At 40.3% G+C, this 65,368-nt stretch overlaps 1 protein-coding gene and 1 long non-coding RNA gene across 4 annotated transcripts in view; both read right to left on the bottom strand.

Annotated features, from left to right (window-relative positions):
- Nucleotides 1–12,698: 12,698 nt before the first annotated feature.
- ANKRD50 (ankyrin repeat domain 50) lies at nt 12,699–56,178 on the bottom strand. 2 transcript variants are annotated; one of them, XM_087737504.1, is made up of 5 exons: nt 56,049–56,178; nt 53,753–55,035; nt 30,189–30,418; nt 18,061–21,608; nt 12,699–15,708 (listed from the first exon to the last, which is right to left on the bottom strand). In XM_087737504.1, the coding sequence occupies exons 2-4, from the start codon at nt 54,229–54,231 to the stop codon at nt 18,064–18,066; spliced, it is 4,254 nt and encodes a 1,417-aa protein (XP_087593630.1). In that variant the 5' UTR covers nt 54,232–55,035; nt 56,049–56,178; the 3' UTR covers nt 12,699–15,708; nt 18,061–18,063. The 2 variants fall into 2 exon arrangements, with proteins under 2 accessions (XP_087593630.1, XP_087593629.1); XM_087737503.1 differs by having other exon boundaries at nt 55,980–56,100.
- An 8,884-nt stretch (nt 56,179–65,062) lies between these two features.
- LOC148051581 (uncharacterized) overlaps nt 65,063–65,368 on the bottom strand; it is a 14,664-nt gene continuing 14,358 nt past the window's right edge. For both annotated transcript variants that reach the window (XR_015700183.1, XR_015700181.1), the window contains exon 5: nt 65,063–65,368. This exon is cut by the window's right edge and continues 103 nt beyond it. This is a non-coding gene — a long non-coding RNA (uncharacterized LOC148051581).

Raw genomic sequence — 65,368 nt, 5'->3', positions numbered from 1 at the left:
GCAATAGGCCTAGTTTTATGGTGAAGAAAAAAGCATCGTTCTCATTAACACTCATTGTATCTGCCACCTCCTGAATGGAGCCAGTAATTGCCCAGGAGTCTGTATAATTAGCTTCAACACTTTTTTTAATAAAACAAGGACTCAGAAGCAGAAGGATGTGAATTATCATCTTCTGTAGGTCTTAGGCACACAAGGAGCCTCTAAATACCTTACACCAGAAAGAGGAGCATGTTTGCGTCCTTAACTAAAATGACCATAATAAAGAATAATGTCGTTAGCAACCAGGTTTGCATGGGTAGTGACATTTGTGTCTCTCTTGATCAAAAAGCTGGTGGCGAGCAATCCAGAAACACCAGCAGGGAAGAAGACGCGTGCCTTATCATTTCTGGGGAGGCAGCAGAGCAAATCCCCGTCCCGCAGCTGGGGTTACGGAGCGTGGCAGGCAGGTTTTCATCCACAGAGCATAGGGAGGACAGAAGGACAACCTCCCCTGCCAGAGAGAGAATGTGGAGCTGCTGCTTCCCTTGGTGTTGCGGTGCTGATGGGTGCCAGCTGCACTCATGCTGATCCCTCTGTTTTCAGCCCGTTCCTCTGGTTGTTTTTTTCATTTTTGGCCATAAGTCTGAAGAGATTGAAACCAACAGTTCCTGTCTATGAGGAAGAGGGCCCCAGCTACAAAGGCAAAAGGGGATTAACAAGAGAGAAAGAGGAAGCATTCCCTGTATCCTTCTTATTGCAGCTGTGCTGTGTGCAGAAAATAATTTTTAATCCATCTAGAGAGACCGCCAAGAAGCATAACCGTCTAGCTGAGACTCAGATGCCTTTGCCTGCAGCGCTAGATGCATTTTTAAGGACTCTCATCCACACACAGATCTGGTGTGACTCTGTTTAACTTGTGAAATCTGATCACAGCGTAAGGTGATATGACTTAAGGCAGAGTCCTGGCTCTAAGTTAAGAGAGAAAAGTGATTGTAGTGCAGTAAATAACAGCACCAGAAGCTCTGTTCAACATAACTTTCAGTCAGATTAAAGCTACCTTAGATTCCAAATTTGTATGATCTTCTACCAGTTACATTAACTGTTTGGAAGCTGGTATTGATGGAGTCTTTAGGACAAAAGAATGTAACTCCTGAATCATGCATACTGAGACCATACACCAATTACTCGAGCTCCTTCTGCAGTTAGCTCCAAACAGATTACCATGATTGTAAGAATGGATAATTATGCTTATTTTAGAGGAACAAAGACATTATTTTGCATTATTATAAATCAAGTCAGCAGAGTTCACTGGAACACTTTCCTAGAAATAGAGATTACCTTTCTTTTCCTCACTACTGATTTTAAACGGTGGTTCTAATCATGCATCAACCTAAAGTTAACTTCAATGAACCTAGTCTAGGCGTACAGCAGTGTAAAGGAAATTTGGTTATACTTCAGGATTATAACACTGATGAGTTTTCTTGGCAATCCGAGATGATCTCCCCATGTACCTTTGTCCTCGGACAAGGCATCAGCCATGATACTCTCTGCCCGCTGGACATGCCAGGATCCAGGCTTACATATTTTTATGGCCATGGATCTAACTCCCCTCAGTTTGCCCAAGGAGGATAGGAAATGCTCAAGAAAATATGAACTAACATATTCTGGAAAAGTACACACGCTTCCGTTTGCTTATGCTGAGCAGAAGCTCTGAAACTTTATAAATGAGCAGATAAGATGCCCATGCTCATATTTTATATCTATAGGGTCCTTGGAATGATTAAATCAAGAGAGAAATACGCAAGAGGAGGAAATGAGTTTCCTCCCCGACGCTCTTTGGTCCTGTCTCACTTGCTTCTGAAACCTCCTTCCCATAAAGCCAGATCATATCTGTGCCTCTTTACTTCTCTGTAGTGGACGCCAGCCAGAGGAAAGTCAGAGAGCGGAGCAATGAGAGACTGGAATACGCTTGTTCCTACTTCCGAGTGATTTGGACAGAAAAGCAAGCTAAAAGGAGGCAAAAACCTACACCGTGGAAAACCTGGCCCACTGTAGATTTAGGAAGTCCATATGGCAAAAAGATATGAAAATTAAAGCTGGGTGCCGATTAAACTTTTGGTCTTTGAAGACTTTGGGATCAACATCCGAAAGCTACCCTGACCCAGAAATCTAAAGAGGAGGAAACTGCATCGGATCAGATAAAAACTTCTGACTGCTCATCTTAAGCTCTAGATTTTTATGCCTGTCTTTTACTTTCGTTTTTACTGCAAGTTTTACTTAAAAAAATTGAAGTAACAAAATTACACAAGAAAATGCTTCCATGATTTCAAACTTTGCAGAAAATTAAAATAGGAGATCTCTCTGAATCCGTGCTTTCCGCTGAACAGTTGCAATTTAGATCAATTGCCACTTGCAAGAGAATCATGTAAACAAACCAGATCTTCCCTGGATTTTCCAGGAACCCCAGTGTTTTCAGCAACAAAACCTGTCTGAGATATGCAGCTTTCCAAGACTTTCTGACTGTACTTGAATCAAAATAGAATTTGAGGAACTAATCAGTTTTACCCAGAGGCATCTTTTTAATTGTCAGCGTAACACTCTGTTACCTTAACGTAGTCTGTTGCTAGTCACATTACTGTAAAATAGACTGGGAGGACAAATGACACTCATCTTTTCTGGTCCCAAATGCCTCCTCAGAGCAGTTAAAGAAGTTTTTTCTAGTTTGGAGGTAAAGATAGAGTGAAAAAAGCTTCGCAGAGCTTTGCAGTGAGGTTGGTACTGCATTTTGCAGCCAGCGCTGCAGAAGCCAGGATGGACTCGTACTGCGGAGCGTGCCAGTGACTGCACTGGGTGCTCGCAGAGCTAATGGGGAACATGTTCAGAAACGAGCTTGCACCACAACAAAGAAATTAATCACAATTTGTTGGCATGAGTCTGAAAACAATTTCTCTGGGTCTATATTGACTGCAGTTATATTTGGCTTTGAGTCTCATCAGCATTTATAGTTCTCAAAATACTGTAATATAAACATTATTTCATTGGGCCAAACTTCCATTAGGTTTAAGGTCCATGAAAAGAGAACATATTTATCTTTGAAACAGAATCTAGATTAAAGCAGCAGCAATTTGCCAGAGCAGTCTCCGATGCCATATGGTTAAGAAAGCCTGCAAAGGCAGTGGAGCAAAACCAGCGTGAAAATGGGATGGGATGAAGACTCGTGGGTTCGCTCTGTAATCATGCCTTGGGATTGGGATACACCACAAATTTAGCACAGCGCCACAGCTGGGACTAACTAATGATTACAGTCTGAACATATTTAATCTCTTAGACACAAGCATCTTTTCTTCTTAAACCCAGCTTGAGTACAGGATGGGCCAAATAGCATGAAAGGGTAGCAGTGAGAGAGCCTGCAATCAGTTTTTCATCTGTCCCTTAGGATGAAAGAGGAATATGTGAGTCATTTTCTTGTACAATGGAGAAGCCTGAATCCCACTGCATCTGGTTAATACCAAGGACTGTCCAAACAGTATTCCATTGTAATTTGTCACAGACTAAAATGCGATCGTAAATGTTTCTCGGAGTATTTTTTTATGGGGTTTGAACTCAGCACTGTGCTCACTGTGCTTTCAGTGGAATTTCAGTTACAGAACTCCAATACCAATGCCTAGTAATAAAGCAATTTCACCAATAAGTGATAAATGATTGTCATTATTTCTGCACCAATATATTGAACAACAGAATACTGAAGCACAGTGACAAAGCTGTCCACGTGGGCTCGAGTTTATCATTTTTTGTGTCTTTTCAGACTCATGTTTTGAGTCTTTTTACACTAATGTTTCATAAGCTGCTATTGCAGCAATAAAAACAAAGCTAGGGAAAACATTCAGGAGTTACGCCTGCATTTTTACAAACGATATTGCATCGTTCTTTCTGATATGCATGTAGTCCGGTGGGAGAAAAGGGGCTTGGGTTTTGCTTCTTTTCTTTTTTTTTTTTTTTTTAACCCAATATGGAGATTTTTGCTGTGTGAAGTAGCTTTCCTTTTTAGTCAGCCTGTTCCACATTCGTAAAGATCCTTCACCTCCTGCCAGCCGATGACCGGTTGATGTGGTAACAGTTACCTAAGCAATATTCAATCATTCTCCGTTTGGACTGCTTTAAAGTAAACTGATTCTCACTTTACAGTAAACTTGAGTCCGAAGAGATATTTGGGGATTAAAGTGGTGTGTAAAACGAGCAGATACGTTGTTCTGGTTTCTCCTAAACAACCTAATGATAGAGGGGAAGTTCTGCCAAGAAGCTGGTAACTACCTACCTCGAAAAGAAAGTGGAGACAGGCACCATGCTAATCATAGTACACACCACCCGCTGGAGGCTAATTTTACTTGTGAATGACAAAAACGTGGGTGAAACTGAGACAAAAAAAGCCAGTGCAAAGCCTAGGTGAGATGGAGGCAGCTGGTCTTCACTCTACATCAGGCCACCAGGGTCTGAAGGGGGCTCATCAGTGATGGGGTCGCTCCGGACGCCCCGTGCTGCTCCACCACTTCGAGATCAGTTCAGCCAGGGCTCACTGCTTAAACTTGGTCACATAAACCGGGCTGGCAGGCAGGGACCTGGCACAGATGTGACAGGGCACGTTGGCCCAGGCAAGAAGCCACACCAACAGGTCTCCATCGTTTCAAAGGCCAGCTTGGGAGCATCACCTGGCAGTGCCTCCATCCAACGGCAGGCAGGTTCTTTCTCCATTTTCAGGACAGGGAGTGCAAGGCAGCAGCGTATAGAGAAACACCTGAGGTCCCACAGGCTTGGTAGCTCTGGCCGGTGCTGGCACCACGCTGCTGCCTCCCTACCTGCTCCGCAGCACTTGTGGGAGCTTCTTGGCTCTGGCACAGAGACCCACAGAAGCCATCCAGGCAAGGCAGCTCAAAGGCACCCAAATGCCTTTGCATGGCGGCGATGCTGAGCTGAAGCAGAGAGGCCCTGGGGACGGGCTGAGACACGTGGGGTCTGTCTGCTTGGTCCTCTCTCTGAGGTTGTTGTGTGAATTCGGGAGCAGCCCTGGCCTCAGCTGCCTCCTCCTGCCTGCTTGGTGCCTGCATTAATTTGCCCCGTAGGAGCCAGCACAGGTCAGGAAAAGCCAGTGCTGCCTTGGGGCTAATAAACTTGCTGGCCTATATGTGGATGCTTGCACGCTGCATTCCCGCGCACATCCTGCAGTATTAATGTTTGAGGGAGCGTATCTGGAGAGTCTCAGTCTTTTATTAATTTTAGCTAACAGAACGAACTGTGTCATAAGCCGGCTGCATTTTGTATTTAGAAAGAGACTCAAGCTCTTTGGACAGCCCTGAACGACGAAACTTATTCTCAGAGAGCCCACCCTCCCCGCAAGCTGCCGTACGGGAGGTGGGCTGGGAGTTACTTGCAGACAGACTGCCTATCTGAAGGCTGCTTTGCTCTGGCAGCTGCCGGCACTGGATGCAGCGACCACGCTGCAGTCCCAGCCGTGCCGCAAACAACAAGCTATTGCTGGTCTTAATTGCACAACAGATGTAGGCAAACATCCCCCAAACAGAAGAAACGCACTTAAATAGCCTTATGTAAAGTCAAACTAATGAATGCATGGATTAAAGTCCACATCCTAAGGGAGCGGTCACCATGAGCTAGCATGCTTTCTACCTTAATGCTACGGCAGCACCCTGATATCCAAACAATGTCCTCAGACCAGCCGTTCCCGAACAGGGGACAGTCCAGCCTACATTAGTAGCAAGGTGTATGCTCATCCTGTCGCTAACTTGGTCTTCAGCTCAGACCTTTCTTCTGTCAGTCTCAGCAATCTCTTGGATAGATGAGCACTTCTCTCTTCTCACAAGGTAAAACTCCCTTATCTCACATCTTGTGCTATATCCATCCTGAGTCAATGCTCAAGGGAAATTTTTCTAGGACGGCTCTTGCTATGCCACCTTTCTTTGAACTGGCATCCCCTCTGCCATGTTAAATATAAGCCGCTTGTGTTTGTTTTTGAAGGCTTTGATTCCCACTCTCATCTCTCATTTGTTATTAGAAGGTCAGCTCTCACTCTGGCCAGCCTGCGCTGCCCGCCATGGAGCTGGACATCCAAACAAGACACTCTGCACTTCCTCCTGGACTACCTGGGACAGTAATAAATATCCACATAAAGACCAAGCCTCTCTCTCCGACATCCATTCTTAATCTTTTATACCTTGAAACATTCAAAATTCGATAAAAGTTCTGCTGTTACGAAAAAAAATTAAATACCATTATCAATTCTGCTGCCTTGCCGTTTCCTTGTCTAGGAGCTGCCTACGTGTTGCCTGAGGTTGGTACGTACTGCTGCAGTGAGACAGCGTGTTGTTCTGTTTGTGCAGCTCCACGCTCAGCAGCACTTCACCCCCTAATTAGGATACCTAAATGAAGAACAGAACAGGTTTAATTGAGACTGCCGTTTTGCCATGTGAGGAATAGTGCCCACAGCCTAGTGGTCCTGCTGGAGTGGGAAAGCTGGAGGAACCAAGGAATACTTTGACCATGGTGCTACCTAAGTTGTGTACACTTGTTTTATTTCTAAAGGAGTAGATTAGGAGTGTGGGAAACATCAAGTCTAAACCAGCTTGACACTACATGGAAACTTCTAGTCATTGTTCACGTGATCTATGAAAATCATAGGGTAAAACGAAAACAGATTGAAAAGACAGTCCGTCATTATTTCTGCAGAGTAAGAGCTTGATCCTGGGAATACAGCTTGGCAAACCAGGAGCTTAGGAAATACAGGAGGGAGTAAATCTACTAGATTAATTTTCCTTTTCACCCCGTTACTATCGTGCTGCATGGCGGTACTGACGAGAAGTGCGACGGTAATACTCTCTTGCACCTGTGTTCCCCTTTGTGCACACCTTTAATTTTGAAAACCCTCATTTTTGAGAGTATGCATTCAGTATTACTGCCATCTGATGGCTTTGACTAATAGTTGAAGTGACGGTGAATCAATATTCAAGTTTGTTCATGTTGTTAACTGGTAATAAGGAAGCAATAACTCTGATGTTTTCACTCTTGGGATTGTCTTGTCTCTATGCAAAAAGAGTGACTAGCTTCCCTACAAGGATCTGGGGTAGTGCAATGTTTTTTCTTGCTTGTTGCAAAACGGTTTTTTAGCAGATGTGAGGAAGTTCTTTTGTCTGAAGTAATATCTTTACTTTCTGCATTGTATAATGTTAATATCAAATGCTCCACATTTATTCCATACCAAACAAGATTTTTTTTGACATACAGAGCTCTGGTACAAATCTACTTAGGGATTAAAACTTGTGTTTGGTAGCTGATTGCTCAGTGGTCTTCCCCTTAAAGAACAAATATTAAATACTTTGTAAAAATTACAATGGGCTTTTTCCATCTCAGCCACTTGTTCCTGGCTGATTTGGTTAACGTTGACCAGCATATAAAATACTAAAGACAAAGACACTGTCTCTGGGCTTGGAAATCCTTGAACCACAAACTGCTGGAGAGCATTCAGAGGAAAAATTATTAAAAGTTTACTCTGTTCTTATACTCTTCTCTTCACATCTGATATTGGTCATTGCTGATGACAGATTGCTGGGCTGGATGAATTTTTGATATGTCCTGAAATGGTTATTCTTAAATTCATCATCCCATCTTGGCAAAGGGGAAAGACTTGCCTTTATAAAAGCAGGCTTCATGTAAACAAACCAGTAGTGTGAGCCAAAAAGCACTGTAGTATCAATTTAGGCGCAGATTCTGCTACCTTTCCTTCAAGTGAAGGGAACCGCACAACTGCTCAAGGAGGAAGTCTCTACCCCATGTAAATAAGAATATCCCTGAGTAATTTTGTTCATTTATTTCACATGTTAAAGAAGTAATTAGCAAAGTCATTTCAAAACCAACTTCATCCAGTCCTCTTGTGGGAAATCTCAACAGAAGACAAACAAACTGAATTAACTACGGTGTTACCAGGGCAAACACCGCAACAGAGCCAGAGCAAAGGCACTTCTGCCTCGTCCCTGGTCTGCAGCGAACACCTCCTGTGGACAAATGAGGACTCTTGCTCTGAATTATGCACCCACTAACAATCTCAAGGTTTGTTCTAGTAAGAAATTTTTTTAGATGTGGAAATGAGTGAACAGCATTTTGAAGGCTTCTAAGATGACACGAACCTGCCCCCCCTCCCGCAACCAAATCTTGTACGTCAACAGTTCTGGTGCTTTTTACTCCTGCCTTTCAGAGAAGCGTAACTGGAAAGACATGTAGACAGCTTGGTCTAATCCAGCTTCTGAAAAATTTCTATGCTTTGAGAAGATCTTGTCTCTCAATACCATGAATACCATCAAATGACAGCCTTCAGAAACAGACACCCCCATTAATTTGTCAAAAGACTGACAGCTAGCCAAGGCATGAGGCAGACATTAAACGTTACCAGAGATAGAAACAATCACGTTGCTTTACGTTCCATTCAATTCAGAGTACTACATCAGGAGAAAACTGGCACCAGAACATAAAGGCTGCAATTCATGCTTAATATTGCTTCTCAAAAAGTTTGAAAAACTCTGGGGTCTTTCCATATCTGTTAATCAGGTTCCTGGATAAGCCTAGGTTGTTTTTTTTTCTTCCAAAAGGGGCTTTTGAAAGTAGCAAAAATGAGCGTGACTACACACAGAGCTTAGCGAGCTCTCCCACGTGTCACGCTAGTCAGGCACAGGCCAGATGCGGCGAGGCGGCCCTCTGCCCAGCCTAGCACAAACCTGCCAGCCGAGAGCCTCCGCATCGCAGCCGACTCATCTCCACCACAGCTCAAACGGCCGGCCAGAGCGCTCGAGCTGGCAGCACCCAGCGGTGTGGATAGCCTCCAGCCAGTTACACTGCAAATGCAGAAAAAGCAACTAAAAAAAGGCAGGAGATGAGTCAATGCCAGGCAACAGGTTATTCAAGGTGGCAGAATTGTCTAGTGGTGGAAGAGACCCAGGGACTCTTCCTGACTTTGTTTTTGGCCTAAGTGACTGACAAGGCAAACATTTCTTTATCTCAATATTCCTCTTGTCTTCTCTGTAAAGTGTCTTGGTATTTACTGGTAAAAAGTAACACCGTCTAGAAGAACGATATGGAAAAACAGCAATGAAATTATTACATTATTATTATTAAAGCAATCTGGAGCACTGTAGCATTGCATTTTGTCCAGATATACTACTGAATAAGACTGGATTGTTTTGTACCTTGGGAAATACAATGGTAAGCTGAATAGCCAGGATAATGGAAGAAGACAGAATAAATCATAATAAAGGTCCATTCTGTCTTTGTCATCTATGAACAAAGCTTTGAATTTTAAAGAGTCTCCCTATGCGGTTGCTTAATGTTCGCCAAGACACAGCAAGTCCAAAACAGCTGTGCTCACAGCCTTAACTCATAACGGAGAGAAAAAATTTTATTACTTACCTGAATTAAAAAAAAAAAAAAAAACAACTCTCTCCTCTAGGAGATGCGGACTGAAAACAAGTTACATCAAAGAAGTTAAAGGGGACCCCCTGCTTTCCCAACAGCTTATTCTCTTTTGTCCCTAAACTCTTTTCTCTGGAATCTTGGTATTTGCACAGTATCAAGTTCACCGAGACATCTGTAATGTCATCGGGAACCGGGAGGTTCCTTTGCTGACAAGCTCCTTTAATAAAGACACCAAGCGTCTTGCAAAGGATTCTTTAAAAACTTCCTGCCCTCTCTGGCAGTTCCAGATAAAACAGACTGCCTTTCTCGATACAGATCTGGCAATGTACATTATCATCGCCATTCTAGCAGTAAAAAAAAAAAGTAACGTCTTTAACATGGTCAAATGAAATATTATGAATATCCCCTTAACTTACCCTGATTTGGCCTGTCCATTATACCCCTCGCCTGCTAATTTGACCAACACTTTTCTGTATACTTTCTTCTCTTTTGGGAATACTAGCTTCGCATGCAGAAAAAAAATGTATCGGCCTCTACACAGGTGCTGTTCCCCAGCAGGAAGAGTTTATGATTTGTCCTAGGTCTGTAATGAACAAAACTTAATTAGAAATACAACCATATCTTTAAATCAAATCATAATCCAACTACCAGACTTTGACTGGAGAAATTGCAATAGGTGCCCGGGACAGCTTTCAGACTTTGTGTTTTTATTTGCTTCCAAACCAACTTGGGAATCAAAAATTTCTAGCCTTAAACTCATTAACTTATTTAGCTGAAACTTTAGAGTTGTGGTTTTCAGGCTTTTTGATTTGCAAATGCCTGATGCCCCCTTATGAATTCAAGTCGTCTGATAATAGGTTTGCTTTTTTTTTTTTGTTACCTTTTTATGAAGCCCTTAAAATTCATTCATGAATCATGATGGCTTTGCAGACCATAGCTGGAAAACCACTGTTTAAGGGGCAGCGGCTTGCCCACGTTTTACGAGTCAGACTTCTCATCTTAACTCTGCGAACTATCATAATTTAAAAAACAAAATAATAATAAAAAACTTTAGGAATAGTAAACAGACTGGTATGAGGGTTTCTGGAACCTGGCCTATTTAACCCAGGCCAACAGCAACTAAAACAGAAGAACCTCTGTAGCAGACTAACGTGCAATAAGAACAATTCTGAACAGTTACAGACTTGGAAGCTTAAGATTTTAGTCCCCCCAAACAGGCTAGTCAACCACACTGCATACTGCTTCTTCATAAAACCATTTTCTTCAAAGAGGTTCTCACAAAGAATTTATTTTTCTCCCCAGAAACAGCAGATCGTGTTCTGAATAAACACAGTCCTTCAGCAAAGATCGACTCTTACTTGAAATACACATCTACCTGATACACCCAGTGGCACTGGGTCGCCTGCCCTCTGCCTGGAGATCCAACGCCCTTCTGCCAGTGGGCTCTCAGTGATTCAGACTTCAAGCTGGAAACTGGGCTTCAACTGAAAGAACCGTTAAACCAGAGATAACTGCTTCAAACCTTCCAGATTCGAAGAAACGGCAATTATTTTTCTGATTAGTTCTATCTGGCATAGCTGTTCCCTGCATTATCCTCCCCTGTTTTTTCAAGGATATACAACAGCAATGGCTGAAAACTGCTGTAGCTCTGGCAGTCCCCCACGCAAATGCTGGAGCAAGCCCCGAAAGGCAACTACAGAATAGACTAGGGAGTCCACGATGAACTAATGAGGCACAGATGAAAAAAGGTCCCAAACCACAAAATCCTTTACTGTGTTCTTAATCCATCAGAAACAGTTACAGGACGCAAACTAAATTCCTGAAGAAGCAAGGTTTTATCACAGGAGTCTGTTATAAATTATTTTTCTCTAGCTTAAAATCTACCTGTAATTGTAGTTCTGATCTAATACAAACTTGTAAGAATAGAAGTGAGAACAGTAGGTCTTTCTGGGACACCAGCAAATTAGATTTTCATTCCAAAGGTCAATTTGTTTATATTACCTACATATAAATTCAGAGACTTCTTTAATAAAATGATTTGCCAAGTAGATTTCTCAGTCCCATACCCTATTTCTGTGACTCTTTGTAACATAAAATGATTAGGATTTAGATCAATGCCAAACTCTCATTGCTGTCTCTCAGAGGGCCTCCAACTGAAAAGCTTTAGTTCACTGTGCCAACTAGTCCCAGCTTTCTTTTGGAAAACACATGTAATACACAAGCCAAATTGTAAAGATCTCACAGAAGATGTGAAGCATTATTCAACGTGATTGTTTATATTCCCTAGAATAAGAGATTAAAAACAGGTGTTGAAAAATTTTATTTAAATATTATTACAGTGATTATCTGAAGAAAATGTGTGTCTCTGGAACGTAATATAACTTACTTAAAGATTAATTCAGTGAAAACGATTCTTTGCCTCAATGAAAAACAGCCACTGAACTAATGCACCTCATAAGTTCTTTATGCCTGAAATAACAAAGTAACAGAAGAGGGTCAATAATTATTGTCAGAAACCGCAGAAATATACAGAAACCAAGTCAACAGTTACCAACAATTCTGGTTGTCATTCTCCTAACCTTAGAAATCGGTCGACCCATAAGCACCAATAGCTGAAAGCAGTGTGAACCAGAATACATGGAGGTAAACCTGAACCATCATTTGCAGAAGGCATAGCCAAACTCTTCCTTCACACTCAACAACTCTCTGCAGAGAAATCACGACGGCTATGTAACCTAAAGCAGAATTGAGACAAGATCACAGTGGCAAATGGGATTATTGCAATGACTGGAAAACTTATCTTTCCTACTTTTTTTAATAACAAGTTCAAGAAAAGTAGCTGCCATCAGTAAGTGAGCTTTTGCTTAATCTGAAAATACTACAGAGAAACACTGATATAATTAACAAATACCATTTGAAGTGGTAAAGAACTTAGAGCAACTGAAATATTGAATTTATTGGCCCTCCTGGTATATACGGTATACAATGGTAGCTTTAAATACAAGAACACGTAGCGAATTTTCTCCTGCAAATGCTCAGGGTTGACTCAGATTAATGTGAAAAAGGTCAGTTGCATGACAAGCAGGGTCACAGGAATTAACGTTGGCGTCTGAGTTTTGCTAGCCCAGACTGCCTACTGGACACACATCACGTTTCATTAAGTATTACACAAATGTTAATCAAGTTTAATAACCTTTTTCTGAGATGTCCCAGGAAACGAGGTAGTAAAACTAAAACAGTTAGATGTCTGCTGAAAAGCAAATATATTTATTATGCACTTTCATATACACAGGGATTTTCGCTTAATATAATACAAGGAATAAAATAAAAATTTTACAATGTGAAATTCATTCAATGTACATTAAAGGCTATTTACAACCCACTCCAGGAAAAACAGTCTATCTGCAAACCAAGTTAACTGAGGAGTTCAGATGGGGAATATTAAGCATAACAGACATTTGCATAGCAGAGTAACTGATGAGGGAAAATACCTTTTTCTTTTTAAATAAATGGTAATGTTTTCAATACTGATCACAGAGAAGACAAAAATGCATCAATTGTGCCTCTGTATCTCTTAATGCATTTCTCTTTTGAAGAGTTTTTCCACATGCACACAGTATTGATATCCGTGTCCACAAAACAGTCTTTTCCCTTGTGCTCCCATCGAGAATTTTAGACGTCTTGTGGAGACGACCTTGGAAGGACCAGTGAAATGGGATGAAGAGAAACAGGATTCATGTTTTACTCAGGTTTTTTAGGTTGTGAGCACTGTTACATTGCCAGAAGAAACGGTGCTGAGTCATAGCAATGCAACTCCATTCACCTCCACTTGATTGTACAGATGTGAAAGAGCAGAGCAGAACGGAGCAAACAACAGGGAGAACAGTGACTTTTCTTTGCACGCAAAACCCTCACAAATGATGATATTAAAAATCACACGCAACAGCAATGTGGAATTACACAGACTTTCTGAGAAAGTAGATGTTTTAAAGCAATTCATGCTCTGTTCCAAAGTGATACTCAAAATCTGTAAGAATTGTCATTCTGAAAATATTTTCAATAGGTCTACTCTCTGCTGATTTGGATATGAGGTTTCCCCACCAACTGTTTCAAATGTAAGTATTATTCACACAAAAACCATCAGGCTATCTATAAGCTGTGGCCCCTTGTGAAACTGGCCACATTTTTACGTCCTCTGTCCACAAGGTGCAATTAATAACAACACAATAAAATTAAATAAATATAATCCCAATGACAGTCAAGGTCAGTAGAAAAATGTCGGCATTCAGGGATCCCTTTCTACAGAACAAAACATACATCTAATAACTAAGAAAAGTTGTATTCTTGCACAGTATTGCAAATGTACTGCACTTGAGGTTCGGAACAACTTTGCTGAGAACATTTTGGTACTCTCTGTTTACTGAGCCACTAACCCTCTTAAGGCCATTCTGCCAGACTCCTGTTATGTTTATTTTATAATTGTCCCACAGGGACAAGAAATTCAATACATGAAACATTCAGAATAATCAATATTGCCGTGTGTCAACTTTTAACATCTAGTTTTACTATATGCTGAATGCCTGACTATAAAAGATTCTTTTTACATTTAGTAACAAGCAAATAAGAATGCAGGTGCAAGATATTAAAAAAAATGTTCTGATGATTGTTAATCATAACAACAAGACGCGGAGCCCTTTAGTGCCTCAGAATATGCACTACATATACATCCAGGGGCCATTTATAGAAGTTTAAAGGATAGCCATACATCTAATTAATCCTCTATGAAAAATAACCTCAGCTTTCTATCATCTTATTTGTGGAATGATCAGAATTAGAGTATGAAAAAGATGAATCCTTAGCCTTTAGAAGAAATACTCACATACAAAAATAGGCTTATTTTCTAAAGAGCAAGGCTGTGTAACGGTGAATAGTAGAATATAGCTTGCATTTTTGGGAGAAAATAACCCATTTATTTTATCACTCACAGAGCTGTGCAAGTAAGATGTGCACATTCAAAGGAAAAAATTTGTACTGTTCGCTTTCACAACAATGGCCTTCATTTCGCTCTCTTTCATACAAGTAAAATTCTTCTGCTGTAAGAGTGGGGAACCAGCTTTCCATTATCTGTAGATGGACTACCCAGGCTGCTGATTAACCATGCTCCCGGTAGATACACTCACGCTGGCTCTACCTAATCCATCTGAAGCAGTAACCACATTCATACAAGTTTGTGCTTTAAAGAGTTATTGTCTCAGGACAGGACTAACTCAGTCATCTCTCTACTCCCCAGACAATGGTATTACTAACCATTTGCTTTTCCGTTGTACTCTCACAGTATATTCTCTCAGCTTCATTAACAAAGCGTCTGTATTTTCCACGGTTTGTTTTACTGACATTCTCAATACAGTCCTTTACCTTGGAAAAAAGAAAGAGCTGTTTCTAACATATAAAGACATACATGAAAGCAGGATCAGACCTTTTACTTTAGCACCTAAAACATACCCATATTCAGTTACCTCATTACTGTAACAATAACGGAGGCTATTTAAGATCAGGTGTCCGAGACCAAATTTGCCCATTGCTTCCAGTGGTCACAGTCTGCCATCCAGATATGGTGCTGTAGTACCAGATAGTGGATTTTGTCTCTTAAAAATCCCAAAGATACTGCAGGCGGTTGCAGTCCAACTCCTTTGCTACCACTGAACAGCTATTACACAGACAGAACACACAAGCACAGTATTTATAAAATACTGTTCCAAGACTTGTATTTCTGGAAAGAACTTTTTGAAGTACACAGGGAACTGACCATACATTACAACAATGCAAATGTGACAAACTGTTTGCTTATTTTCTTTAGCCACAAGAAAATAAATACAAAAAGCACTGCCTTTCCATACACAGTTCACTGTGGCACATGCACCTCTACCAGGTGTTCCAGAATAGGACATCAGAATTCCTTGTTCTTAGCATTTTCAGCTGTGGTCAGGGAAATACAGCATATATCTTTCTGCAATTAAAAAAAGTGCTCATTCTGTGTATTAAATACAAAGTACACAAAATAAATTTTTGAAGCACAGAGGGTTATACTGAGAAGGCAGCCTGAAAATGTAGGCACGTTACAGTAATTAAGGTAACTGTACTGTAGTAATCACATTCTTGAATTTCTAGGTGGACGAAACAAGCATTGTACGCTTTCCTCCCAGCCAGCTGATAAGTCATTCGGAGCAGAAGCGCTTCTGTTCATAGCATCATGGAATTGGCCTAGAAGTACAAAACAGAAACATTAAGTTTTGAAATACTCCGTAATACTAACAACGTTGTCAGAAAGAGAGCTGTATCATTTCTAACTAAAGTTAAAAGCACACAACAACATCCCGATGATGAAAAATATTTCCTGCCTAACTCAAATCCCATGATTGATTCCCTGTGCTCTCTACCATCCAAAGCAGCTACAAGGTCCCCACAGCAGGAACGTTTCCCGAATAAAGCTCGGAAGCGGCAGCCAGGGAAGAAAAGCCGTTCCTCAGGTGCTCCGGCAGAGTATTTCTGATGTGATTCTCCACAGGTGACTAATTTATTCACTGGTCAGGGAAATTACTGTTTTTGTGCTCGAGACTTGGCAAAAGAGGAGGTAAATTATAGCCTGCGCCAAGCAATTCATACTCCACACAAAATTGTTTTAAACTTCCATATTTAAAATGAAGCTATGAAAAATCGTTAGAGAAAAAGCAAAAGGAACCATTTAGTTATCCGTCACCTCATATGCTTAGCTACTTGCATAAACAAGTACTTCACAGAGAAAACCCCTGAATTTTCAGTAAAGCACTATTTGCTCCAGATAAAGCAAAGCCCAATTCGAGTTTCAAAATTACATGTGGAGTGTTCCAATTTTTGTACATGCTTTGTTTATATTTTAAAACGAACAAAGAAAAAATTCATCAAAACTAGTCTTTTGATGACAGGTCAGGTCAAATGAACACATTGTACGTCAGAACCATACAATTTATTTACAATAAAGTGTAACATGAAAGCAAGCACTGAACATCAGGCGCAGGTACAGAAGAGTTAGGAAATACAATTCTTAATTATACATTTTAATATGTTTTACGGAGGCAGGAAAAAAGTTACAAACAAATTTAAATCCTGTTTGGACATGATGTAGAACTGTGGGAATCTAAAGTCCTTTTGACTTTTAGGAAGATTTAGGGCCCATTCTCTCTCACCTGCTTATTCCTCTCTCTGCCTGCTCCTGTTGTCCTGCCCCTCCACTTTCGCTTGCCCGACAGCTCATCTGGCCCTTTGCTAATATTTGGATTTTACAAATGTGCAGGCTCTAGTATATAGCTTTTTGAAACACCGTATCATTTCAAATATTTTCATTTAACCAAAATGCCAACCCCAAGGAAACATCTTGGAGTCCTGCACAATATTCTAACGCTCTGCAATTCACGAGAGATCTCAGCTACATCCAGAGAGATGCGTTCCATTAAAGTGAAATCCATTTCCAGGACGTTTTGGGAAAAACCCTGTCTATGTGTTTGCAACAGCTGAAAACCTCCCATTTGTGGATTCTGCACCGCCTGCGATTGTCCTAGACGCCCGCAGTCTTTGCTGACTTGCAGCAGAACCCAGCCAGCTAGCAAGAACGTTCTTGTTCTAAGCAGCAGCGGTCTGATCTGTCAAAAATGCAGCATTTACACAAACAAAAAATATGTTTTCAAAAATAAGTAAATAAGCAATAAGGGACGTGCATACATTTCATAAAGATGCTGCTGCTTTGAAATTCAAATAGAAAACGTATTAATTATTAACACATTCCCAATCCTCTAAAAAAGATAAATGTCATCAGGAACAGGGAGAAAAATAGTTCTCTTTTAGCTGAATCACTCATTCAGGTCTGGAAAAGCTACATAAAATTCCTTTATCAGCTTAAAACTCAGTATGGGAGAGAAAGTGAGAAATCTAAATGAACTCCACTGATTAAGAACTAAAGAATGGTCAGAAAATTGGTACCATAACATAGATTCTAATCTTGCTCTGAGGAATGCCATCTCTTTTATAGGAGGCTTACCTTCACAGTAACAGAAATATAAAATCAAAGCTTTAGTGTAGTATTTTAACTTTTTACTTTGTAGATAATTATGCTACTGAGATTTCACATTTAAAATCCAAATTCACAAAAGTAAAGTGGTTGCCTGTAACTTACAAGAATCTTCAGAAGCTTCCTGAAAAGTGTTTTTGTAAATAACAAAATAATTACTGTATCTGAAAATATCACGTTAAAATTCCCAACTGTCCTTATGTTTGAAAAGAAAATTTTAAATCAATGCTACATGAAACTTGCTGTTTTATTCAGTCACGTACCAAAGACAGTGAGGTACGATTTGAGCAATCAGAATTTAACAGAAAATATGACTGTGATCCAATTCCTCTATGGTTGATGCTTTTAAACGAAAGCAAAACAAATACATGCCAGGTTAAGATTTTAACACTCATGGTTTTCATTAAGAAAGCAATTATGGTTAGAAACGACAATGAAAGGTAATTTTAGCGTATTTAAAATGCACGTGATGAAATGCACGCATTTGCTTCCTTTGTGAGTGGATACGTTACCTTTTATAATGGTGTTTCCTTCTTGTAGTTGAAACTTGGGTCGCTCCCTTCAATCTGAAGTTTTAAGGCTTGCTTAAGGCTGAGTTCCGTCTCTGCGGGAGGATAGCCTTCCAGTACCTCCTGATGCCCTCTATCCTGCACTGTTCGGGGGACAGAAACCCTACCGAGAAAAACCTGATTGCTCTGAAGGTGGTAATTTGGATTCGTCATAATTCCATTTCTCTTCTTCTGTTCTCCACTCTGTTGGTGAATTAGGAACTGTTGCTGAGATCGACCAACTTCTTGCTGAGCTGGTGGGACCAAAATTTTGCACTGTGGCTCTGCCGGCATTGATTTCAGCGGCACGCTTGTCCCAGATTTGGCAATAGGTACTCGTTTATCAAACTGAGTCATTTCATACTCTAACACTTTTGGTTGGGAGGAACTACTTTGTTTTATTTTTTTTCCAGCTGACCCAGATTTGCTGGAGTTGTCCGTTTTCCCCCCTTTGTTAGCTTTCGTTGATTTCAAACTAGGTTTTACTTGGCTCCATTCAAATTCACTACTTGGTGAATTATGATTTTGACTTAGGGAATGAGTTGTGGAAGAAGGAGAAACAATAGACTGCCTACTTCTGCTGCGCGGCAGGGAATGCTGCTGTATTTGCTCTGTGAAGGACAGGCTGTGGAAACTATCAATGGGCACGGTCTGAGCAGTCGCAGTCGACGATGTGGTGCGGAGAGAAGAATTTTTGGAACTTTTCAGGGAATTATTTGATAAAGATGACTTCTGACGGTCAACAGTAGAATCAGGCGACTCTGACGGAGAACTGAAGGCATGAGCAGGCCCATTAGATAAGCCACGCATACTAGGCTGCATATCTCCACCAGTACTCCCTGAACTATTTGACTTCATTGTTAATGACTGCATTTTAGAGGAGACTGACTGCAAGGGTTTTTGCTCCATTGTGTGGACTGGAGATGGAGTGCAACCATTCAGAGTAGATGCACCATATTTTTCCAGTAATTTAATAATCTGAGAGTGTCCATTTTTAGCTGCAACACGCATAGCAGTGCGCCCAAACTGGTCGGCATGATTTGGATCGGCACCATGCTCCAGTAATATTTGGACAACGTCAATGTGCCCTTCTTGGGCTGCAATGCAGAGTCCAGTAGCACCTTGGTTACACGTATGGTCAACCAGAGCTCCATGCTCAATGAGAAGCTGCACTACCTTCACATGACCTTGCCATGCAGCAGACTGCAAAGCAGATCTCTTCTCATTATCTGCAGCATTCACATCAGCATGGTATGTTATCAGCACCTGTACCATCTCCAAATGGCCCTGCCAGCAGGAAACATGGAGTGCTGTTCTTCCTTCAGCATCACTCGCTTCTACGTTTGCACCATTTTCTAAAAAATACTCAGCCATCGTAAGCTGGTTTTCTAATGCTAAGATATAAAGTGTCGGCCGGCCATCAGCATCTTTGTAGTTTACGTCTGCTCCATGGCTGAGCAGTAGTTCAACTATATCTCTGTGACCTTCTAAAGCAGCAACCCGGAGAGCATTTCTCCCATCATAGCCTCTCTGATCAATGTTGGATTTATTTTCCAGTAATATCTGCACACAATCATAGTGACCTTCTTGTGCGGCTAATATGAAAGGTATACGTCCATCATTATCAATTTCATTTGTTCTAGCACCTTGTTCTATAAGAGCTTCACAGATCAGCCTGTGACCTTCAAAAGCTGCCATATGCAAAGGTGTCCAGCCTGCATCATCTCTATGATTCTCATCGAGCCCCCTGTCCAGCAGAGTCCGTACTACTTCCACATTGCCTTGTGCAGAGGCTATGCTCAGAACTGTTCTCCCTTCACTATCAATGCTATCAACAGCTGCACCCCAAAATAAGAGAGTATTTACAACTGAAGCGTGGCCCATGGAGGCTGCTGCCAGAAGTGGTGTACGACCATTGTTGTCTGTGTGATCAACATCAGCTCCTCCTTCTAGAAGTAGATCAACAACATCTACATGTCCTTCATAAGCAGCTACCAGCAGTGGAGTCATGCCGTCTTTATCGCAATGGTCAACTTCAGCACCACGGTCAATTAGAAGACTAACCACTGAGGCATGTCCCTTACTGGCTGGTACACAAAGCGCAGCCACAGACAGCGCAGTCCTTCCATCCACATCCTCATGGTTTACCTCTGCACCATGATCCAGCAGGTGCTCCACGATCTCTTTATGCCCCATGTATGCGGCTGCAATCAAAGCTGTTCTGCCCTCATTATCAGCTTTATTAACTTCAGCACCATGTTGAAGCAGATTCAGCACAATATCTTCATGTCCTCCCCAAGCTGCCGCTCTCAGCGCCGTTCGACTATCAGCATCCGCACAGTCCACTTTCACTCCAGCATAAAGGAGCGCAGAAACCACCTCCGTGTGCCCACCCCACGCTGCAGATCGCAATGCCGTCCAGCCATCATGGTCAGTGTGATTAACATTAGCCCCACATCCGATCAAGCAATTGACAACCTTGGTATGTCCCTGCCGAGCAGCTAAGGTAAGTGCTGTTTGCCCATGAGTATCTTCTACCTCTAAATCTGCTCCCCTTGAAACCAGCAAGTTAACGACATCGAGATTGCCGCTGTATGCTGCATTGGCCAAGAGCGTTCTCCCGTTGGAGTCGCACTGGTTTACTGACGCTCCGTTGTCTAACAAGGTGCGAATGGAATCTTCTCTCTCCAGAGCCTGCCGAACAATGCAAGATGTGCGGTCATCTTCACTGTTGACGTGGGCACCAGCTTTCACCAGTAGCTGTAATACTTCTTGTTCTTTAGGAATTAAGGTTGAGAGGGAGTCTTTGACAGGCGTGCCGTTCCATATCATCCATAAAGCCAGCTCTGAAGTCTCTAACTGTAAATTTGAATTAATTAGATGCAATGCAAACTCTTGAGCTTCCAATGGCGTTAAATCCTTTGCTCGGCAAGTGTAACTCATTGCCAGCATTCTGTGTCCCTCTGCTGCGTTACACAAGTATTTCTGTGTACAGTGCTTTACATCTAGCAACCATTCTGCAAAACTGTAATGAAACAAGATTTTTGTATTTCCAAGTCCATCGATAAGGACTTTTGACAGGACATCCAATTTGCGTTGAAAGTCTTCCATCGTCAATGTCATATTTTTGGTCCACACTGCATGATACAATTCTGTTGTGGTTAACGGCCTACAGGCTGCAAGAATTACATTAAGAATAGGCTGGACCTTTGCAAATTGTTTCCTCACAAAAAGTCTCTGACAGAGCCAAAGGTATAGGCCATTTAACGTTCCCGGAATATCACGGATCTCTCGTAACATAATAAAATTCTCCACAACTCCATCTAGGACACGTTCCAGATACAAAAAGCAACCGCTGCTTTTGATGTGAAGCTGATTCAGCATTTCTGCAGTTTCTTTTGTGAGATGTTGTCTCAGTGCTTCTTCCTGATCTAAACGATGCAGAATATATTGTTGCACATCTTTCACGATATAAGCCTTTCGTAGATCATCCAGACTTATTTTTCGGAAACCTATTAAAAGGGAAGAAAGTTATTATTATTTCTGATCTAGTTTCGCTTAAGTCAACATAAAAAAAAAAAAAAAGAAAAAGATAGACACTTCTGGGTAGGGAACACCCACAATTATATATTTTCTGTGTACACATAGTGAATGTAAATTCATAATAATAGCAGAGAACTTTGATAATAGACATTTTTGTCATCTACTATAAGAAGAAATACATGCTACTAACGAAGAAAATTTTAAAAATCACTTTGAATCAGGCACTGTGTGTCTGCCTTGGACAATACTAAACACCTAGGCAAAACCACCAGAACTGCAACCGAAATAAGATTATTAAGTATTATTATATTATTAAAGGAATAATCCCTTCTCCAGTGTGGTTAACAATGGAATTCCAAATAATTTTCATCTATTTAGATTAAGACAGCTATTACATTAATATAATTATAGAAGAGGTTATTCACACCCAGGGCATATGCATGATGAAACGTACATAAATCACTTTAACCTGATCACCTTACTTTCCTTCAAAAGCTTTTATGATATGGGAGAGAGACTCAAAAATGGTTTTAAATATCTTTACAGCTCTGTGCTCTGAAAATTACCTATTTTTTTCAAGTAAGGACCGAGTTTTAGATCAACACCTCGGTTCTTTGGTAGGTGACTCACTGTATAAGGAAACAGGTTTTCTCACAGTCATATGATCTCATTGTTTTTCCAACCTGTTTACTGTTCAGAGGAAAAAGGGAAATTATTTCATACATGCACACTGTGTACATTTCCTCCTTACACGTGTACACGTACACCCCCCCGCCCAAAGCAAAGAACGCTGTTCTGAGCAGCACGTGAGAGAAGTCCCTAGGGCAATCTCACTGGCCACAAGGCTCTCAAGAATGAGGCGGAATTAAGATATAGTTTTATGGACTACACGGCTACCTCTGTCATTTATAACATTTGCTTTGGTAGTGCCAAGTTAAGCATTTAATGAAGACCTACCCTCTTTGATTAATGACACATTACATTGTTTGAACACTACTCTTCTGGAAGCTATGGGAAAACCGCAGCTTAAACTAGTGTGTTTTAGGCCAGAACTGTACCCCATTTCTCCAGGGACAGGCTGTAATCTCTTCCTCCAGCATAGCAGATTGCACACATTTCCTTACAGTCAGCTCAGCTAGTCATAAAAACCCCCCAACTTTACTTTTCAAAGCAGTTACTAACCTCCGAATTATACTGAAGGAAAAGCAACCATAGAGCAACACATTCAAATGCAATTTTGGCCCCATCTCCATGGAGCAAATAATTTTAAGTGAGACTCTGAGGAATGTTATTTTCAGATCTATGTTTTTATTGCATTTAAACATTCTGTGGATCAAACTGCTTAGCCTGTGAGCTTGTTCTGACTGAAAATTCAGCTTGATAACAGAGCTGTGCTTTCTGTTCCCGAGCATCTTCAGCAGACGTTCTGAATGTCACATGAAGCTCACTCTGTTAATTGTTTAGTCTCCATAAGCGTTGTACAAACACAACAGATTAGAACTGAGAGGCAAACTATGGTGGTGTTACTAAGATATTTCTTCTTCCCTTATTAATTACGGTAGCATTACAAGTCTAACAGGACTAAATCAATAGAGTACCAAAACCAAAATCATGCTTCTCCCCAAAATAACATGACTGGATAGGACACTTTTGCACAGTCACTTCTCAGGCTAAGACTACACTAATAAGATTGTCTACTTGAAGATTTTTGAATGAGAAGGCCAGAAGGCAAAAATAATTTTTTGGGGGGGAACTGTCTCTATTCCACAGAGGCTTTTTTTTTTTTTTCCTCTCAAACACAACACAGAACCATCTTTATCCATCATAATTTGTCACAACTTAAGTAATGTCCTAACCTGACCTGCACAATGGCAATAATTCATCAATTTACTACATATTTGATTAAAATATTCTGTATGTAACTTTGCAAAGCCCTTAATTCTTGTGCATAAGCCGAATAAGAAACTTCGCTGAGTAAGATCAGACAGTGCGATTCTGCAGATCCCAAGCTTCCCCTTCAAGTGAAAGGCTGTTCCTAGGTTACGATCCTTCAGAAGATACAGAAGTGAAAACAGAGGCATTAAAACCAGGGCATTGCTTGGTGCATGCATTCACAGTCATACGCACACACAGAGCTGTAACTGGACATGAGTGTCCCTTTGGTTGTCTCGTGTGCAGGGAACAGCCCTGGTTTGCTCAAGTCAGAGGAAATGCAACCACCGCATTCTCTCACCTTCCAGTTCTTTGAAGTTCTCTGCTTCTCCTAGTACAGATTTGTACCTGTCACTTGGCTGAATGAGAACAGGTACAGAGCTCTGCAAACTCCTTCTTAATGTGTTTAGTCCTAAGTGATTCTGCTCACAACATCCCCAATCTCTCGCATTAATCCCATGCCCACATCCTTCCTTCCAATATATATCTGCATATGTAAGTTATGTTTATTTTTAAATTACTCAAGTGTTTTTGCAGTTTTTACAGTAGCTGATTTCATTTCCCTCAATGAGAAAACCTCTGATTGACTCACACGACAGCAATCCTGAGATTTCAGCTCATGTTCAGTTTTGACTAACGACTACACTTCACCGCCCCTGACTCCCAGCCCTCACATGAAAACTTGCAGAGCGATAACTGTTTAAGTGTCTCAGTCCCTGTATATGTGTTTCAAAAGCAAAAGACTCTTGCTCATGCTGCAGTGTTCTTCGAATACCAATTTTCATTTTCCTTCCCAAAATGGGTGGGAAAATGAACAAAACCATTTTGGATGTGATAAAAAACCCCCAAACCCTCCAAAAAAAGTAAAAACGGAAGCGTTTGCGGTGTTTGGTTTTTTTTCCCCCCTTTAAATGAGGCTGTATCGTTACTGTGTTCCATATTAGGGTTAAAAATATTGCCCTTCTCTGTACTTACCTGAGACATACCAAATGTCTAAGTGCTTCAGCCAAGCAAATAAACTTCAGGAGACTTCTGAGCAGTGCATATTCCAGAAGTCAGTAATTTCAACAACTTGATTGGCTGTATGTTCACGGAAGCTAAACATTGTTTCTTTTCCTTTGCAATATTTCCAAATATTCCTTTCTAATGAGATCCTATATAGCATAGCTGAAGACAAGTTTGTATAGCAAGAAGCACACTACACTCATACGGACCTTCACACATCCCAGGGATGATACGCCCTTTAAGGGCTGGGATTAACAAACTGCCATTGCAACAGACTTTTGAACAGAAATAGGTTGTTAATTTTAACCACGGCACCATGCCACACTATAATAAGCAAATAATTCAAAAAAGGCCTTATAGATAGAGGTTTTTTTTTTAACTCTCAAATTCTTGTTGCTAGCTTGAAGGAGGAAAACAAAGCCGTGGTTTTTTGCCTAAACATCTATGAAAATGAGGTCATTTTACATTTCCAAACAAAGATCCTGCAAACTTGCTTTTGAACCCTACCAGATACAATAAGTCACTTTCATGGACAAGAAGCACCAAAACATTAAGAGAAAGCTCATTTTGTTTCAGATGCATTCCCATGAACTACTTAAGCTCAGCAAAACAGGAGTGCAGCAGACAGAACTCACAGTCCCACGACCCTGCTTTTTGCATTGTTAAAATTTTTCTTACAACACATCACTTTCAACCCAATGGGAGCTCCAATATGGATTTTCCTGATTTATTAAATTCCTGGCAGTTCTGTAAACAAATCAGTTCCAAATGTATTTCTTGGCAAGATCTAGGGTCATTCAAAGGAAAAAAAAAAAAAAAAGTATCTTGGCTATATAAATACTTCTACAGTACGTCAACCTTTTCAAACTTTAATAACGAAAAATAAGCTATTAAGTAGCAGGTTCCAGTAAATACTTAAAAATATCCTTCCATTTTCATATCTTTAAATACATTCACATAAGTAAATTACAAAAGTTTTAAATACATCTTAATATTCATTTAAATGAATTGTTAACTTTAAAGTAATCTAAATGCTTAAAAACATGGCAGTGTTTTGGCATTAATAATTTCCACTGCTGATCTAAGCATATCTTAAATTAGGTATTTCTATGGCCATTTATGCACACCTGCTCAAAAAGAATAACATATCCAGCAGAGTAAAATGCACCTGAAAACTCAAGCAGCCCACTTAGCTTTTAGTGCATTTGCAGTATACTATGCATTACAAATTTCACTGCATCTACCCCAGATGCCAAGAGACATGGAGGCTGAAATCTGCTGCTCTCACCGGCCCGTGTCATTGCAGAGGTTTAGTTAGTTAGATTCACAAGTAACAGTCCATTTAAAACAATTTAGTCTTCCCTCTTTAATTACAAAGCAAATAAATTCAAAATTCACACATAACTTTTTACTATGAAAGATGAAATTCCCTAGTATCGTGTTTTCAAAGTGGTAGTCAGAAGAAAGTAGTAATGAGAAGAAAGGAAACCGTAATTAAAAGCTCCCAGTTTATTTCCCAAGCCTTCTAAATACTTTTTTTTCCAAAAACCAAATAAACTTTTTCAAATCTGTAATATTATAGAAGTAAATTTTACAACTACATAAATATATAAAAATTATCTTTTATAGTAAAAATCCGACTCACAAAGACTTTCAAGTAACATGAAACCACCCAAATAAATTGCAACCTACAATGAAAAATTTGAGGACAATTTAGATTTTCTTTTTTGAAGCAATCTCTCCTGAAGTGGTCTCATGCCATTTACTTTCTGGAATAGCAGCTAAAGAGAAAAGGTTCAGTTCCAAATCAGGCAGCTGATTTGATCTGGGGATTCAGCAATACGACTACCCGAGTAGCTTCAGGTACCAAACAGTATGAGTTTTCTGGGTGCAGAGAAGCTGGCTTGTGATTTTTCACTATATTTCTCTAAAGTTTTCACATTTTTGCTTATTTTTTAATTTTAGGAAAGGCTACAAGAAAAACAGCCCTCTGCATCTATTCAGACCAGAACCAGCAAATAGCAGAAATATGAGAAAGACTTATGCTCCCAAGATTGCTAATCCAGAATAAGTTTGGATAAATATCAATGCTTCATAATATCTGGCTGTCTGGAACTGAATGATAGATAAAAGGAAGAGTGAAAAATGTCAGACAGCCTGCCTGCTTTTGCCTATGGAAAAGTGAGTGAATGGAGCTTAAGCTGCCTCTGAGGCTAAACTGAACCCTTTCCAGTCCACTTTTGATTCTTTGTATTGTAGTTTCCAGTACCTTTCTGGTCTCTAACATTAACTTTATGGAAACTACAGATCCCTGAGATGTGACATCTGCATGGCTCGTACCACACTGCTGCACTCATGCCTCAGACATGAGAAGGAATTCTTTGGATGAAGAGTGTCCCTGTTTAGTTGAGGGGTATAACCAAGCCAGATGCCACAGATACTTATGTGCGTGGCAAAAAAGAAGTAATTAAGTAAATGCCTATTAAAAAGCCTCTTCAAACCAATAATTAGAGCATTTGTACCTATGCGCTTTTGTCTACTTACCTTTATGCTGTTAATGAGAAAGCATCTGCTTTTCACTCAAACTTATCTAAATAGAATTGCCTGATTTTAAAAAGCCTAAAATTTTTAAACTAATATGATGGATCTTTAAAAAATGAATTTATTTTTGTAAGAAAAACTGCTATGCTTCCAAGATTTAGCCTCATTTTAGAAAAGCATTTTTACTACCTAATCAGCTGAAGCGTAAAAAAAAAAATTGTATGCTCTGTGCCACTTTCAGGTTAGAAGGCTTTTTCTGTTATTTAGAAATACAAGGAAACTTTTTCTAACATTATAATACAAAAGATTGGAAAGACTGTGTTTAATGTAGCTGCTTAACTGTCCATACTTGTAGACAAATGATAGTAAACGATGATGTGGGAGATAATGTGGATAATTATGAGAATTGTTAAATTTAGGGAAAAAGTCCATAAGAAAAACAAACAGGCACGATGTGGCAGTTGGTGACGACAGCGCACATGCAAGAGAAGGCAGGAGGACACGCAGTATCTGTTCCCCTCCTTTTGTACTCAATTGGCTGGCTTTTGCTCACTGTGGAGGGTGACCGCAGCCTCATGCAGGCATCATTTTACATTTGGTTCATATTTTTGAGGTTGTCTCTGCAGCCACAAGAGGCACAACCTTTTTTTTTTTTTTTTAATTAATGAAAGCTGAGAATCTGAGTAAGGAGAAAAATCTGTAGCACATTGTGCTACTACAGAATCTGGGAATACAGAAGGGCCCAGAACACAAGCTGCAGCAGATGCAGGCACAGCTATTCAACTTTCATAAATAAGTCACCAACAGAAGTGAAGGGACAAAGAGGACCAGAATAAACAGCCCTCCTCCTTTCCTCATTCTTGGAGCGGTAGGGATGCTGTATTCGCCACTGGCAGCAGCAAGATGACAGCGGATGAGAGAGACTGGACGCCTTCTTCCACGTCATCACTATTTTTGGCTAGGGAGATGCCTGCAGAACTCTCATCTGTACTGGACACCCAAAAAAGAGCATTGTCAGGACCAGGCCGCTGCAGCAATCCTGATCCCAGTCATTGGCAACTTTCTGACAAATGGGTTTAGCTCTCATTTCAGCAACATTTCTGGACAAAGTTTTCACTGCATGAAAATTTTAAGTGACAGCTGCTATAAACTGATTGTAAACAAATTAGTATTGGTTAGTATATATTTCATGTCGTACTCTAAAATTTTTAGCAAAAAAACCCTACAGATGGGACATTTTCCTAAAATAATCCTAAAAGGATTCCTATCTATCTTACTAAATTACAGTGAAACTGATTTTTTTTCATTCCAAATTAAAGAAACACATTTGAAGAAAAGTTATAGTAATTATATTACCATTACCGTTGCAAACATTTATCTGCTGGGAAACTGGAAGTATTAGAAATTCAGTACAATAGTGTCCCAGAGTGCAGCATGCACTATACGCATTTATTTCTTCCGTCATGAGTGCAAAAAATACTCATCGTTGATCTTGAATTCTGCCTGCCCACCAAGTAAGTAGCTTTATATATTGGCCCAGCTAAAAGGAAACATTCAAATACCACAAAGAAGGAGAAGAGTTTGCCCCAGTAGAAGTGTTACAGTCTACCCTTTTCAGGCTACAACCAGAAATGATCATTATCTCAAGTTTTACAACACAAAGTTGCAATGTATTCGAAGTTAGCAGAAGCTTCAGCGATGCTCCTCACATCCTCACTATACCTTTCACAAACTTGAGTATTGGCTGTAAAAAGGAAAATCATCCAAAGTAGGCAACCGTCACATTGGCTGTAATTTCAGAGTTTTATTTCATAGTGGAAAAAACCCACCACTTCCTCTACATAGACCCTCACATTTCTTCTCTATTTGTGTCCAATTATTTTGGGATTCATTCTTTCTTTTCTGTACCTTTTGCGCAGTGAAGATGGGACTATAATATCACAAGACAACTTTATGCTATTCATCAAGTCATTCTCTGTGGAAATGAGAAATTAACTCATTTAAATTAAATTTATTTTAAAGGCATATCCATTAGTTCTGCTGATTTTTCCTGTCAAGAATTCCATCTGGAAACATACTTAGAAGACAACAGCAATTTTTTAGGACTAGTCTGAAACATTATATGATTCAGTGGAAAGGAAATAAAACTGCTCTGAAGAAAGTTTTGTCTGTTTTTTTGGCAATCACAACGTATCTAATCAGCCAAACTTTGACAAAACTATTCCCATATGAACGTCCAAAGGAGCCTGCTGCAGCTACCCCAAAGTTTCCTTTAGTTCTCACATACTCCCAAATACCAATGTTCATGTCTGCCACTGATTAATACAGTACTTCGTTCCAAAATGCAATTATCCCATTGACCTTTTGCCACTATGGAAACGAGCAAGCCTATGGGTCGATGGTCTATAATCACATTTTTGTCCTAATTGTTGCCTTAATACACACAGGCTTTATACATAGGCCTGGAATCCAGTCTAGATATTGCCCTTTATTAAATTTCAGAGAACTTCCAGTAACAATGTCATTATAGTGAAGAAATGTTCTCATGACACAGTAAAGCCGGGATGAAGAAGCTGTAAAGAATTTTTTTACTGTGCAACCTTTGCCAAAAGTATACTCCAAGAATCCACATTTACATTGTTCCCCTCTCAAGGTTCACCTTCAAAGGTTATTCCCCACTTTCTGAAAATAAGGGGAGAGATTTTAAGGGGAGATAAAAAAAAGTCACAAGGAATGGGTGTATGCAGCCGACATACTTATGTACTTACACATCACCTACACTGTTTCAAAGCTTTTTAAAACTAGCAAAGCAAGAGGAAAACTCAAAGCAGCCATATTCTTTGCAAATGTATTGCAAAGGCATAATTTATCTCTAAAATACTTGGCTGATTTAAGCTTTCTATAGTCCTCAGTAAACTGGAATGTGTGTTTTTTACAATTACCATTTTTGTGATTGTCATGTTTTAGAACTAAGCATGCATCAGTGCTTTCAACCATCACCGAGGGTCTTGCAAATACCACCTCCTAGTTACAGGCACAGGTAACAAACACTTGCTATGCTCTGTACTCACCTGTAAACATTTTTGTAACAGCTTTACTCTGCTTGCGGGCAGAACACAGGAGGAGCAGCCACGGAGGGAAGAACTCAAAGTGGCCAGCTAAAAGCTCCGCTATTGTTCCAGATAAACTCGTAGAAGTCTGTTCACCCTCGGAAACATTACAGCCCTCGTCAACCGAATCTACAAGCAGGAATAGGCTCTGCTGAGGGGGCTTCATTCCCAAGAGAGGGAGCAGAATGCACCTGTCAGGAACATGAAACAAAATCAGTATTTTAAATTCCTTTAAGAATACACTGACTATCATATAGTCATTCAAGTTGAAGATATGATCAACTTAGAATGCAAAGTTATTTTTTAAACAGCCTAAGGAATTTTTTTAAATAGTTGCCACAGAAAATACTGAGGTAGACTGAACTAACAGAAAGAGAGACAGTTTGAACATTCAGTGATGTAGTTCTTGCTTAGGCAATATGACTTTTTAATGAACTTACAATTTATAACAACACTTTAAAACGATGTAATGTTGTTCAAGGCTCATTAGAAGACTTGGAAAAATGTTGCTTCACTAAAAAAGAAGCTACTTGGCCTAAAGTTTAAGAACTTTGTTACTGTTGTCTCTGCCAAAGTTGTTATTGTTGCTTATCAGAAACTAATAGCAAACAATAGTTGGTCATGAAACAAAAGTCTAAATACAAGACACATGAAATATCATAACTCAAAGAGTTCAAGGCTGAACAAATAACAGTTTTACAAAGAACCATACCTTCACAAATAAAATGCAAAATAATTTAATAGCAGACGGAGGCATTTGGTAGTGACTTTGATGTGTTAGTTTTTATTTATATTTACGTTGCTAAGTTCCTATTACTGGAGAAGGATTATCTGCATCCTCAGGATGCTAGCATCTATACCAACACATCTGATTGCGCAGCTAAAGATCTCAAATTTGCACATATTGTTAAACCCTTAACGGTACTCCCCTCTGCACTTGCAGGTATCTTTACATAGCTACTACATAACTGTCATGCACCTATCCAGTATTTCCAGGCTATGCTACTATTTTTTGGGAAACTTCATAATGATTTAGGCCCATAAGTTTCACTGACTAAATTATCTTTAAATACATTTGGCAAGTAAACTTTGACTTTATAGCAAAAAGATTCAGAAAATGGTATCAGGCGAGAAAAATATGTATCTAACAGTTTACTCTTTTGTACGTTTGTTATTTGCATGTGTCCAGAAGGCATGCACGTCATAAGTATTTTTTGTTTTACTCAAGACCATAATAATCTTTTTTCTTTTTTTTTTTACTGAACAAATTTATCTTCAGAAGACTTTGGTCAACACATTATTACCTGCCAAGCATTTAAATTGGAATATAGGCAAATCTTGCCTGTTAATGGAAGAACACAACCCACTTCAGAAATGATTCATAAGCACTGTTAGTGGAACGTTTGTTATTTTCTGATTTTCTGAGAAAAATGCAAAATGGAAACAGAGTGGTGCACCTTTCATGTCTGACAGTAACAGCACAAATCTAGCGGAGCAGACTAGGTGATCACACTTGAGAGAAACTTCCCCAAAGGTATAAAAAGTACAAAATTCTTGTGTTCTGAAAGTATTCTGTATTAAATGGATTTTAAATCCCTAACACTGCCCTCCCCTCTTTTTTTTCCCAGATGCACAAGACTACTGAGAATTTTTTGGTACTTCCACAGCTAGTTACTCTTTCAGAAGATGCCTGAAGTACAACTAAAATCACTGTTCACTAAGCTGGGAAGTTAAGCAGCTACCAATTTACAGAACAGGAAATTAAAGTAGCCATAAGGTTAAAATTACTTTCCTAAGTGATGCCAATCCCACAATGAAAGGAGGCAGTTGGAAATTACCACATTTTCCACCCCTTCCCCCACCAGAAAGCTGCCTTGCCCCCTCAGCTATTTATGTCAAGGCATTTTCCCTGCAACATTTCTTTTTCTATCAAAACCGATTTTTCTGTTCACGCAGTTCTCTATATGAAATTACTTTTCAAGTATGAATGTGACTACGAGATACGAAGAAACGGTAATGGTATCTTAAATTAAAATCTCACTTAAAATCTGTGTGACCCTAACAAAACGCTTACAAAATCTCTTAGGAGCATCTGACAACGTTCTTGTGTCAGTATTTACCTGTTTGGAATACCACCAAGAAAAGCTAACTGTCATATCTGGGAAAAAGTCCCAAATCGTTCTGCTTAATTCCTGCCGTACGGAGCAGTTGGCTGTAGTAGGTCAAATCAAAAGGTTCACCCTGCCTCCAAACAGGGCTGAAAGCAGATCTCTAAGGAATAATGTAAGCACTGGGCAAGCACTAAACCACATTTTCCCAGAACTCTCAGGGACTGCAGCAAACAGTGCCTCCAGGGACTTTCTGAACCTTCGGTCTTTGCATTTAACACCCCTTAACTGACCACGCTTCCACACGTTTGTCCAAGTCTTCTGTGAGCCAGCTTAAGCCTCGGGCCCCCACAACATCCCGCAGCAAGGCCTTCCACAGCTTAGTTATGCGCTGTGTGAAAAAAAATCACTTCCTTTTGTAGCTCCAAATGCAAACCATCCTTGTTTCATTCGATACCCTTTTGGCTTCTGTGCTGGAATGGACAGTGAGCAATTATGCCATATTCACCTCCTCCATGCCATTTGTAACCTTCTGACTTTATCACAGCCTCCCCGAGCCATTTCTTTCCAGGCAGAAGAATCCTAGCATATTGATGGTGCTTCATAAAAAGCTGTTCTGCAGACCCTTGTCTCCCTGTGCTCTGCTTTTTTCCACTTCACAATACTTGTATTTCTGAATCTTAACGTAACTTAAATTCCACTAGGAAAACTATATGCAAATATACGTGCATACAAGAAATGAGGCACAATGACTCTTCCCAGCTTACAGCAACATTATTTAGAAGTGTGGCAGAGACAAGACATTGATAAGGCTTTCTCTTAAAGTGCCCTTAGAAACTGTCTGATAACCTTCTGTTCTTCCTAGACATTTTATATCTCGAGTTCAGAATAGATGTCAAGTAACACAATAATGAAACTTTTCAGAGATGTAAGTCTGGCTAATTCACCAGAAGTCACGTCACGTTTACCTCCGTAACGTGACTTAGTAATTCCACTCTCCTACAATTTCTTGCTGGCATAGGAAAGTTACATAAATCAACATGGAATTAACGACGTCTTAAAGTACTTCCATAAATGGTGATTCATCCACAGATTGTTTTAACAGGTTGCTTAATTTGCACAGTGCCTCTCAAAAGATAAGTTGATTTTCTTTACCTTCTGAAAGGACAACAGCCTTATCTTTATAACTTTTATATTCAATACAGATATAAAACTGGCCTTCTGAAAGGACAACAGCCTTATCTTTGTAACTTTTATATTCAATACAGATATAAAAGTGGTTATCATTACAGAAAATTTCTGAAACAGAAATCATGATTTAAAACAACAAAATTAATTAGTCAGTAAAAATACAAAATCTCTAGAGAAAACAGCACAATTAGGTATTTTAAATGATGGAATTCATTTTAATGGCAATGTAATCTAATGACTTAGTTATGCAGAGTGAAGATGTTTTACACGCTCCTAGCAAATAAGGAGTACTCAGAACAATGAACCATCCCACAGAATTATTCAGGATTGCTACTGAGTTGACTGAACCCACGCAAACATGATTTTCCACATATGGAAGGAATATATACAGGCTATGCTGAAGTTCTGCTTATGATTATCCTTGAGATTTTTAGATTGGATCCATAAAAATACCAAGACACAACAGAACAAAGTAGAAAGATAGCAGCGTTGTCCATGAAGGCTGAAAAAAGAGCCACAGTGGAATGCACATACGTGCTAAAAAAAACAAGAAAGAAAAAGGCAAACACACACGCACCAAATAACAATTAACGAGTGGTTCTAGGGACAAAAGAAGTTATAAATCCTAGTTTCTTATGAACGTGTTCCTCATATTTGATTGTCTCTGGTGTATAAGAAATTCAGTTATGCCCCCACTTAAACTGTTTGATGCCTGTTACAGCGTGAATGTAGCTTATCCCTAAAAGGGCTCCCTTTTCTCTATCCAGCTGCTAGCATTCACACACACAGAACAAGTGTATAAAACTCATCTCCTGAGCAAGGCAGAAGAAGCAAGGAAGAAAAAAAACCGAAACACCTCCCCCCCCATTTGTCAGACTCCAAGTGCTGCTACTTTTAGCAAAACATGAAATACTTGAAATTTCATGACGGAAAACTGACTGATTTGGAAATCTGCTTAACTACTACTACAGCTCTTACATTTCTTTTTCTACATCAGTATGACAATTCTTTACCAAACTACCTTTTGAGTCACCTTCTTGCCAACAGGTTATAGTTTAACAGCTGCTGAGGCCAGGAAGAACCACCCCAGAGGTCTGCATCGGGAATTTACAAACTCTACTCTTTTCAAAGAAAGTTTGTAAAAAAAGCAGACAATATCATTATCCCACACGTAGCCTTCTTGGCTTTCTCCTCCTGCTTTTTTGCAAATGCTTCTACACGAGATTCCTTGAGCAAATTCACCAGCTATTTGTCATACTCCTAATCCCTGCTTTTTAAATTAGCCTTTTCCCCCCACCCCTTTTTTCCTTAATTATTGAGAGCTTAAATTTTCCTCCTCATTTTAAACTATTAGACGCCTCCAAACATTTATATACAGAGGAAACAATCTCTGCAAGCTACAGCTAGGGAGCTGGCTTCATGATTAATTCTGAAAGCGGGCATGCACCTTGCACTCTCGCAAAGGCGGAATGCAAAACTGATTTTGCATCCGCAGACCAAAACCCTAACATTTTCACCAGTGTTATGGAGCAAAGCCTACTGTCCTCTTCCAAGCTTTGCTGCTACCTTCACCAAGCCTGTGGTGAGCCTCCGAAAGGGTGTAAATGCAATAAGAGCTGTACGGCGCTCCAAACAGCCCAGGAGAGCCGACCCCCCCAAAGCCCAGCAGACCCCCAGCCCATGAAGCAGGTCCCCAGCCCAGTGGAGGTCACTTTTCTACACCAGGCCAATGCTATCGGACGGGTCAGGGACACACTTCTGCCCACGTACCAATTGCTTCAGGCTGGCTAGCAAGCAAGGACCCGTATTACCCCCAAGCACACAAGCAGCACATTTCAACTGCAGCTAATTTATGCTCAGACTTCGCATATGTTGTCCTCTATTCCCATTCTGCCTGCATAAGTTTTGCTTATGTACCAAGAGAATGGCGCTGTGCTGCGTGCTTGTTCTGGTTTAGACCACGTACAACGTTATCACTCAATGTGGCCGGATCCGCTGTTCGGATTCTATTTCTTACTGTTGCATTTTGTCAGGTTGGAAAGAACAATCTCTCATTGGCAGTGCTGCAAGTTAAGAACCACCGCTACAGGACATGAGTACAAGAAAAGTAAGGCAAACATCCCAAATGGATTTTTAAAAACGGCTCCAAGTGCTCAGAGTGATGTTTGTCGCTGCCAGGTAAGGTTGCCCTTATTCTCTACACTTCAGTTTATCTGTCTCCCCCGCTCTGTTTTTGGGAGTTGTAAAATGTTAGGAAGCTGGCATTCTCCTGCTGGAGTTCACCAGCATCTCCCTGCCGAGATCCCCACAGAACACCCGCTTTCCTAAAGACTACCTGCATTTCAGGAATGAAAGCAATATTCATTGTCAGAGAGACAGTTAACACGTGATATTTACAATTAAGTTAATATTAATGCCACTATTCTGCGACACAAGAAACAGTAGTGCCAGTAGGCAATCACACAGAATAACAGAAAATAGCTGCAAACTCCGTGAGGACTGTAGTTCCCTGGAATTGAAGTAATTCCTTGAGGATTGTAAACATATGCTGAAAAAATGAATTCATAATATCTTGGATAAATACATTTGGTGATTACTAGCAACATGGTGGAGCTGATCAACCGATATCAGCAATCGAGGTTCCGTTGAGTTTTACCTGAATTTATTATTCTATTGGCAAAAATTTGCCCACAGAACCTCACAAAGCATTCACCTCCCGTGAGAGAGAGAGCGCAGGCTGTCCTCTGTGTGAGATCTGAGTGCCTTGTGGAGTTTACAAGGAAATTCCTCATTTGCACATTTGATCTAAGGAATTATTGAAGATTAAAGTAATGGAGGAAAATGCCTATATATGTATTGGATGGATATCTTTATACATACAAAATATATATATAAAAAGAGTTTTACAGTACCTAGTGTATAACAAAATAGACAATTCTTCAAACACTACTCTCAATCTTCGGAAAAGCAAACAAGCATCTTCCTTCTTATGGGTGGTTTACAATGTGATAATCACAGCAGTTTACCATGTAATTTTTAAGACGCTCATTTCCATTTATGTTGTATCAGAAAATACAGAAAGTGAAGTACATAGTGAAACTGTAAATAAGTCAACTATATTTATATCATGTTGTAGTAATTTTTGCCAGCAACGTAAGAAGTAGAGGGATTTTTGCCTAAAAATCACACACAGAGACCTAGCAAAAATCCTAACCAGTAAGTGGAAATCTGATGCTGTACTTAAAAAATTCTCACAAGTGACAGCAAATCCCCCACCTCACTCTCCACTGCCTCATGAGTTTACAGGCACATGTTCATTTATATATTATAATAATCCAGGGGTTGGTTAGTAGAATATAATCTGTTAAGGGTGTCCCCCCCCAGTTTCCAATTTGCATTTAAAAGAATGAAGCCAGTGAAGACAAAGCTGTTAAAGACTGTTAGAAGCTTCAGCCAAGACAGACATATGCCCGTAACCAAATTTCTCTTTTGTTTTCCAAACTGCATATGGGGCATAGGTCAATAAAAGAAGAAAAGGTAAATTTCACTTCTAATAAAACTGACGATTCCTGCTGCTCGGTTGATGAAATATTACCCTCTTTCCGAGAAGACTTTCAGCAGTTGTATTCACACAGAAAGAAAAACAAGAGCATCTTTACAAATTACTTGCAGTACTGATTGTTTGTAGATTAGCGAGTTCTACTTTGTCCTGTGACAAGGCATTTATGTCTTATGGATGACTGACAGTAAACAGTTTATTTACCTTCCTCATAATGGATTCTGGCTAATGATTAAAAGGAAATTCTAATCGTCAAGTCCAATAGCTGCTTTCTGTATCATATCATCCCAATTCTTGGCACTATATACATGTGTAATACAGGCCTTTCCTTCTTACTAATCGCCCAGCTGCTTATACTGGTAATAACATCCTGAAAAACATACACACAGGACCCTTAACAGTGGAAATATTCGAGAAATACAAGGGCTGTGAAGCACAGAGCACTTCTACACTTAAAAAGTTGCAAAATAAAACATGGCTAAGTATGGCGAAAGTGAACTGACCCAGGCTGATGTGTGCACACCTGCGTACATATCCATGGATTTGATCAGGTTATTGAGGTACCTGTTCCGTAATTTTTCAACATGATAAAGTGTAATGGAACTGATTATAACTTTCTGACAAAGTGCAATACTGGAATTATACACACTCATGGACTACAGTATAATATAGATTATTGTTTCTAGTAAATTATTTATTTTACAGGCTGCACAGAAAGACAAACCGGCTCTAGCAGTTCTACCCAACTACAGTTAAGTCTTATGACGGAAGAGGCAGAAAGCAGAAAAGAAGAAAAAAAAAAAACAACAACCCTGAGTCACCTATTGGGAAAGCTCTAGATACAGCACAAGGATGTAAATCTAGGGTCTAGTCTTTTCAGAAGTGGTGAATTAGAAACAGCAGGCAAGCCTTGTGCAATTCAGTACCTGATTTTGCAATGTCTTGTAGCAACCTGAGTTTTATTTGTAATTGTAAAGCAGACTTGCCATCCCACAAGGAGAGCACAAAAGCTAGCTCCAGGGTATCAGGCCAGACAACAGTAGAGTTTATCGTAGAACCAGCACCATTGGTCACACATAAACAGAGCATGCTGGACCCCTGCGTATTGATTAGAGACCTCCTACTGTCTCATACAAATAAATAGGTGATTTTTGTCTATAAAGCATTGCCAGCGGATCTACTGGCGGATTTACTCGAAATCTCAGAAAACAGAAACCTTAAGAGCAAATATTTTGGTGTAATAGTTAGACTGCCTAGAACAGTTTGCAAACAACTCAGCTATTATAAAAGGACAGACAACTGCAGCTGAAAACCATTCACACCTGCTACCACGAGCAGGTTGACTGTCTCTCTCTATTTTAAAATGGAATATATTTGCCATATGTGCCAACATAGACAATATGTTCTAAACTACTCAGAGTCTGACGTAGAAAAATCTGTGTCCCTACCAAAGGCAAAGAGGAGGGGAGTACAGGAAACAATGCAAATATTTTCTTGAGCACATAATATAAAACAGTCATTTATTCTACACAAACTCTCCCTGGTTTTTAGTTATGCTCTATTTTTTAGTGATGGAGAGGTCACCCAGTCCACTTCTCCACCTACAGCCGGATCAGCTCTACATCCGTCATCCCTGAGAGATGCTAGCCTAGGCATTCCTAAAAACGTCCACTGATCAATACTCTGTCTCCCCAGGCAATCTATTCCAGTGCTTCAATATTCTTATAACTGGGAAGTTTTCCCCTTCCCCCTGTGTCTAACCTTAACCTGTTTTCCTGCAATTTAAACCTTGTACTTCTTGTCCTATTACTTATGCCCCAAGGGTCATTACGAGGAAGCCAGTAGTATCTAAAATTTATAACCATTTCCCTCTACTCAGTCAGCCAGACCATTAAGGAGCACACTGGAAAGAGACAGATGCAGGATGGACCTCTTTGAAACCCACCATGATGTACTGTGTCAGCATGAAAATGAACTACGGATAATTACTCTCTAAGTCCAGTTACTCAACTCTTTTTGCATGTAGCCGAATATAGTTCTACCTTGCACACAGCCTGTCTGCACGAGCCTTATGTAAGCATCAAAGCCTCCCTGGAGTCAAAATTAACATTTATAGTTATCCCTTACCCACAAATACTATTACTCTGTCTCTTAGAAAAAGAAGTTAGATTAGATTTGTCAAACCCAAACCATGTCATACCATGATAGCTGTTTTTCAACTCTCTTATCTTCCAGCTGTTTGCAATAGTTTGTCTGATTATTTGTTCTGACATTTTTTTATTTCAATTGACATGCTTCTAATTCCCCAAGACCTTTTTTGTCCCTTTCTAAAGCAAGGCACTAAATATACATCTTTTTCTTTCAAGTCTGAATTTTCAGCCATCTTGATAAAAATAACCTGTCCTTTGAAGATAATCAGCAACAGTTCATAGGCTGAACAGTTCGAAAACATCTCACCTATTCTATGTAGTTTTTGTTTGTTTGGTTTGGGTTTTTTTTGTTTGGGCTACGTTTTCCTGCAATCTTACTTCTTTGTTGCTAGTTCTAATTGACTAAATGACTGAAAAAAAAGACTGTTGACTAATGCTGACTAAAAAAATGACTGTTTTTAAGAAAGGGCAATATACGCAAGCATTGAACGTTTTAGCTTTCCCAGTGCTGTAATTTTTTCCTCCCCAGTGAATAGCAGACCAACACTTGATGGATATTGTCTTCCTTCTGCTAATATATGTATGAAATTATTTCTTATTACCAAACAAAACACACCTCACAGGGAACATGAACAATGCACCTTGAACTTTCAGTTTTGCCCTCATTTTCACATTACTCTTACTTTCATATTCAGTAGCTGATCTACTTTCTTTCTGCAGTCTTCCTTCTAATGTTTAACGCATGAATGATGAGGAGCTCAGTTTCACTAAATTGCACATTTAATATACTGCTTTGAGACTTCAGTGTTCTTTTCAGCTAATTCCTTTCCTTTATTATACTTGTCTCCATGAGATCTTACCCACAAATTATCTGAGGTCACCAACATCTCCACGTCCACTGCTTTTAGTTTATCCTTCTTTCCCCTCCTCTTCTAAACTTCATGCCTTTAAGATCATTTCATAGTCACTATCTCCAAAAGTTGCCTTTCATGTTCTCAGCTAGTTCTTTCCAATCTCATTGAAGCAAATTTATGTCTTCCCACTAGCTATTCTCTCCTCTTTGACATTAGAAATACGGTCACTGATAGACTCATGCTTATATCGTGCTTTCCCAGCACGTTCATCTCCTATTTGTTTTGTTATTAAAATTTTTCAACTATCTAGACATTATCGTGCAAGTTCTATGCCTTGGATAATTCCATTTGATATCTTAAAGAAGCTTAGCTTACTTGATCTTGCTAGTTTGGTAGAGTAAAACATTTGTATTTTAGGAAAGACACAGTTCAGAGGTGTGGGCATCTCTCAGTTACTGACAACTACTACAGTTTGCCAAAGGAGGTGAACTGTTAGATACGCAAGATGGTCCAATAGGGTAGTTGGTAGGTAGTTTTATTTACAGTCCCTAAAAGACAACACTTTTACCAACAAATCTTTAAGTAGATATCACACATGTAAAACTATCACCATGTGTAGTGTATCTTTTATGCACAGATTTTTCAGTGGCTTTAACTTCTTTAGTTTATTCTAGAACTACAAGCAAGCATACCCTATACAAAGCAACTCCTAAACAAGCTACTTTTTTTTTTAAACATACCAGTTATACAAGTTATCCTGACAGATCTTTTAGAGCATTTAAATCAACCTTGACTGTATACTAATATTTCCAGTTCTGCTTGTTTACCCCCTACCTTTTTTCCATTAGTATAAAGACACCTAAGGCATTTGATTAACTACATCACTTATCTTCCTCTTTGTCCGTCCCATGACCCTATATGAATAACCCTATTTCCTCTCCTCCTCCACCCCCAGTTTTTGAGCCATTGCCTAAGTTGCTGTTATTTATATTTACCCCTGGGATTTGTCATCCACCGGGTGTTGTTTAAAAGCTTGTTTTTCTTAGGGTCAAAAAATCACTGCCTTTCTTTGTATTAAACATCAATTAAATTCTCATTGTTTGTTTCCACAATTCAATCCCTTTCTTAAAAAAAAACAAACAACAAAAAAACTCCCCAAAACACCCCCCCCCCAAAAAAAAAAACAGGTAGGGAGTGTCAAAGAAAGTACACTTTACATCAAATGCATGAGATGAAAGCACCAAATCAGACTCACTGAAAACTACTATTCATTGAAATGAGAGAATTACCTATACTGCACCTTATTTTCCATACCTGCCAAGTTATGATAATAACTTTGTAAATATTCAGAAGTCTGTGGTTGAAATGCAACATGTAGGAGTGGAGTATCATAATAAGAAAACTAACAAATTTATGTAATGCAACAGAATGTATTAAAATTACAAAGTTAGTTTAAAATCGTTTATGCAACCAAAGGTACAGCAAAGTGAAATACATAGTCTTTTCAGCTTTCCTTATTAACTACCTGGTTCTTCAGCCATATAAAAAAAAATTAATATTTATTTGTTAAACAAAAATATATCTTCTATGAGCAGTGTTATCTGAACACATACAACTGAATCTAAATTACTGTAGCTTTACAGGCATTTGAAGTTGTTGGTATTATTCTGTTTTGGAGATAGACAAAATCCATTTCTCTCTTCTGTCTTGATTTATGCAGAGCATAAACAAAACAGACGAAAGAGAAATTGCTTTCCATGTATATGACTGCATTTGTTGACATGAGAGAAATGCTAGCCACAAAAAAAAGAAACAAAAAAACCCCCCACAAATGAGACAGGTAGAAAACTGCACTGAATACATTCAATTGTGTGGCTTTTGTCAGGCTATATTCTAGTTTACCATCCATCCAGCCCTACGTTCTGTTATTCCACGACCATGTAACAAAAGACAATAGCATAATGCACATGATACAAAACCAGTCACCGTTATTACTGCAGTTCAGTCTGACAATCCCCAAATTAATTAGATTTTTCCTATGCATTTGATTCCGAAAGAAAAAAATAAAATACATTACTGATTGGGAAGCACAAAGAAGAGGTGCTGCAGTGGCTATTTCAACAGTAAGCTGTTTCTTCAGAACAGGGGGTTCTTGAATTGCCTGCCTGGAGGAACCAGGATAAACAACAACACACATTTTGAAATCTTGATCATTCCCTAATCAAGTTGCTCTATACCTGCCTTTCTCATTTCTTGCACATCATCATAAAGCACCCCGCACTTCAACCATTGAACTGATTGCAGGATTATACTGTCCAACCTCATTTTCAGAAAATCCTCTGCACAAATACCAGATGAAAAGCTGTTAAGATTTTACCCTACTAGTCAAGCACTTAAGACAGCTTTCCTCCTATGTTTGCGTTACCACGTATCTTTTTCCATCTTATTTTCTCAAGTAAAAGGGAATATCCTAACCTTCAATTGCACTGTCTTAGTTGAAGAGGCAACAGATGGAGCAGCTTTCGTGTGTCCCATTCAAAATTATTCTCCCATACTCCCCAAAGCAGAATCCACAGCATATGTGCATCACTCTGGGTCCATATTAGTTACCTTGTGGTTCAGGTTTTTTTTTTTTTCTTCCCCTGGCCCCAAGCAGATGCAGTTCCTCTTAATTTGCCTGTAAATCGCCTATTGATCCTTTCTGTATCTTCTCTGTAATTTACTTTAAAAAACATTGTTAAGTTAGCACCATGTGAACCTGATTCTATTCTCTTACAGCAGTGATGCATTTAGCTTTGGAACTGATTCTATAGCTTTATGTTTAGTAAGATATATTTTTAGCCTTAACTACAGTAGAACAAGTGACAGAAACTACATCCTCCTCTCCCCCCCCCAACAATTTATACACAAAATGTTTACTGTGGATGGCAACTTTATAATAATCTAAAATAGAAGGAGGTACTACGGGAAAAAAGTATATCTGAAATCATAACAATCAATGTGAATGTGCAGTGCTTGCTACAAATCTTCAGGGGCGGGGGAGGAAATCTTTTTTCTTCTTTTTTTAAGAGAAAGTAAGTGGAACAAAGCTGAAGCAAAGGAAGTGGCAACGCTCTGCAATACAAAATAAAGCAACTGAAACGAAACTGATCAATACAATTGTCAATGGAATGCAGTAAAAGTTTGGAAAGTTTACCTAACTGTTTCTAGACTAGTCACAACTAATGTGTGTTGGTACCACTGCCATCGCTTACACCAGTGCAACAGCGATGTAACATAACAGAAGAGTTCGTAACATTCTTCTTTCTTAAACTCCGCGTGTTGTTGACTATTTAAGTTTCCGTCTGGTAGAGAAGGCAGAGCTGATACTCCTTTGCTAATTTAGGGTAATTTACAATCATATAGGACACAATTTCTCTTATCGCAGACCAGCTGCACTTTACCTACAAAGAGAGCTTTTTTCCAATGTCCTGTTGAACTCTAATTCATGAAAGTGTAGAAAAAGGATGGACAGCTTAGTGATTGTATCATGCTCACCACGATTGCAGGAGAGCTAATGTAGTTAAACCAAGACTCGTTAATTAACTGCTTTAAGATGGCAATCATGTTGTAATCCCATTCTTAACAGTTTTTCCTCATGAGGTTCATTCACATCTGCCCGTTACTGTCACCTCTATACTGCTGGTATTTTCCTTAACCAACCTAGAGTGTCTGAACAGTTTTCTGTTTCTTCCAGGACAACTCCATGATTCTTCAAATAACCTTAAATAAGATGCTGCCATGCCCTATTCCTCTCAAATCTCTTTTGTCTACTAAGATACCACGGATCTTTAGCACACAAGCTCGCATCTGTGCAGCCAGATGCTAATCTCCTCTTCTCTGCACACGTACCAGTATTACCAACTCTTATTAGCACGTGACAAAGAAAAAAAACCAAGGGAGAGACCTCGTTGATGGGCCGCAGACCGAAAGTCCACTCACATATGATTCTTTATTTCTATTCTTCCTCCCATTCCCATCAATTTAAACAAAGCATCCAAAACAGCCAAAACATTTGATCGCCTTCTATCAACAACAAAGACTTCAGTCCTTGCTTTGCATGAAGGTATCTGAAAACATGCAACCCAGAGAGGACTTTGACTGCAAATGTTTTGCCCCTTTCACTCCATCAGCTATGTAAATTTCCCTATTTGCCTTCTTTCCTTGATCACATTTTCAGTTCTTTTTTCATGCTATCCCATCACACTTTGATGTCATCAAGTACACCAGGAACCTACCCACCTACATTCTTTGCAGCGCCTCCTCTGCAATACCTTTGAACACCTATATACAACTCAACCCTTACTTCAACGCAATTATTTTCTTAATTTTTTCCATCACACTTGCCTTTTTTCCTAACTATTTCTTTTTGAGCAGTAATTCTCCAATCATAAAGTGTTTCTGCATTAACTACTCAAAACATTCCTGCTCCTAGACAAAGACAGAGTATTTCTCACCATTCCCAGTGTATTGTACACATCATCTCGCGGAAGAAACTGAAACCTCTTCAATGCATTGCTTCACTAACACTTTCAGGAGACAATATTTCATTACTATCTTTTCCCAGTATATTGGACACACTAAGTCCTTTCTACTTCACAATCCGCCAAATCCTTTTCATTTTTTCATTAAAAAGCAAGAAAAGAAACTTAAACCCTTGCACAAGCTATGAACATGTGCACAGAAAACTGGAAGGAACGGAAATAATTAACAAGTGAGAATTGCTACGAAGGTCCATCTAACTAAACAGCTTATAGGAAAACCTGTAAGGTTTAAGACTGAGCGACGTAGATTAAAGGCAAAATGTTAATGCCTATAGAAGTACAAGACAAAAAGGTCTATGTAACTTGCCATTATTAAAATGCCTTAGGGAAACTTTCTTATGGTAATTTAAACTGAAAAGGTTAAAACCTTAAATGGTATTATGTTCAGTCTGTATGCAGTGCTTCCATACAATGAAAGAAGAACATACAACTTGCGCTTGCAGAAACACTAACTGTTGCTATGTGACCCGTTAACTCCACAGATTTAAGGGCAAAGCCTAAAGAGAAATATGCCACAAAGTACTTAAGCTTCAGGCGATGCTCAACTTTCTAATAGTCTAGAGAACACCAGAACACAGCGTTTCCTATGAAACCTAGCGTCAGTTAAAAGTCTAAAGCATCAGTTACACCTTACACGTACATACTAGGAATCAGAAGCTCCATCAGAATCAAGACGCTCTCACAAGAGCGAGTTTATGAAATACCAGTTTACTTTCTGCAACTTCACTTTCGCCGAGCTGGAAATACAAGCTGAGTTGGCAGATTCTTTTTAACCTCTTGTGCATGCTCTTACAAAAATGGTTACTCATCTCACCCATGAATTGGTATGATTTTCAGTCCGTGTCCCACCTCTATCATTTGAGTATAAAATAAGTTGTGTTACTGAATAACTAAAATGTAAACAAATTTTGTATTTACTAGAAGTGTCTATAATGTACACAACAAATATGTAAATACTTATAAACTAACAGACTCATACCACACAAAAGTGAAAGTCAGCACAGAAGCTGTATTCATAATTACTTGAACTGTTGTAAGCTACATTGAAGACAAGTAGCATTTTACCACACATTTAGCATCAACATACTGTAGTTGTTCACATCTTCACACACCACCACACGGGAGACAGTATTAAGGTTTGGCACAACACATTTTTTGTACTGTTCCTTACTTCTTCATACAGACTGCCTTGATCACCATTTTTCTTCATTAGATCTCAAAAGATCTTTTGATCTTGCAGGTATCAGCTTACATGTAGCTGCTTCCTGTAAAGACTCGGAAAAGGCTTTGTGCTGTGAAGACTGTCTGCTATTTTTAATATTTTATGTCTCTCGCTACACAATCACTAAGCGTAAGCCTCCACAGTATGAAGACCAATCTACTAGGGAGCTGAAGACTGTAAAACTGTCCAGTCTTTCTGAGGAAATCCATAGGAGTAAACCTTTTTAAATTAAAAAGTACTTCAGCCGCTTGATGATGGTGTGTATTTTTGACACAAACTTTCTTCACCAGAAATGAGATACTAAAATCAAATTGTAATCATTCCATTACGATTGAGTACATAGTAGCGTCAGTGATAAAGAGAGACATGTGCTCCTTATGTTTTGGCATGACTATGTTTGACAGTCTTAAGTTTTTCAAAAAGCAGAGAGACTTGCATCTTTTCATGAACCTAGCCTTAAATCACACAGAATTGAGAGCTTGTCATTCCAACACCCAACTTCTGTGGAATCTCAAACTGAGACTAGAAACTGGCAGAAGACTACATGGCAGAGACCACCGAGAACCTCCCCTGCTAGAGCACTGCTTGCACTTCTCCTTAGGCATGTCGTAGCTGCTGAGATCTTGATCAACCCATCGATGCACCACAGGAAGTCTACAAAAAGGTATCTAACACAAAACTTCTAAAAACCAAGTTTTTAACTGAAATGAGCTTGCTTTTAACTGAAAATGGTTATGGTTGCTACTAAAAGCAGAATTCAAGCTTGTACCAGATCAAGCTCCTCTGGGCTAGGATCCAACTAGCTTCAGGATTCTAGTCAAGCATAAGTGAAAGATGTAGGAACGGACAAAATTTTGGGGGAAGTACAGAAGTAGAACGTTGCATATTTACACATCTAAAGTGTTGCTAAGAGAAATTCCTTTTAGATACAGAAAACTTAATTTAGCTAAGGTATTTTTTTAATGTCATATTCTTAGGTGCGACCTCTGAGGAAAGACTAACAAGTTGGAATTATTTAATTTAAAGATGAGATGAAAGAATACAGCAGTATTCAAATATATAAAAGGCTGTCCCAAAAAGGAAAGAAAGACTCTATTCTCCATGCCTCTGGAGAACACCGTAACTAGTAACAAGCTTAGACTATAGCAAGAAAAAAACCTCAGATTAGACATATGGAAATTTTTTTTCTGATAAGAATTGTGAAGCGTAAGAGCAGATGAAGGAAGCACCTCTCAGAAACAGACTTGGTTTCTTCTGCCTGGGGAAGGAGATGGTGGACTTGATTTTCTGAGGTCCCTGTCCAACCTTCTCTCTCGAGGTCGAAATCAGTCACTTGCACATTTGAACTTTACATGTGGTAAATGAATAAACACACCGGAAGTTTAACAACTTTCTTCTTTAAAGGGTCTTGTAAATTAATTCATTACGCATTCAGATCTTTCTTCACATGAAACAGGATACAGTTAGTCCTTGGCTTTGGTTCTCCCATTTATAGCTCTATGAAATTAGAGAGTTTGACAAGATCTGTGTTCACACCCTCCTTGTAACCGTTGCAAAGCTCCAGCTACCAAGATTGTACTGGAGCTGCAGAAGCAGAGGGAAGGGTTGTGGAGCAGCCCTGTCCAGAAGAAAGGAGGAGATTAGAGTAAAAGATGTAGATCACTTCCAGACAGTCTTTAAGATTTGGGTGAGAAAGTCAAGACATTTATTTTCTATACAAGATTAATACTGGATCACTAATGTCTTATAAACTGGTAGAAATCCCAGCAGCTTTCGAGTTTCCAGTACCCCAAGCTCAGACATCTATAACTGTCTCCAATGTGCTGCCTCTCAATGTATCTTTTATTTCAATCCCTCCTAAGCTTGCGGTAAAACCAGACTTATACTAAATACATTTCATTTAAAAAAATAAATATAAAAGCAAGAGAAAAGTAGCTCAAATATCACATACTACCACCTCACCCCTCTCCAGAACAAAATTAATACTGCTTATTTTCACAGCGGTCACAGAACTTTGGGCGCTGCAAACAGTGGCAGAAGCATGGACTGTGGTTAATTCACTAGCAAGGAAAACTCAAAGTTTGTAGGGTAAAGTATCAAAGACTAACCCCATGAAGGTCAGGATGCTCTAATTAATCTCTGGCCTTAGTTGCTTTGAAACTTTCTGTTAGCTAGAGACAATGCAAAAGTAAACAGTTGGGGGGGGGGGGGCAGGAAGAGAAAGAAGAGGAAAGAACTAAAGAGGAGCTGGCCTTCAACTTGCAGATTTACTCCAAAAAACACTTAAGTCTTTGCAATTAAGAATAAACTACTCCAAAACAGTGAAAAGCTCACTTATTAATTTTTCAATAAAGCCTATACAATCCATAATAATTTTAATTATATTACTGTCTTCAAAGATCATACAAGGAGTTCTAAAAAAAACAGCTTCTTCACACTTCATCTGTTATTACATACAACTCAATTTTTAAACCTGTTCCTTCATCTATGCTAAATAAACGGCAAGAAAAATGGCATTTCAGTACTGCAGATTTAAAGTCCCCGGACAACAGTCACACAACATTCGCTGAACAAACCTGTGTTCTTCTACATTGTCAGACAAACAGTCCAGAACTTGAAATAAACCTTGTTTCCCCTTATCATTTAGATAAGGGTAAAAGCTCTCTCAACCACCTGCCATTTGCCACTTTCTGATGATACACCACTCTTGAGGGAAGCAGTGAAGAAAAAAGAAAAAATAAATTAATAGCATGGAAAGCCAATACAGGTGAAGGGCCGGAGGGGAGGAAATGCTTGTTAGCATTGGTTGACAATCCTAGTTTTTTTTACTCTGAATTCTGCTGTTTATGAGATTTCCATCATATTGCCAAACATGAAACACCAGAGGCTTGATCCTTTGGAGTTCTCCTCCAAACAGGTAAAAGTAGCTTTATATAGATAACAGCTATTGGCATAAGATTTGTTTTACTTTAATGCTGTCCAAACGAATGACTCATCCAGGAGGGCTTTCAATTTTAACCAACATAAACCCCTGCTTCAGAGTTGCAGTCAGCATAAAACCTTACATGACCTCTCACGCTTTTTACAACCAAGTCTACAGATATTTGCATATTCTAGAGAACTATAAAACTGCTTTACTTTTTATATCCCTTAACATTATTGGTCACGTTCCATTACAACGCAAATCTGTTGTGCATGCAAACACATGGGAACTATACCACACGTACTTAGCACAGCTTCACAGAGCACTAGGGTGTGGAGAAACTGCAACATCCAACAACTCTTTATCGCCATTATTTTAAAGTTTTGGTGTGGATGCCTCATCATCTGTCCAGCTTAGATAACTCTGGGGTTTCCCTTTTCTAATATGAGTAGCAAAAATCAGGAGTCAGAAATAGGAGAAAAGCTGTGATTGTCTGGGAACCTGCAAAAGGAACCATGACACTGAATTTAGCACCAGTGTGCATAGAGAGAGAAATAGATCTGGTGGCCTTTCTGAAAAAAAAGGATACTTAAGTTCTGGGGCATAGTTTCCACTATTTTCATTTTTGGTAAAGAAGATGTAACATCAGCCTGAGAAAACTTCATAGAAGTTCGTACACAATCCCAGATTTGTTGAGCAGCTTTTTTTTTTTTTTCTTTTTAAAATTGTTCTTTTCTTGGGTTCCTACTGATCAGGGACAGCTACTTGCAGGGAATGCAATTTCAGCAATGCAAATAAGTGGAAATCTGAATTCATAGCTTCATTTCCCCCCCCCCCCCCCTTTGATCAGACCATCTTACATTAAAGTAATTGTATTAGAAATACTTTAGTAAATAAAGTTTTAGGACAGTTCACAAATAAAAAAACTTGAACATCATTGACCCAAATTCAGTATGTGAGAAATAAGTATGTGGAAAGTCTCACAAGACTTGAAGTTTCTTGAAAAGACATGTAGAAGGCAGCAAGAAACTTCATCCATGAGTGACAGCAAAGCAGCTCCACCTGCACCAGCCTGCTGGAAGATGTGGAAATTCACCATTTGGGGAGGATTTATTAATTTCAGCAATTCACCCAAGCAAAATTCAAATTTTGCTTTAAGTTTGTGCTAGACCAATGCACACTAAAGGTGAGTTTAGTGCAAGCTTAAAAACATCATATTATTTAACAGACATGTTCTATCTCTAAATTCTCTGAAACTGATTCAGGAGCTCTGGTCATGGATGTCCTTCAAACTGAGAGCAATGGCTGCAAAAGAAATCAGCTCTGCAGGGTAAACCAGGTCTACACTTCTAGCAACATCAACTTTCTGGGCTGTGAATCAACCGAGCTCTGCCTTCCACCACTAATCCTAACTGTAGGACAACGTGGGAATTATGTGCCCTCCCCTGCTGTTTGAAGGTGTTTAATGTCATCTCCTTTGTCTGACAAAAGTAAATCAGGATCATAAGGGTAAATGTCTTTTTACAGCCTAGTTTGCACAAATTTCAGTATTACCCATGGTTTATAACAGAGTTCCTCTATGTCCTCATGGCCTTGGACAACTGATAGCTGCCCGCATTCCTACCAATCGCTGGAAGTATAAACTTGCTGCGGCAAAACCAAAACCAACCCCCATTTACAACCCTACAGCTAGTATTGCAAAATTTGGGTTATTCTGATTTTGACTTTTATATTTAAGTAGGGAAGAATAGCCTAATAGACCTTTTCAATACAATTCTTTCAGTTTAACACATCGCTGCTTCTTTTTTTGGAGTCTGTAACACTCTCTGCCATCTCCTTTATACTTTCTGCTTCATTTTCACCTGAAATTTGAATGCAAGGCTCCAGCATTCTCCCTTATGTTTAAGATTGCCTTCTGCTCCAGTACTGCATGCATGAGAATAAAAGTGCCTCAGAAGCAGTGCTGTAAGTAGCAGTTCTTTCTCCCAGCTGTCAGTGCAGCAACAAATGCTTGTAAAATACATCTGTATAGATCAGCCCTTTCAGCTCTTCAAATCTGCAAGATCTGCCCCTGAAAGAATTTTTAGGGCATGATAACATTATAAATACATGAGAAATTTTTAAGAGAAGACATTCAAGGAGGAGAAAAGTCTTAACTCTCAGGTCATCACTTGCACATGTATCACTATGACCATCAGGGCTGATGAAAACCTATTTAAAAAATGTTCTTCAGAAAAAGATTCACTATTTTAACTAATGAACTTTATATTGTTTATAAACCGGCACGTTACAAGGCATTAGAAAGTTTTTCTTTCTTACTATTTCTAGGACAATTAGCCAAAAATAGAATGGTGTAATCTTGTTTAGCACTTACGAAAAGAAGTCTTTCCATTTTAGGCCATGAATACATAGCTGGGTCTGTAGCAGCCGTGCAAAACAGAGCAAAAATTTGACAGTGTCTTTAAAGAAAGATCCTTCCTCTCTTCTACTGAATAAAGAAAATTTAAGGTGAAAATCAATGGAGCATTGAGATGAGAGCTTTATGCTGTTTCAGTGGCTTTACACAATGCAGAAGGCAATCAGCTGACTGTTAAGTCTTCCTAGAACTCTTTTCACATTGCAACAACTTTCACTTAACAGAAAGCATAAACATACCAGACCAGAATACTGAAGTGCTCAGTGATAAGTCTTAGAAACCACGAAAAATACTAACTTATATTTTTGTTAAACATTTCTTGCATGCTTTATATACTAACAAAAGTTCAATTAACACATGATCAAGGTATTTGATGGTGGGAAGGGGGTTGCCATGCTCCTCTTGTTTGTGGACAGTGATTGTATCATACAGGCAGCCGAACACGCTGCCTGTCAACAGCCTCCTCCTCGTCCCCTGCCACAGTGCTGAAAACTTATATTCCCAGTACAACACCTTGCCTCTAACACCTCATGTCCCTTAAATCTGAAATATGAGAATAAAGACTAGCTACCACAGCTGCTTTTGAGAGCAGGAGATGAGGGTAGGTGGGAAGCGAGGGAACACATGAAAGGCCAAAAAAAAAATCTCCTTGACTGAAGCTGTTGTACTACAACATAAGTATTTTTAGTTCACAATCACTGCTGCAAAATTTGAGAAGGGAAAGACTAACACCAGATGTTGTGTCATGTTTTATTTCTCCAGTACAAAACCAAGAACCCTGTGTATTGACCTAAATACTCAAACAGCCCATCATTAAACCCCGTGTTCACAAAAAGCAGTCGTCTTATCTAAAAAGCTGAGCCTGACTCACAAGTATCTTTTAGACGAAAATGCAATATAGAAATATAAAGACATTTACCTAACTCCTGTTCTTTGGAGTAAAGCAATCACGTTTATAACAGAGGAAGGATTCCAGCTCTTAGAGAGAACTTGCCTGTACTAAATTAGTAAGATTTCCTGGTAATAGACTTTTAAACATAAATGGGCTCTTACTCACCAGATTAATCCACTTCCATGATTTTAAAAGACTGCCTAAAGCTAGATGGCCAGTCTGCTATTCCATTTATAAGATACTTCATTTCACCCAGTTTTTAGTCATTATAAATTGAGAGGGCTTAATACTTCTGAAATTAGGACCTTAATAGCTGCTAGAAGTTGCATCTTCACTTAGCAACAAACAAAAAAATCCAGAATTAGTCTTGGTTTAGACTATCTGTTTTAAGACACTACACTGAGAACAATGTAGACATGCATCCTGTTTATTCAGCAGGCAAGGACGAAACAGCCATCAGAACTGGAAGGCTCTTTTACACCACCACGACAATCTGAGCAAGCACTACAGTTCAACCTCAGTACTTGTTTACCCAGTCTTAGTAGTCGGGGTGGGGCAAAGAGAGAGACAGGAATTTTTTTTATACTGCAAACATCATCCAATAAACCCATAAGTACCACAAAAAGTTACACCACTACACAATACTAAAGAACTTCAGTTTAACTAATATTCCAGGAAAGTTTTATACTGGCAACACAATCAATTGAAGCTCTGTTGCTAGAGACAAACCTCATCCTTAATTTTCCTTCACTGTGACCTAAAGGAATAAGGACCGATAGACACATGCTTGTGAAGGCTGTGCTCAAGATACAGCACATTGTTCTAAGTGATCTATGGATATACACTCTTACATACACATTAGTAACCTTACAGAAACAACATTCTCCCTGACATACTGAAGAGACTTTGGTTTGTTAGGGAACACTAAGTAAAAAAAAAATAAGTAAATATTGTCATTCAGCTTAGATAGCTGACAAACCTTCTCAGGGGCAGGGTGAACCCTCTTGATAAATTTCTGATCCACTCAACACTTTGGAATACTTAAAAGTAGCAATAAAGATTTGACATAATCTGTGCATATTGTGAGAAGTAACATAAGGAGTTAACTGACATTTTCCTACCACATATTTTTAGACAAACATAAAACCGATGTGCTGGATCAGACCCAGAGATCCATTAGTCCAGTTTCCTCTTGGACAGAGCACGAGATTGGAAGCTTTTGCATGGGTCCTATAAGGTCTGTTTCAGGTCTATGAAGGACAACTGACCTGCCTTTATGGCACAGGAAGGCCACTGACTAGGTATCTTACACTCTGAAGTCAATTACTTTAAAGTCTTTCCAAAACACCGGTTACAACTCTGGGTGTTAATATACAAACGTAAATAAATTCACTATTAATTATAAATTTTGTTTAAAAAGTAAATATTTATGTCAGCTATAAGGACAAACTTAGATTTTTTTTCCATGGTAGGTCTGTAAGCTCTGACAGAGATAACAAGCCATAAAATATACGTGTTTTAAACTGTCTGCACCATAGACTCTTTGGAAGGAAGACCTAAACAGAAGGCAGCATTTTTTTTTATTCAGGTTGTACATTCGATAGGGTTTTTTTTAATTTGTTTTTACCTTTTAAATGCTTCAGCAGGGTTCCTCTCACATTCCCCAGGTTGCAAAAGACTTTGAATAGCAGGATCTCTTAGTTTGTCCTCATATCCCTGGATCAGTCCACTGCGGCAGATCTGTGTAACTAAACCTCTAATAAACCCTCCAACACACAGTGTGTCAGAGTCTTGGGCCCTGCAGAAATGGAAGGCTAGAGCCTGACGATGTAAGCCTCTTTGTAGGTTTGCAGGTGAGCTTGGCCACAGTAACTCAGTACAGAGGGCCGTCTTCCCACTACCGGGCCCTCCTACCAACAATACACCCCAGGCAGCTCCTTTCCCAGAGACACCACCAGTATTATTCCCAGAATTCGCTACAAGAGATGGTTTGTTGGCAGCACTACTGCTGCAGTTAGCTTTCTCCTGGAGGCAGTGCTGAAGCTTGTGGAAAACCCACTCCCTACAGTAAAACAGTTTTCCCTGCAGCAAGCTGGTTTGAGCCATTTTATAAAGCTTCTTCTCTTGGATTTGTCATAAGCAGCAGTACACCTTCAACATCTCAGAGGAGGGAGATATGCATTCATCTTGCACAGAAAAATCTTCTGCACAGAACCTGACAGAGGTTACGGCAATCAGTTAACCTTTCTTGTAAAACTTAACAGCCTCTTCTCAGGAAGGGTGTCACTCCATTTGTATGCTTTATTATGATTAGCATAACACAATCACAGTTCAGCTGACATCGTGAAGCGGTGTCTGATACCAACGCTCAACAATACTTCTCATATGGCTCAAAAGTTCATACAGCTCCATGGCTGCATCTGTATTTTATGCAGTTGTGTGTGTTCCCAGTATACAGGGGAGACAATACATCTGGAAAAACTGAGGGAAAGCCAACTTTTCAGTGTATACTAAATGTCTTTCAACTCTAGGCATTAATCTCTCTGGATATACATCCAGAAAAAGCTGTCCATAATAAAATGTTCCTTCTGGGAATTTTATAGAGAAAGTGATTTTTCTTCAGAGTACTGTATACATACCACAAATGTGGATAAGTACCACTTACTAAGAAACGATCAGTTTGGACAGCGGGCTTTGCAGACTTCATACATCTGGGTGAGTGTCTGAGAAGTGCTTCAGGTTATGGTTTCTTATGCAGTATAGATGACAAAAAAACACCCCAAACGTTTAGAGCTTCTTCTTTCAGTACATTTGTAAGCGTCTTCTTCAGGAACCTGGATTCTTACTGAACCTGTTCTCAGGTATCTTAATCGCGAGATGTCAGAAGAGACAACATCTTCCCCTAGAGCTCTGAAATAAAGAAGACAGCACTTTTAACCCTACATGCAAGTCATAATTCAGTCAATTGCAAATGCAGACAACAAAGAGTAAAGTCAAGGGCTCTTATTCTTTATGTTTGCTGATACTATTAAATCAAATTAAGCTAAAAAGCTGTTTTAAAGAAAGTTCTTGTTACAAGGTACGACTCGGCACATATGAAAAAACATAACAAAACCCAATAAACAGATATGACAGTGGCCTCAAAACCACAGGAGCCATCAGCCTTGCATTTTCTCCTGAGGAGAACTGAATACACCCCTGCGCCTCAGAAACACCCTTCCTAACAAGGCTTCAGCACCCAGTTCTCTCTTCACCCCTTTTTTCTGCAGCCGGCTACGGGTGGTTTTGCGGTTTTTTTTTTTTTTTTGAAGTTTATTTTACACGGCGGAGCTGCCGCCGGCTCCTCGCACGCTTCTTTGTTCGCCACTCGCCGGCAGCCGGCGCCCGGCGGGCTCCGGGGTCCCGGTTTAACGCCCCCCCCCCCCCGCGCCCTGTCAGCGCTCCGCTCCCCTCAGCCGAGCCCCGTCCCCACCCTGACACCCCCAAAACGAGCAACGCCCTTCACCCCGCGGCTGGGCTTTCGCCCCACGCTCCGCTTGCTTCCAGCCCAGGCACAGACACACACGGCTCAAAAGTCACTTCGGCAGCCCGACAGAAACAAACAAACAAAAAAGGACAAAAGCCCAAACCCCCCAGTCAAGGCAGCAGCGGGGAAGCTGCCCCCTCCCCGCCCGCCCTTCCTCTGCTCCTCACACCCCCGGCGCGGAGCCCACACGCCCCGTCCCCCGCTCCCCTCCCCCAGCACACACAGACCCGGCTCCGCACAAAGATCCCGGGCACCGCACCGCACCCCCGCCCCGCCGACGGCACCCCCTCACCCCAACCCGGCGCCCCGGTGTCGGTCCCCTGCTCACCTCAGGCGGCAGGGACCGCCCGCCCCAACCGCCGCCGGGCGAGGGGCCTCCCCGCTGCCGCTGCCTCACCTCCACCCCGGCAGCGGCTGCTGCTCCTCCAGACGCTTCCCCTCGGCGGCGCGCCCCTCCTCTTCCCCCGGGCTCCCGCCCCCGGCTGCCGCCGCCGTGCCAGGGCCGCGGCCAGCCCGCTCGGCGGCTGCCTCAGCCCGTTTGCTACTCTCCCCGCCGCCTCCTCCGCCCCGCTCCGCCCGGCCCCGCCCCGCCGACCGCCCCCTCCGCCGACCGCTCCGCCCCCTTCCTCTCGGAAGGGCAGCTGCCGCCCGACGTCTGGGCGAAGTAGTCCTAGGCGGAGGGAGACGGGCGGCGCGGCCCTGCACCGCCTTTCCCGCCGCCGCCGCCCCGGGCTTTGTCCCGCCCTCCGCCCGCTTCTCCTCGGCGCCCGCCGCGGCCCTGCAGGGGGCGGCAGCGCGGCTCCCTCAGCCGGGGCGGGCGGCGCCGGGCTGTGAGGAGCCCGCGGGGGCGGGCGAGGTGCCCGCGGCCCGGCCCCGGCCCCGCTCGAAAGCAGCAAAACTTGAGAAATAAAAGGTTGTGGTTGGAGAAGAGCCAGCCGTTAAACCAGCCCCGGGACGCCTCGCCTCTGGTCCCGACGCTGGTGTTAGAAACGGCCTGCGGGCCCTCAATGGGAGACCTTATTTTTTTCTTTAACCAAGCGCAGGCCTAATAGCTTTTTTTTTTTTTTTTTTCTCTTCTGCCACACCACTGCCTTTTCTCATTTTGGCCTGAACTGGCCCATTTCAGTCAGGATTTCATTATCCTGACAGAAGAAGCGCAGCCTCACAAAATAACGCGCAGCAGCTTTGAACGTTTTTTCCCCCTCCTTCCTTCTGGGGACGCACGGAAGCGAAAACAATATTTCCAAGAGCACCTGGGCTCAGCCACAGCCAGGGCCCAGCCTGCACCCTTGCCTTAGCCCACGTTAATATAAGCAGCCCTCAAGCTTTACAATTTCTGTGAAACCATTGGAAACAGGGACCTAAATACAGAAGAAAATAAGGTAGAACGTGGTCCTGGACACCTTCAGGAGGCCTCTGTGAAGCCTCTTCCACCCATGACAGAAAAAGGGAGAGATCCCCTTTATTTGGGTGCATAATAGCAAGCAAGGGAAGGATTTTCATTAAAATTTGCTCCCCTTGGAGCCGACAGGATAAGGCACTTTTCCATTAACTGTTGGATCAAGGTCTTCACAGTTACTAAATAGTGCCGCCATTTTAGCACAGCCCTGGAGGGTTTCATATACCAGGCAATTAAAGTATTGTGGCGTATGGGCTGAATATACCCATATGATACAACACAGTGATTTAGGGCCCTTCAAGGAGCGTCTCGAGATTCTTTGTAGGAGCAAAATGAAAAATTAAATAAATTCAGTTGGTATACTGAAGAGCTTAGCAAAACAAGTCTGCCTGCTTCTGAAAACCAGTAGAACAAGTTTGAAGAACCTTTGGAAGCAGTGAATTACAAATTTGCAAAGCAATTGGGAGTGGGGGAGAAACAGAAATAAGATTAGTAGTAAAAGTTGTGTGGTTGTTTTGTTTTGTTTTGTTGTTTTTTTTTTAAACTTTCTTACTTGGTTGGGTTTTTTTAACCATGCGCTTTAGGCAAATAGTCTTCTCCAGGCTTTTTTTTTCCCTAGCTGCACTGCCCTTCCATTTTGAAATGTTGTGGAAACTCAAGACTTCCAAAACTGATGTTAATACACGTTCCAAGAGACTTTGAACCATAAAAACTTTTCTTTTTTCTTTTCGCTTAACAGTAAAGGGATAGAGATAGATAACATTTGGAGTGATGGAATTGCAGGTCTGGTCAGCTGAGGTGGCTAGAGACAAAACAGGCGTTGACAGAGGGAAAGAAGTTGTAAAAAATCCGCAAGAAACATTTGCAGATTCAACACCTTAAGAGACAGATCTTAGGCACAAACATTAGACTGGTAGATGATTCAGAAAAAAAAAAAAAAAAGGTTGAAATTGGACAATGGTGAGACCTAGGGGAAAGTGCAACTTCTGCTTTTCTGATGACCAAGACACAAATGAAACCCCAATTTACATGAAAAGGTGCTGTCAGATTTGATGACATCCAATATGAATATACCACAGCAGGAGGAATAGCAGCATGCTTTGCTACGATCAGAGATATTTAAATATAATCACAATGGAGTTCTAGATAACAATTGTAAAAATGCTAACCTTTCCATGCTAATACGTAAATCCGACAACTGAACAGATGACAATAATTTGATTTTAGCATGGGACAGAGGACACACAATAACTACCCACACAAAACTAACTTGTGGGTACTGCGTCTGAGCAAAGCTTCCCTTCAGGATGTCACTTCTACTAACTTGGGAATGACAAGGGGAGGAAGGAGAGGGAGGAATAGAAGTAGGAAAAAAATGCAGCAGGCCTACAATATAGTTACACCCTTATCACTGGCAGGATTTTTAGTCTGTTGTTCAAAAGGCGGCAAAATATTGCAAGATCCAAAGCATGACCTGCACGCTACTTTCCAAAAGGATGTATGTGCGATCTAAAGGTGAAGGTTGGTAGCGGCCTTGCATTGACCCCCCGAATTACTATTAGGAAGCAAAAGCATAAAGACACTTTTGATGATAAATCCTTTTTGAAAAAAAAAAAAAATCCTAAAAAAGTTCAAAACGTTAAAAAAAAATGAGATTGTCATGAAGTAAGAGGCACAGCCGCTTTGGCTGGGATCTTTCGTCAGTACACAAAAAACTAAGACCCTGAAGTCAACCTTCAAAAGCAAGGAAGGCATTTTGTTATCAAGTTTATTTGCATAGTACCTCCTATATATAACGTGACATCTTAGATGACATCATCCTAGTGAATTATTATAGCTAAGGGTCAGATATTACTGATACAATTGTGCAATGTTGTAGTTAATGAGACAATATCAGGATAAGAACCAAACCTCATTTTGTGGTTTTGTATAACTTAGTTTGACATAGATAGCAAACCAACCATGACATAATTGGATGCAACCTTCCAGGCTACAAGACTGACAGATAAGACCTAAAAGAGACACAAGGAAGATGAAACAAATCAAAATTTCCTATCTGAAAAAACCCTTTCTTCTTCTAGCTTCAATGGTCTGAAGCTGTAGTAACCTTCCTGCTTAACCCAAGCCACGTTGCAGCACCTGATTTTAGAATATGAAGGAAGGTTTAGTGTCATGCATGGTTTTAGGTACAGTTTTATGCTTAAATACTAGTTAAGGCCAAGAAAATGAGAAGAAACTTTTACTAAAAGATTGCACAAAAAGTTGCAACATTATGGAGTCTGCGTGGACGCTGAAAAACCTGAGGGGGTGGGTTAAACAAAAATCTGTTACGCTTTCTAAATGATTTGCCACATCTTTTTCAGAATATTCAAAGAGACTGTTACATATTTTTCAATTATTTTAACCGTTTCAGTATGATGTTCTTTGGATATGAAAGTGGTCAATCCTGATGGGCAAGAGAACGTAATCGATTACAATGAGAAAGGCAGCATGAGGCTGATAAAGTCATCAAGATCTGAGCCATCACATGCATACGGAAACCTTTGTTTGCTTTAGATGTAGTTTGGAGCGCTGTTATCAGTTTGTCTCTCTTCTCTTTCGGGCATGACTCAGGCCCGCTGCGGGTCCCGCCGTCCGGCTGCACGCACATTCCAGCCAGTTCGGAGCCGGCTCGGCACGCAAAGGGAGCCGAGCTGCAAATCCTTGCGGGCTTGTAATGTCTTTGGTAAAGCTTTTGGTAGGCAGTGATTCACATCCAAAAATAAATGTTTTGCAAGGGTGGGCCTGAGGCGTGATTGTCTACTTAAACATCGAGTAGTCATTTTAACTCTTTTTCTAACTTCAAGTTACTGATTTTCATGCACAATTATGTATTAATTCAGATACTTTCATTCTCTGACAGGTAAAATTAGTGAAGTTGATGGGAAATAAAGATAGCATAGACTTACTATAAGAACATTGACATAATTTTTATGATTTCCCAAAGCAAACAGTGGAAGTTTTATCACGTGAAATATTTAGGCAAAGGCATCTCTCCAATACTGATGTTTCAGGTCTCGGTCCCAAGATCTGTCTAGGGTGAGATGCGCTTTCATCTCGGGCCTCTGTGTCATATAAGATGCCTCCACAAATTCACCTGGAAGTCCCGTACATGGGCGGTCCATGCTCCACCTGGCATCCACTGCAGTGTTTGTGGGTCCCTCTCGCAAGGGCTGCCGCTCCGCCGGTTGCTCCTCGGCCTGGGGAGGTGCTTGGGGTTGCTCTGTCCCACACGCAGAGCTCTGCGCCTCTCCTTATTGAAGTTCACAAGGTTGCTGCCGGTCCGGTTTTGAAATTCCACAAGCTCCTTCTGGACTGAAGCTTGCTGTTTGCCGTGCCAGCGACTTCTCCTGTGTAGCGCAGTGCCCTCTACAAGTTGCACTCTGCCATCATCCAGGCTAGCATTGAATATGCTGGAAAACATCAGCCCCTGGCGTTAATCTTGGAGCCTCCCGCTAGTCACTGGCTGCCACGTGGATGTTGCGCCGCTGGTTGCCATTCTCTGAACCAAGCCGCGCAGCCAGTTTCCAACCCACCTGATCATCCATTCCTCCAGGCCACAACTCCTCAGCTCCTACACTACACAGGACGTCAGAAGCCTTGCTAGGGTGCGGTTAGATGACGTTCACCATTTGCTGCTCATCCGCAGGCAGTCGTGCTGGTAAAGCACAGTTTGCCCCACTACTTTGTCGCATACTTGGGAACGGACTCCAAGAGGATGTGCTTCATCAGCTCCTCAGAAACTGAGCGGAGGCTGGCCATCTAGTTCCCTGCATCCTCCTTCTTGCCTTTTTTTCAAGAGGAACATAACACTTTTTTTTCCTGGTTATCAGGGACTTCCCCTCATCATTGTGATTTTCAATAGATGAAGGCAATAGTGTTCTTTCACATAATATAGCTAGGAAGTATAATAGTTCCTTTCAGCTCCTTCCTCAAGCTTTCTTCATTACCCAATAATTTGGGTAGGAGTACTATCTATCCCATCTGTTGAAACTGAATCTCTGTGAACAAAGGGCGCAAGAATGATCGAGCTGAAGCAAAATGAAACAAAAGATCCTGGGTAGGATAATGCGGTGGCTGGAACGCTTGGCCGGGAGAGGAGGGAGCTGTATTCTCATTCCCCCCGAAAAGGAAATTGTTCCCATTTCTAGGCTGACAGTATTAATTTCCAGGTCGTTACAGAACTGCCACTACAACATACTCTAGTTGCACTTTAGTAGAAAAATGGCTACTGTGCTTTGGGTTAGAAAAGGCAATTATCTGCTCCTTGATAAAGAAGGGCCGGGATCTGTGCCCTCTTTCAAATAACAGCATCTGTCCTGTAGCCACAGAAGAGGGAAGGGAGGTTTGCATCCACATATCCTCATCCTTTCTGCAAATAGGTTTGTGCATTGAGCACCCCAGCAATGGTGGATGGTCATTTTGTAGCTTAAAAATGGAATCGAGACAAACTCAAAAGACCTGCTGCCCATGCCTGGAAAATGGTGGGTGGGAAGAGAAGGCAGGTGGGGAGAGGCACCTGTACTGCCCGGCTGAAGGCACCTACCAGTAGGCTGGCAGCTCCCCCTCCTCCACTGCACAGGAGCGAAGAGGCAGGGCAGGTAGGCCTACCCGAGCTGGACTAGCAGCAAAAGGTAATAACATCAAAGTACGGCCAAGCTGAGCTGCCAAAACCAGAGCAAAACACAGCAGCAGTATTGCAGATACCATAATTATATGAATGCCTGGTAGCCTGGGTATCTTTTGTATCACATGTAGTTATAACTCTGATTATATCTGCTACTATGTGATACTATCATCCTAGTAGTACAATTGCTCATCACAGCTACGCTGTCAAGAAAAACACTTCTCCAGATGGCTATTCAAAATAGGTTTAAGTGCTCTGAATTGCTTCTGGAGTAGCCTTTTTCTTCCTCTCTTGACACAAGAGCACCGTCCTCCCAATGTAGGCACCGGGATTGCACACTAAATTTAGCCAATAGGCTAGGAGACACTTTTATGCCTCTTGGGCAAAATCCCAGGCATTGGCTTTCAAGATTTGCTGCAGCATCTTTTTTTTTAATATATATACGCAAATATGCATCCGCACAGAACTAGGAAGAGATGAATCTTCTATTTAATAATTGATACTCAACCTCTGATACTTACTGGGCATGCATTTAGCTGGGTGGCTGGAAAATGCATTGCAATCTTTAGGCAGTTAAACAAAAAAAAATCCAAAACAACTGCTTTTAGCATCTAAGAAGTGCATGTTGATGTTGTGCTCTGGAGTGCTATAGTCTGACCAGCCTGTGTCATTCTAACCTTGAATAGTGCGGTGTATTCAGGAACGCGAATATACTTCAGCTTCCTCCTGCCGTGAAGTAACATCACCCGGTGTTTGTGCAATATGAATCACGGCATAACATTACCGCTCTGTTTAATAACCGTTGACAATGCACAAGGCCAGTCAAAATTAATAAAGTATAATATTCTGGAAAACAGGTGCTGCAGTTGATAACTAGTTCTGTTGGATGAAAACATACGAGGAACTGGGAAGAACTTAAGTGTCGTGAAATGAAAATGTCCATGAAGTGGAAAGAAAAAAATCCATAGCAGTAAGCCATAAGAGAACTAAATCAAGAAAGTAACTTTTTATGTGAGTTGGACCAGAAATATATTCAGTATCATTCTCAGACAGTGTATGAAAAAGATGAGTTGCCTGAGAATATAATACTTATGTGCATAATCAGAATTACTACAATGAGAGAAGACTTTAGGCTGGCGCAAAATTTTGTATAAACTTAGTGAAATCTAAAAATATTTGTGTGAGAAATGAATAAACTGTAAACTTTGGGAAATTTTATGCACAAATAGCTTAAGTACATACTATGTATTCCTTGTGTAATCTCACTGTTTTCATCAGTTTGTGGTACAAGCAGTGTCTGAATGCTTGCCCTGACCTGCTCTGTGATCTTGAGCAACTCGTGTCACCTCATGCACTTCTGTTTCCCCATCAGTGCAACAAAAATAGTAAATTTGCCCAATCTCCTTTCTTACGCCTGGTCAAACAGCAAGCTAAAGCAGGATTTGCCAAAATATTTTGTACCACTTCAGTAACACAAGGTAGCCATAAACTTGCTCTAGCTGGCTAAGTTTGACTGATGTGTCATTGAATCAGCCTAAACTATCTAGGCTAAACCATAAGTAATAAATAACCAAAATACTTTCGGCTGTATGTGCTCTTACAAACTTCTGCCCTAAGCCTATAGTAGCTCATAAGCTCTTATGCAAGAAGCCATGCTGGTATACTATAAAGAGTCAATTTAACTCATTTTCTCTCCATGTAGTTTACCCTGTCTCAAAGACAGTTTCTTGTTATCTGTGAATTCATGCATTTTAAACACTATACTGCAATCCTTATGCAGGCAGGCTGCCCATTTCACAGAATCCCCCAGGTCAGTAGGCGCTTGCTGTTGCACTTCTGCTGTTCTTCTGAATTTGTGGGTGCTCCATAAGCCGTCGTTTTAGAAGTGAGAAAACAGCAGGATTTAATTTTGCCTGTCCTTTTCAACAAGCTTTGCCCGAACAGGGAGCAGCCTGCTCCATCTGAAGCTGGGTAGGCATTCTACCATTGATTGCATTTGCTGCAAGACTACTGCATCCTATCAAATGCAAATTTGGTTTTATCTATAAGCTAAGCTTCCAGAGTCATCAGCATTTTGGGAAATAATATGGAATGCAATCATGCCCATCTTTATTCCTTAACATAAGGCATGCTTAAAATAGCAAATACGGATCCTCCTTTCTTACAAGGAGACTCAAGTAACACAAAGCACGTGCAACAGCTCAGCGAGAGCACTGGAGGAGCCAGGAGCAGAAGAAAGCAAGCTCAGAGCTGGCTTGGTGGCCTTGGTGGCAACGTTGCCCATGGGTCACAGGGCAGCCCTGGCCTTTGCCCTGCCCGAGCTAAGGCAGGGAAGAAGAGGGCAAACCACTGCTTCAGCATCTGCCATCGCTGCACTGAGGTCTATTTGAAAAGTCATACCCACTGCTTGTAGAAATATTTTTATGCTTACAAAGTTAGTAAATACAAATAATCAGCATAATCCTAAAAAAAATTTTAATATAAACTATATATTTTTTTTTTGACAGGCTGGGGCCGCTAAAATGTTAGACACTTGGAAGATGAAATTATTCATGACAAATTGTAATCAACAGGGATAAAGATACAAGAGAGGTTTTTTTTTTATCTGTTTCACTGCATCTATGAAATCACTTGATTAGTCCTTTTCTGACACATTTCTAAACACAGAAAATACATAGTGAGATGATGAATTTTTAGAGCGTATTTTAGATAAGTTTGCTTAGATTAATTACACATCTTCTGGATCTAGAAGAGGAAGCTAAAATATATTTCTAGAAATGTCCAATTAGACTTTGAAAATAAAATGAGAAAGACAAATTAATGTTGATTGAAAAATAGCATTTGCATTTTGCGGGGAAGTGAATTTAGTTTGATCATTAATGTCCTTTGATAAGCAGAATTTAATTTACTTCCCCTAAGAAACTCGCTCTGTTTTCCACCTTCCAGACTATCTATTCTAATGGATTTTAAAAATCTAAAATAATTCCATTTATAAAGGGAATGAAAAGGGAAGAGTCAAATTACGTTTCCTCATGCAGCACTGTAAAATGACTCAAAACTTAAGTTGCGTACTGGAAGAGAAGAATCCTATCAAAGCAACTAACTTTTTCACTTGCTATTTTCCAACATGACAAAACTGATGTTTCATGGGCTAAAATTTAGTTTGGCACATCATAGTAGTAAAATTAGATTTTTCTGCACCTACCAAACACAGAAGTCACATGGTTTATTTATATTTTACAAGTTGACAGTAACTCAGGAGAGATTCAGAAAGTACATAAAGTTGATTCAGTGTGGATACTAACCTAAAGAGTAGTAGTAATACCAGTAACAGCAACAGCTTCCACAAATACCCTCTTTTACAGTAATTGGCAAAGAGTTCTCTTAAATTGACAAAGACTTTTCCAAAGCAGTGTGGATTTCAGTGGCATTTGTTTTGGACCAGTCAGTGTACTGGGAACCTGGTAAACAAACGTGATGATGGCTTTGAAACAGCTCTTCAGGCCCGTTGAGCATGATGATACATTACTGAAGATCTTGCTGATCACTACTAACTATTGCCTGCTGTTCGACTTGCATTACCAGATACCCTGCCGTTTCTGCGTGGCATTAGCACGCTGTAGACATCCAAACTGAAGTCAAAATCCAGGCC

This window comes from Nipponia nippon, unplaced genomic scaffold (assembly GCF_047370975.1).
Source record: "Nipponia nippon isolate SJK-2023a ecotype South Korea unplaced genomic scaffold, ASM4737097v1 scaffold_6, whole genome shotgun sequence".
In the NCBI taxonomy this organism is placed as follows: domain Eukaryota; kingdom Metazoa; phylum Chordata; class Aves; order Pelecaniformes; family Threskiornithidae; genus Nipponia; species Nipponia nippon.
The sequence above is the reverse complement of the archived record's forward strand: the minus strand, read 5'-3'. Positions and strand labels throughout refer to the sequence as shown.

Excerpts from the sequence above, each read along its gene's own strand:
- ANKRD50 (XM_087737504.1), bottom strand. The coding sequence starts at position 54,231 with ATGGCTCAAACCAGCTTGCTGCAGGGAAAACTGTTTTACTGTAGGGAG. Across the intron at positions 30,419-53,752 it reads CCTGCTGAAGCATTTAAAAG|GTGCATTCTGCTCCCTCTCT; the intron begins GTAAAAACAAAT and ends TGTTCCTGACAG. Across the intron at positions 21,609-30,188 it reads TGTTACAAAAATGTTTACAG|GTTTCCGAAAAATAAGTCTG; the intron begins GTGAGTACAGAG and ends CCCTTTTAATAG.